The sequence below is a fragment of the Biomphalaria glabrata genome, chromosome 6 (assembly GCF_947242115.1).
Source record: "Biomphalaria glabrata chromosome 6, xgBioGlab47.1, whole genome shotgun sequence".
In the NCBI taxonomy this organism is placed as follows: Eukaryota; Metazoa; Mollusca; class Gastropoda; family Planorbidae; genus Biomphalaria; species Biomphalaria glabrata.
In genome coordinates, this window is record NC_074716.1 from 25,006,550 (window position 1) to 25,067,497 (window position 60,948).

Consider the following 60,948-nt stretch of genomic DNA (forward strand, 5'->3'; position numbering starts at 1 on the left):
TATTGTGTTTCTATTCAAAACGCGTCATTAATCAAAAAGTCTGCACTGAATGATTAGAAATAAGACTAAATGGGAACCTTCCTTCAGGCAAATTCTCAAATCTTACTCCCTAGTGACCTTTACAAAAAAGTGGTAAAGTTGCTTGTAACCAACCGCACGAAATCACTCATCTCTAATAGAACTTCTTTCAACAATAAACTTTAATCGATGTTACTAAGTGTGATTCCAAGATATTCCAGTCTGCGCATACTAGACAGACCACTTACCAGTGAGTGTGGCTTTCTTACCAAGCAAGATAATGTGGCAAGATGCCCGAATTAATAACCTCTATTGTGTCATCAGCATTATATGTTACATGCATATCACAAACTCCACAGTAAAAGTTCTTTTGCCTGTATCTAGAATCTAGACTCTAAACCAAAGATTTATTTAAAATGCATCAAGGATGAACAGAGGAAAAAAAGCTTTATAAAAATATTGTCACAATTTTATGTCGGGCAATAGGTTACAGGCTTAAAGTAATTAGCCTAATGATCAAAAAGGTTATTCAATGAAACAAAAAATAAAATCGTTCAACATTCTAGTCATGCAACATCGAACCGTCTATAAAGTTTAATTAATTATGAGCTAGATCTCTAATTGATTCATGAAGTTCTATTATAAAATAGTGTATTTTTGGTCCTATATTTGTATAATATGCATATATCATGGACATTGGGATATAATTAGATATATACATATATATGCCGGGTACATATATCATTGCCGACAATGGTTATGCTTGCCCTGCATGTGGCAAAATATGTAGGTCACAGCTGGGGCTGCGCAGCCACGGGAAATACTGCATTCCTCACGAATCTTCGGACTCGAAGACAAGCCTTATTATTATATCAGTTGGACTATAATTAATGTACGCTTTCAAAGTAGCAAAATATTTTTTTAAAATCTTAAAAAACAAAATAGAAGCGTATTTAAGGGAAAGAACCGCAATATTACTGTAGTATGTCTCAATACTGCAGGAATTAGCTCCCTTTTAATAATAATACTAATGAAATTAATTGCCGCTAATTGATCAACTAATAGGTTATATTGTTTTATTGAGTTTTGTATTATCATCGACTATGACTAATTATGTAAATGTTCATTTCAACTTGGTCCGAGAATGGGAAACGAGAGAAGGAACATACACAAAACGTTAAAATATACAGCAACATTTCTTAGCAAGCAGCATTTATTACCCTTTTTCGATTTCAAGGAAAATAATAAATCACTAACAATTAATTCACTAATTTTTTTTTTATTGATTCATATTTTGTTAGGCACAACAAATAATTGTCGCAAAGTTTCAAGTTGATCAAGGAACGGGTGTGGGAGAAACAAAATTGTACCAGAGTGAGTTGATAGAAGCTTTGCAGAAAGGACATCACTTGCGGTTACTATTGGAACAAGCTTAAAGATGAGAAGTAGCATCTAGTTTGGGCAAAACAAAAGTATTAAACTGGAGATATATATATATATAGTTCAAGAATACGAATTAGAGATTCGTTTTTCATTTATTAATCAGAGTAGTCAGAGATTATAATTACCTTTTATTTGAACAAATAATAACAGGCGATAATGCTATCATGTATATATATATATATATATATATATATATATATATATATATATATATATATATATATATATATATATATATATATATATATATATATATATGTATATTGGTATATATATATATATATATGTATATTGGTATATATATTCATATATATATGAATATGTATGCAAAATGTCTTGAGAGTGATTTTAATATAAGGATGTCATTTTCAAACCACAAATTTATGTTGTTTTGATAGTCTCTTTTCATATCAAAGCTGTCTAGATCATATTTATCCATATTCTTCTTGGCGGACCTTATTCAGTTTTGTTGACTGATTGTCACTAGATCTATGAGATAGGCCAGACTTTGCCCTTAGGCCAGACTTTACCCTGAGGTCAGTGCGATCTCCCGCTACCGGAGCATCGCTGTCAGCAAGGACAGGTACGCCAGAAATTTTAATTTGTCTGACCAGTCCACGGACGTTTCTGGCCGCTTGGGCCACCATCACCTCACCAGACGACTGGTACACTGCGTGTCGCCTGCCTTCCACCGCTCTTGCCTGGTTCTTGAAAATTTTCTTGGTGACATCATCCGTATCGTCTTCCCAATTCGGACGTGATCCGAGGTGACATCCTTTTTCTGTTTCCTGGTCAATGACATCATTTTGCAAGTTGCCCGCCGTGAGTGGACGTTTTTCACTTGCAGCATCTTGTTTTGAAGCAGCCGGAATGTCTTCCGGCTCATGTGGCGATTGCACATCCTCCCACCGACACGATAGTCTGTTGGACGCAGAGAGAGATTTGTACAACTTCCTTTTCTTTCTGCTCCATATCCTTTCGCCGTAAAGAAAGAACGGCGACTTACTCTCCGTCTCTGAGAATGATTCCGCAGTTTCAACTGGACTTCTTGTCTCTAAACTGTGCCCGCTAGAAGACCGTATTGACTCCAGCGACATGCAAATTATTCGTATTGCCTAAAACGAGAAAATAGTAAAAAAATATCATAAACATTATAACTCGTTTTTTAAATTGTATTTTTAGATGATAGACCTAAAAAAATGTGTAAAAAATGTAAAGAATATATATATATATATATATATATATATATATATATATATATATATATATATATATATATATATATATATATATATATATATATATATATATATATATATATATATATATATATATAGCCTATATGATGTGTTTATCCATAAAAAAATGTTATCTTTCAAAACATAACAAGTAGATTTAGCAGTTGCATGGTAGAGCAGGATACAGGCGATGGTTTTTATTAGAAATCACAAAACTAAAAGCAATTTTTTCTCACGAAGCCACTGAAATAAAAAAAACAAACATACAAAACAGCGACGTTAATTATACCAATACCCAAAAGTAGGTTTACAGTTATCACGTAGACATGGGCGCCAGCAGGATTTTTGCAGGGGGTTGCAAGTTGCCACCTTTGTAGCTTCAACTTTTTTTATTGCAGAGAGTTTTTAAAAAAAAGAATTGGAGGCCCCCCCCCCCCCACCTATGTGATATTAAGTTCTCTGTAAATACTTGTTTAATGAAATAAAAAGAAAACTAACGTGAAAAACTATGTACTGATGCGGCCCATGCATCCCAACGGTCGATCAAGCAAAAAATGCAAACTCTGCCAAAACTGTCAATAAATTTATTACTGAATTGCTTCTCGTCGCGATAGACAAGCCGGCGATGAACGCTTATCTGGCATTTCTGATATTATTCTGTAAGTTGCAGTTCTTGAATCGTTTTAGGGTGAATACAAAACAGGTTGAACTGAGCATTATTATTGCTTGAAAAGCGAGACGTTAATGAAGAAACTAACGAATCAAGATACGGAATGTAAAGCCGTGTTCTGTAATAATCCCGAAATGTAAACATGTGGTTTTTGCTCGGTGTATCTGTCGACTGCAAAGTCTCGCCAGCACTAACTCATTTCCAAGCTTGTCTGCCAGCAGTGTCACCTTACTCAGGATGCCATCCCTGAAGTATTCCTCATCATGGTCAAGGTTTTTGGTTATGTCATTAATGTGACTGTTGATATGCTGTTGAGCGGCCGCTTGTGATGGACAGACTGCTACATTGCGGAAACAGGTTCAAGAACTGACAAATAATTGACGACAAATAAAAGACAAATCAGAAACCTACGAGAAGCAGGCAATGATTACACACATATACAGATTGTCTAATTTCACTTACAATCGTTATTTAAAACAGTCAAAGATCTTCTCAAAGTTATGACTTAAAGCGCGAATTAATTCGTGTTTCTCTTTCCACAGTGTCTCACACAAAAGAGGTAAATTTAGCACCAAAGCTCCCGCTTGGGATTGCTACGGAAGAAATAGATAATCTTCTTGATGACATCAACAGCATTACGTATATCTGTAACGTCATTCAGGTCAATGATACCAAGTTTAACTCTGTGGGACGCGCAACGGACAAGGTCTACTTTTGGATATTTTTCAGATATCCATGCCTGAACACAGTTTTAAATGCTACCCATCACGTGGCAGCCATCGTAGCCTTGTCCGAGTAGTTTGTCCATGTCTAGATTGTAAATAATGTATTCGCTGACAATGATGTTAGATACAGGCACTGCGTCTCTCTTTCCAACAGTGACAAAAGCTATGAATTCTCGAATACAATCACCATCAACAAATCCAGCGCTAAAACACATCAATCCAGTGCCAGAGATATCTGCATTTTCATTACTGAAATACCAAGAAAGCGCAGTTAATCCATGCTGTTGCCAGTGCTCCGTCGATACAAATCAACGTTTTGACTCAGATGGCATGGGAAGAACTTTCTTATATCTCTTCTATCGTAAACTGGCGGACGTGTTGAACCTGCTATTTTATTAAGTGCTAACAATGACTGCAACTCCACAAGACGTAAATACATTTACCAAGATAACTGCATTCCTCAATCTTGTTCAAAGAAACTTTCCCATATATCAAATCGAAAGATAGCTGGCAAGGATTTGTCCTCCAAGACAAACAAAAACAACAACAAAACATTTGATCAGATTCTAGACCTTTACTAAATATAATGATAACTATAATAGTGTGCAAGTGAAAACAAAGCGTCACGACTAACTTGCTATAGAATATTGAATTGCAAGCCTATAATAAAGCGCACATGGTCGGACATGAACTACAGATGAACCTATTCTACTTGATTACAATAATAGTTTATCCTTTTTAACTTTATTTCAGTGGAAGCACTACATGTTAAGTTGCTTCCTATCAGAAGTTAATTGATTTGAAGGTGTAAAAAACTGGCTAAAAGTTGGTTACTCAGAATTCAGAGGGGTGCACGTACATGGCCAGCCGCCAATTCCTGATAAGCCTAGGCTAGTCTACTAGAACTGTACTCCAGTCACCAGTGGAAGCACTACTTGTTCAGTTGTTAATTAGATTTTGATTGATCTGATGTTGCAAAAAAAAAATGATTAGAATTTGGCTGCCCAGAATCCAGGAAGGTGAAAGTGCACCCCCTGCGGGCGCCCATGCACGTGGACTATTTATTTGAGAATGCAACAGTAGCACAGCGGGAAATGAATGAAACATGTTAACACACACACATAAACAATTGACGTAGTGTTGTGAAACACTGCAATCTAAATCTTCGGAATCAAAGACATTGTCATTAGTAAACAATTGAATCTCTCAAAGGCTCTCGATATCCTCCATCAGCATTGCAACATTCTTCAAATGTATGTGGACAGAGTTTATCACTAGATATCAACCATATAGAAGGTAGTTTAATAACTGTAAACCTACGTTTGAGCCACTCTGTATTACTGATAAGCAAACCAATCTTACACTCATATCTACACAAGAACTTTTTAATTGAACGCACAATATGAGATTAGCCTATACAAGGTATTACATGCATGAATGAGCTCTTACCCGATTGGTCAGTCGACATTGGTGTAGGAAAGATTGTTGAAAATAATTGATCTGTTTCTCTAATCTGGCGGATTCAATGCTGTTGATTCTCGACGCTCGCTGGACGCTGGAGGAATTGTGGCCGGGAGGTTTGGCGTGTGACATTGTGCAGACTTGATTTCATCTACAAAACTTGGCATCGAATTAGGTCGTCACACATCTGTATTACAAATAAGGAAACTGTTCGTGAGGTAACTTACAATGACTTGACGTTTTACGTTTAATTTTGAGACAGTTTTATTTATGGAAGTGGATTTTCAAGCTACTGAATACTAAGTGGGGAGAAGACTATAGGTTTTAGATGAACAATCAATTCATTGACAAGTGATGTTTAAACGTTGAATATATACATTACAGATCATAAAAGTTAAAATTCACTTTACACATCAATACTTGGTTCTTCCTTTATAGATTAATTGTTTGAGTTGTTACTTTGCCCTATATCACTTAGCCTGCCTGTTTTTATTTCTTTTGTAGATTTCCTTTTCTTAATTTGCTATTTCTTTAGTAGACCTATTTGTTTGTTGTTATTTTATTTTTCTAAAGATAAAGACATTTGTTGGACACTGTTTCCATAACATTCCAATATCACCTTTCCACAAAAGAGATTAGATAATAGCCACAGTTTATTAAGGACCCACAAAAGAGATTAGATAATAGCCACAGTTTATTAAGGACCCACAAAAGAGATTAGATAATAGCCACAGTTTATTAAGGACCCACAAAAGAGATTAGATAATAGCCACAGTTTATTAAGGACCCACAAAAGAGATTAGATAATAGCCACAGTTTATTAAGGACCCACAAAAGAGATTAGATAATAGCCACAGTTTATTAAGGACCCACAAAAGAGATTAGATAATAGCCACAGTTTATTAAGGACCCACAAAAGAGATTAGATAATAGCCACAGTTTATTAAGGACCCACAAAAGAGATTAGATAATAGCCACAGTTTATTAAGGACCCACTAAAAAAAAAGATAATTAGAATTACATAACATTGGGGGCCGGCGAAAGCAGGATGTGGGGCGTCGATCACGGTCCATGCTGCCGTTGAGTGTTGCACTCTAGGGAATAGAAAAAAAAGTGTGGGGGGGGGGAGGTCCAAAATCTTTAATGATACCAAGTGTTTGCAATATTGATAAAACGATGATTTCTATAAATAGTATTGACATTATACATAGAAGTTGTAACATACATACATCATCATTATCGCTATCCTGAATTTCCGCAGTTTAGTCATGGCACACATACCAACATACAAAGATACCTCTCACAATTTATTTTGTTTCATATTTTAGCTTGTTCTCTTATTAATCCTAGCGTAATCAGACTTCCTTAACCAGTTAGCATGGCCCCCAGGCAATTACTTAAAACTTCAATAATTTTTTTTTAAAATGAAGTCTACATGGAAATACATAACATTGCTAGACAACATTGCATTCAAGACTTGCTCCAAAAGTATCTGATTAGATGTCTACTTGCTGAACATGACGATGTATTGTCAGGCTCTTCACACAAATCTTTGACATCTGTGCCTTGGCGTGACTTCTCGTCATGTGCTCGTTTTTGTTTTGTTTTTTTTAAGCGCATTGAATGCACTGACCTATGGCTACAGATCCACGCCTCCAATCTGCAGGAAGATCTGCGGATAGACGTGATGCATTCTGGGTAGCTCGTGCGTGTCCCCATCACAGATTTATCGAGCAATAAACGTGTTTTTTTATATTTGGTGGGAAAAGGTCAGCGGGCCTGTGAGTTGTTTTATTACATTTGAATTGTATTCCTACATTCATCGCGACAACGCTGTACACACGTGGAGACATTGTAACTCGAGGAGAGGCGCACGAGAAAACGAGGGAAACAATGATAATGCTTGGTGGAAGGTGTTGCACAGCCGAGACAACTAGACAGGTATGAATATCTCTTTCTTTACGAGATAAATTGGCGCCCTGTTCTTAGCTAGAATTAAGCGTACCCCCTTTAGCTAATCAATCTGAATATGAGAAAAATGTCATATTTATCCATTAAATGTCAGAAACAGTCAAATTAAAAGATATTTATATTGTTAAAAAGATCAAATGAGTCTTTAAAAAGATTATATCCATAAAAAGATCGAACAGATTATCAAAAAGATTTTTTTTAAATCGTTAAAATAAACACGGAAGGATCGTTAAAAAATCGAAAGGAACGGGTGGCCAACTAAAAATGACTCAACCTAAGGCGAGTAGGAAAAAAAAAGAGTTTATTTATCAACTTTAATGTGTATTCTATTGACTCCATTCAGTGAACTATTCTCAATCGACTACACACAACTTTGAAACAGAGCGAAACTAATGAAAAGACTTGTAGATATAAAAACCTGGAGATTAAGTCGCACCAGCCCTGCCAGACAATCCTGACACCTAGTCTCTGGCTTCTTTATACCACATGTCTTTTCAAATACAGACATGGTAATATTCAGCACCAATTTTATTTTGTTCGATCGCCAGTTTGATTGACAACTTCTTTGTGTTCATGGGAGTTTACTTTTTTTTTTAATGCTATTTAACCCCCACCCTTCCCATTTAAAAAAAAATACGCTTAGTGTTTATGCTGAGACGGTATCATGTAAGAAAAGGGTTAAAGAATTCTTTACAAAAAATATTAATTATAATAATAAAAATAAAATAGAATAGAAATCTAGCAGGCGCTATTGAAAGCAGTGAGGCGAATGAGTTATATATAGGGACAAACAAAAAGAAGGACTTGCTAAGACTTAAGAGCAAACAGAAATAAAAAAACAAATGAAAAAAAAAGCAAGAATCATTTTTTAAAATCACAATTTCTATAGTAAAAAAGAAAACAACATACTGAAATGGCTCAAAGTCCTTAAAAAAATTGGTGAAAAATAAAAATTAATTTAAATTAGAAAGATTTTCTGTTTTAGAAAAATAGACTACGCATGAGAATACAGGCATCAAGTGGGATATAACATTCTCAAAAAGTTCAACATTTTAATTAAGTTGAACATCAAAGAACGACAACCAGAAAAAGAAGCAGCTCAAGCAGATGTCAAGCAGACGTGGCCAGTCAATGAATTCAAAACGATTTTGTCTTTTAGGTCTCTGGATGCTAATTACCAAACATCCACCCGCAATAGAAATACTGAAAGGACTCAAATACTATTTAATTGGTTATTCAAAGTAGAATAAACCATTTTATACCAAAGTAGAAAGAAAACATTAAAATCCATATCAAAAACATATTTCAGTTGGGGTTAAAACCTACTATATAGATTCAGTAACGAACAGATTAGTAGTGAATATGTCAGTCATGGAGTTTAATTAAATTACAGCAAATAGGTTGAAAAAGAAATAGTTGCAAGTGTTGTTAGGATTATTGCTGGGTTGTAGCTTAAAACAGCTTGTTCAACCTCGTAAGCGTATAACTTGACTTTCACATAAATCTTGAATCAAACCCAGAAAACGTCTTCTACATGCAAAATAAACTTGAATATAATACCTTGTAGAAATATATCGAAACACAAGTGAAATAACAAAATACTCAACGATTTGAATGACATCTTCAACACACTACAAAACTACTGCTTCCCAAGACAATAAACACATGCCATGTGGTTCTGTCTTTCGTTTCCAACTTTCAACTAACTTTTATCAGTCCTCCACGCTCCTGAATCCAGTCCTCTGCATCAATCTTACCAAAGGTTACATTAGAATTCATCAATGAAAAAATACGCCCACAAACATCCAATAACACTCCAAGTTAAATAACCATAGTGTTATACGTTAGTACAAATAGTTTCCAAGTTAAATAACCATAGTGTTATACGTTAGTACAAATAGTTTCCAAGTTAAATAACCATAGTGTTATACGTTAGTACAAATAGTTTCCAAGTTAAATAACCATAGTGTTATACGTTAGAACAAATAGTTTCCAAGTTAAATAACCATAGTGTTATACGTTAGTACAAATAGTTTCCAAGTTAAATAACCATAGTGTTATACGTTAGTACAAATAGTTTCAAAGTTAAATAACCATAGTGTTATACGTTAGTACAAATAGTTTCCAAGTTATATAACCATAGTGTTATACGTTAGTACAAATAGTTTTTAAGTTATGCTACCGTTCTGGATGACACGAAATTCAAGAACCACTAACACGACACCGAGTATTGCGTCATTTCTTGCCCAAATATAGATCTATATGCATACAATTTTTAGCTTGGTTAATGTTTCGGAAATTTTGAAACGTTATGTGGAAGTGGCTTTCTTTATCAGACATACATCTATATTTAAAGGATAGGCTGCAACTTATTTGTGGGAAAGTAATCAATATGAATCACGTAATTGGAGCTAATTTCTAATTTAAATAATCATCTTCAAGCTTAATGCTCTACACTTCTCATTTCCATTGGATTGGACCAATAAAAAGTATATCTTATGTCTATCTTATAGTTTATACACTTTATCAATACAGTAGTATACAATTCTTATCTTATCTTATATAATACAGACGTTACTTCAAAAAAAGAAGATGATTACGTCCTACCCGTCATGCATTTAGTCATGCATATTAACCAATGACTTAAATTCTGCCAAGTCACTGGTTTTCCTGGCTAGCTCAGGCAACCCATTCCATGCTCTAATAGCTCTAATTAACTCAGATCAATGTTTATTTGTTTGTTCGGTTTTGTTGTTGTTTTTTTTTTTTGTTGTTTGTAATTTTTTTTGTTTGTAATTTTTGTTTGTTTGTTTGTAATGGAAAAGACGCAATTAGTTTTATGTAGTCGGTCCGTCTCAGATAACTAGAAGAGGTATTTTGTGGCCTGCAAAGTTTAGGTGCATGGCTACTCCTTGTGGGGCGATTTGGGGCAATTACTATGCTAGCAAATAATGTAAAACTAGAATCATATCGTTGCTACTTTTTTTTATGAATTTGGTGTCAAGTCTGTTTGTTATTACAAAAGTAAGAATTGCTATTTCATGTCTGTTAAATGCGAACCCAGAGAGCCGCCTACTGGGTTTGTGTGAAACTAAAAACTCTATTAGTAATCGTGTCTTGTATTATTTAAATGTATTATTTCTTGTTTGAATACTATTTAGTCTTCGCGCGATTGTTTTAAATTCTGAAAATGAAAGCAATAGTTTTGTAAAATATACATGTAAGTGTTATTTTATTGATCACACAAATACATAGCTTCTTAACGTTGCTGTTGTCAAAAGTGGTTGGGGACAGACTAAAACAAATCTTCCAACGGTACACGCCTCAATAGACTCTGACAGTCAGTCCGACATCTGACCTCCATGTGTGACTGACGTGAGGTTCAGATATTGGGCCCGACCGAACTTTTAACACTTACAGGAGAAGGGGCAAAGGGGAGTAACTGGCACCTAGACCATCAAGCTTTGGACATGAGCATATTTTAGACTAACCTTTCATCCATTTCCTTGGTTGTCTATCCACCAAGAAGGAAAGCCTACGTTGTCTTACAATTAAACCCAAACAAAGACTTCGGGAGTCTACCTTGAGGAAAAATCAGGAGCCGGTGACCCTTAGGCAGCAGTGTACTACTGGTATATCCTGAAATGTTACTTATCCTAAACTCTTGTTTTACGTGTCTCATGTGTTCCTTTAATATTGAAGATAATTTAAACCCTAATCTCATCTAATATCATCCAAACTCATCTAAACTCATCTAATCTCATCTAATATCATCCAAGCTCTTATAAACTGAAGATGTAGTTCTACGACTAACGTCGACCAACAATAAATAAGTTTTATTTTTTGGATGGTTCATCGTAATGGAGGCTTGGATAGCGATTGCACCAGGAGTCAAATCCTGTTGATGCCTAATTTTTTACACACTCTGTTTTTACATACCAAACGAGTCTAAACAGACTGATCGTGTGGTATTCACTTCGTACAGTTAAAACCATACCCGCTTCTATCCTTTGTCGTGTGCAGAAGGTTTGGGCTGGGATAAATAATGGGATAAAAAAATGGGATAAATAGAATATATGCTTTTATATAGCGCTACTTTCATGCTTATAGCATGCTCAGAGAGCTATGGTCCAATCTCATTTGTGGACCAGTGGGGGCAGGGGGGTACCTGGGTGAAGGTTTTTCCGTGCTGCCTTCAGGCGCTCAGTAAACACATCTCTGCTCGAGTCGGGTGTCGAACCTCGAGCCCCCTTCATAGGTAGCCAGGCCAAGTTTAAGAGTCCTTAGCCTCTCGACCACTCATAATGTTCATTTCTCAAAGAACGAGCTAAACTTGTAAACAAAACAGAACAGAAAAGCAAAAACAAACAAAAAAAGTGTGTGCTCAATAGAAAGAGTTCCCCAAGCTCAGTGTATGTTGATTAGTGTCAGATACTATAGATCTGATACATAAGTAATGAAGAAAAATAGTATTAGTAGTATTAGTATATAAGACTGGTTCTTATAGGGAATAAAGAACTTTCTGCTTTGAAAACAAAAATAATGTTTATGATTTGGTATCTTTTTAAAATGGACTGCTGACAATATGTTGTTACACTTTTTTTTTGTACTGAAATTATCATGTTCATTTTTTTTTTGACAGGTTGAAAAGAGAGAGAGGGGGGGAGGAGGGGAAGAGGGAGAGGGGGGAGAGAGAGAGGGAGAGAGGGAGTAGGGAGAGTGAGAGAGAGAGGGGAGGAAGGGAGAGAGAGCGATCGAGCGTTAGAATACAAATAAAGTAGTTACTATACAATACGTTGTATATCAAATGAAATAATGAATCAGTTACAGGTCGTTGAGCCAGGAGCTGTTTGTTGATTGACTTATCCAACTAAATCTAACCATGACAACTTATCCAACTAAATCTAACCATGACAACTTATCCAACTAAATCTAACCATGACAACTTATCCAACTAAATCTAACCATGACAACTTATCCAACTAAATCTAACCATGACAACTTATCCAACTAAATCTAACCATGACAACTTATCCAACTAAATCTAACCATGACAACTTATCCAACTAAATCTAACCATGACAACTTATCCAACTAAATCTAACCATGACAACAAACAGATTGATCATAATTGTTTTCATTGTATACAAAATGATCCACGCCACTCTTTTTAAATTTCCCTTTATTTTAGCATTAAAATATCCAGGATGTTTTATTTTAATATTTCATAATATCATTTTTCACAAGCAGAAATGAGTCTCCAGATAAAAGGGTCTTTCATTAAAATGTTTGATCTTCATTCTTTAATGAATACTAAACTACGGTTTTCTCCTCGGAAATTCCATCCTAACTTCTTCGTAAAATTTAGTTCTTCATAGAAAACCCAAACCATCGAGACAACAGCCCAGAACACGACCTGACAGCCCTCCACTGGACCAGGCAATGTGTAGTTCATCTTTTTCTTAATCTTATATAATACAGATGTTACTTCAAAAAAGAAGATGATTGTGTCCTACGCGTCATGCATATTAACCAATGACCCAAATTCAGTCAAGTCACTGGTTTTCCTGGCTAGCTCAGGCAACCCATTCCATGCTCTAATAGCTGTAGGGAAGAAGGAGCATTTGTACAAATTTGTCCTAGCATATGGGATGAGGAATGTGCCTTTATCTTTTTGTCTTTATGAGTATTTAATTAAATTTTGTTTTTGTATTTGAAGATTATGGTTCAGTGTTTTATGTATGATTGCTACTTTACTTTTGGGTCTTCTCTCCTGAAGGCTTTCTAAATTTAGTGATTTTACTAAAGGTGTTACTTATAAAACAAAACCAAAAACCTACCCCAAAGAAATTGTTTAGCTAGCATTTTAATTTTTAGTATATGATACAAATTAGATATATGTAATTAGATATATATATATATATATATAATTATGTCCTACGATTATCCATGTCAAGCATGTTATTAGAGTCTAAAAAAAATCTGCTAAGTCGTTGGTTTTCCTGGCTGATTCGGAAAACCAGTTCCATGCTCTCATGGCACGAGGGAAGAAGGAGCATTTGTAAGAATTCGTCCTAACATATAGAATTAAAAAATAATTTTCCGTATTTTTTTTCCCACATTCCGACGGAATTCCTCATTTTGCTCATTACTATTTCACTACCCTGTTACGATTAAGCTTCAATAACTTTGTCGCTTGTCATCAGAAAATGTTTTTTTTTGGTACAGAATTAAAGGGGGGGGGGGGGGTGCATGCTCTTTTTATATAACACAAAATAAAGTTTATAATATAAAATCAAACATTAGTTTAATTTAATGAGGTCAAATCAAGGTTGATATAGTCAGTTAGGAGAGAAAGAGTTAATCTTGGCAACCTTTGATTCATTGAATGATTACAGATTTGTGTCCTACAAACTATGGTTGCTCATTATGTACTAAAAGCCTGGACACTCAATACATGCACGAATGAAGTGAAAGAAAATGTTGTTGTTTATTTTCCTCCATAAATAAACTATCAGTTCCAACTTACCGACAAGGTCCTTGCCTGTAATGATTGATCCTGAGCCACACTGTACAACAATTTTACCTTTCAGTGTCACCGTTTTATTGTCATGACTTCAATCTGTCATACAGATCTTGATGTCAAGTAAATATAATGTGCGCTTAGTCAGAGGGAAAGGAAAGAACAAGAATAGGTCAATCCTGTCGCTTGCATGACCCACTTTGTCCTGAAAGAAAATACCATACACAGAATTTCTAGACATAAGAAATCGTTATTTTTCAAAATGATCCCCCCCCCCCTTTTCTCTTGTCCCATTGGAAAGGTTTTTGCTCTACAGAGTGTATGTCTAAGTAGCGCACAGGTGCATGGGACACAGTGACACCGTTGCAGTGCGTCATGGCAAGGTATGGGGAGGGAACGGGAAGAACTTTCGCCCCCACCATCCTCCCCCCTTTATGAATATTATGTTTTGATTAGACCTCTATACGTTTCCTTTCATTTCCCCACATACACCAATGTCTATATTTCTCTTTATTTTAAGTGTCTAAAACAGTATTAATATTTAAAAAATGTTGTTACCTAAATTTTAGTTATGGCCATATTTTATATTTGCCTGTCTAAACTATAGCGGCAGACGCTCACCGGCTCACCAAATTCCTTAAAAAGTTATTAGAAAGTTATTAGCCATCGCCTACAAAGAAAGCATTTCAAATTAGGAAGCAAGCGACGGGTAATGTCAATTGTGCCTCTAGATTACACCGTGACCATTGTTAAAACAGTTGTATAAATACCTAACGATATAGTCCTTAGTTAAAATACACAAATGGGGGAATATGTTCTACAGCTTATTGTTACGTCCTCCAAGAAGCTTGGGCTAGGCCGTAGGCCTGATTATTTCAAGACTATGGCTTGAATACTCCTGGTCCATTGGTGAATTCGATAAGGGCCGCCTCTGAGTTTGAGTGATAACACAAACTCTCTTTGGTCATTCCTGTTGTATGTCTACAACTTACAAGCCCTCTTAGATCAAGACGCAAGTTCTTCGGGATGAATGAAGAATTTTCTCCTTATTTTAGTACCAAGAGAAAGAAAAGATAGAGAACAAACATATAGGAATGGAAGGCCTTACTGTTTAAAAGACCAATGACAGCAAGGACAGAAAAAAAGCAACAACATGGGAATGGAAGAACTTATTGTTTAAAAGACCAAGGAAAGGAAACATAACAGGAATGGGAGGTAATGCTGAATAGAATACTTGTGTGACTTTTGAGTTCACCAGAAAATGACAGCAGACAATGTACGCGAAAGAAAAGTTTGTATTTATTTCTGTTGTGTTCGTGCATACGTTCCGACTAATATGTCAATCTACGTGTTGGCGCGCTTGCACCGGTACGAGTCAACTAGGCCTAAGAAGCATTATCAGTGAACTCTCCATTGTCTGACAGCTTAGTGCGACATGACATGTCAAGGGACGTCATGTTAAGTCAACATAGTTTGGTAGTAAGAAGTAGAGGGATAAAAAAAAAAGCCTCTTATCAGTTGTTTTATTAGTTATTGACTTGCAACTTCTTGGTGCTTATAGGTACACACGGTTGCACTGTTAGAAGTGCCCATGGCGGCCAGAAATAATTAAGTAGCGAGGGTAATAGAACGGGTTGGATAATTTGGTCTACATACAATCTAGCTGGTTAAGTCTGGACCTTTTTTTTTTTTTATTTTCTTTTTGTAAATGGTAGCTCGCCTTTTCTTTTGTAATAGTTCAGAAACAGAGGCATAGCTAGGGGGCCCGGGGGATTGGGGGCCCCTTTCCTTTTGACATTTGACATCATGACATGAGATAATGTACTTAATAAATATATAACCCTACATTCAAATTAGTACAGTATAGCAGTTAAAATTAACAGGAAATAATCATTAGGACTCTTTTAATAAATAATACCGTTGTTTATTGGCGAAATAATGCATCAGTGATAAATCTCTATTCATATAGCTTCACGTCGTGCTTTCTGTGCAGCAAAGGCATCTATAACAATATCTACATCGATAGTGTCTAGTATTTGTGACTCCACTGAAATTAAAGCCATGCTAAGCCTTTCTTGCGTCATTGTGCTCTTGAGATAGTTTTTGATTAACTTGAGCTTTGAGAATGACCTCTCACATGACGCGATGGAAGTGGCCTGAGTTAGCAGTATTCAAATGGATGTTGCAAGGTTTGAGCACACATCATTACCATATGAAGCCAGCTTCTTCAATGTGTCAATTGGTGAGTGTGGTATTTCATCAAACAGAAAAAGAAACACAGTTTTTTATTCTTAGACTCCAAGAGGTGTATTGGTTCAAGAAGATTCAGAAAGTTACTCCAACAGCTAGATGATTTTGTCGAGATGCAAGGAAACTGCCGACGTAGCTTCTTCTCTTGTGGACCACCTTGTATTACTCTCCTTTTTAAAACTACAGGCTCCAGCTTCTTTCAGTTTGGCCCACCTCTGTGGTGAATTGGAAAAAAAGTTTAACAATTCATGTACAGTTTCAAAAAAAAAGGTGACAATTGCTGAATCTATATCAGCAGAATAAAGAGCTGCCATGTTCAGAGAGTGATTATCACAGTTCAGAAATGTTGCCTTTGAATTTATGTCTAAGAGATGTTTCTGAAGGGCCAGACAGACAGCCATTCATTGTGGCTGCGTTATCATAGGTTTGACCTCTGCACAGATCAAAGTCCAGTCCAATGTCTTTAAAAGTTTTCAGAACAAGTTCTTCATAATGTTGTGCATCAGGTTTCAACATTTCAAAGTAACCATGATTAATGACTCTTTTATTCGAAATTATCAACGTGCAATTAACGAATATTAGGGTTACCTGTTCTTGATGAGAAACTGGGGTGGAATCAAGCATCAGAGAAAGTAACAAACTTGCTTGACTTTCCAAACAATTGATTTCCTAACTTTATTGCCCATCAAGTTTATGAACTCATTTTGAATTTCTGGTGACAAACAATGTGTCTTCCCATATTCGATTCTATGTACGTGGTGTTTCGTAACTTCATCTGACTTTGATTCTCTAGATTTCTTCATTATGTTCTTCAAAATTTTAACTGCTGACTCAGCCTTTCCATTTGATTGATGGTGTCCTGGGGAGGATTTCAAATGAGTCACTCCCCATTCCATCATAAATTTGGAAAAGTATTCCGAAGTAAGCTGAGGTCCGCTATCAGATATACAGACTTTGGGAACCCCATATCTTGCAAATAAAACTTTCAGTTTCTTTATAATTGCGTGTGTTGTTATCAACTGCATGTTTTCTACCTCTATGAAATTTGAATAATAGTTCACTGTAGCTAGATATTGTTGGTCACACATTTGGAATAAATCAATTCCAATCTTGTCCCACGGATTAGAACCTATTTCGAGCTGTATTAATTCTTCTCTCTGATTTGCTGGTTTATTTTTCTAACAAATGTAACATGAGTTGGCTATTTCCTTTATTCGAGTTGATAATCCAGGCCAGAAAACTGTTTCTTTTGCTCTTCTTTTCATTGAGTCTACTCCCAGATGTGCTGCATGGAGTTTTTCTTCTATTTCCTTGCGAAGTGATATCGGTATGACTATTTGTTCTCCTTTCAACAACAGTCCTTCTTCGTATGATAACATGTCTCTTAGTGAAAAATATTGTTTGAGTTCAGGTAGACTATTATGTTTGTCTGGCCATCCATTTAGGATATACTGAATAAGTGTTTGCATTGTTCTATCTTTCTCTGTCTCGATTCTGACTTTCTCCAGCCCTGCATCTGGTATTGCCAGTCCGACTGTATTGACACAAACATCAAGGTGTCACATCATTGTTTGATAGTTAGTGATATTTATTGGTTGTGGAGCACGAGATTCACTTGTTTATGGAGAGTAGGTTGTTGCACGGGGAAATCAAGGGGCCACAGTTGCATTGTGGGAAAAAGAAAATCTCGTTTTTTGAGAGCTGACCACCTGGTCAAGGAGCAGTAGACGCCATGTAATTTAAGGAAGACAGACGTGTCTTATGTATTTCAATATTGAAGTATTGCTAGTTGTGTGTTTAGTGAAATTCTATTTGGATTATGTTATACAATGATGTGAATTAGTTCCTGTGATCTCATTGATGGCTGGAATTGCATGTGAACTGTTATTTTATTGGTAATAAATATTGTCTGCTGATCAAGATCTTACTTGATTAATATTACTCTGTTGTGCTGTGCTAATGATATATAAGATAAAAAGTAGTACATCAACTCAAGTGAAACAAGGCATCTTTCATTATTTTAATACGTACAATCCAATGTCACTCAATAAGGAGCAAGGAAAAAAAAACTTTTTTTAAAAAAAGACAATACCTTCTTTAAACAACTTATAGAGCGATTGGTTTTCTCTTTCAAAAATTAAGATCTAGATTTCTAGCCAAATTTAAATTTATTTCATTTTTTTACTTGAAAACTGATAACGGTCAAACTAGAGTTGTTCCCCGTGTGGCTAATTCTTTTCTCATCGATACATCAACTTTTTCTAGAATTTCTAGAAAAATCGTTAGAGCCGTTTTTGAAATCAGCGTCCAGGTTCCTGCGTAAAGTTCTGACTTGAATAGAGATATTGTAATAATACGCTTCTCCTCGAGATAGTCGTTGCTTTGACGCTTTCAAATCATGATAGTGCTTTTCATGTAGGATATATTATTTTTAACTCTGAAAACTAGACTGACACACACACCTAACCACAAACAACGGCACTTACGTTTCTTCTGTCAGTATTTTTCGTTGCCCACCGTTCGGTCTTCTGCACGACGTAAGTCGCTCTGCAGCAAGACTCCATAAAACATCAAATGTGGAGAGATTTTAACGACAGAGTTTTTGTTACCAATTCCACGTGCAAAGGGAGAGCATCATAGGAGGCCATGACGTGGAGTACGTTCAACCGCCGTCCACTTTTGTAAGTCAGAAGAGAAATTGAACCCGCATGCCTCCATCATGACCCCTCCTGCGTCCTATCGCTACCTTGTCGAAAACCGAGCCGGACCTCTGTCACGTGGACGGCGTTAGGTCACAATAATTGTCCAAACAAGCTTTGCCACTATAGTTGTGAACATGTCAATCATTGGTTTATCTCAGCGGGACGCGCCTCCCTCACTCAGCCCACCGCATAGAGCAATGCAGCCATCTTTGTTCTTAGATATTCACAGCCAGTCTTTCAAGTGGAAGATTTACGCTCGATTTAACCCTATCTGATGCAATGATGGCAGAGTTATCTATTGTCACGTGTTTTTGCTTTTTTTTGGAAGCAAGAGAAAAAGAGATGAGAAAGAGGGAGAGTGTGAAACAGATAGTGATGGGAACTAAACTAATTTTTTTTAGTTAAACTAAAACTAAGTTTGAACTAAAAAAAAGTAATTAAACTTTTAGTTGATCACAAATTGAAAAAAATAGTTAAACTAAACTAAGAAACTTTAGTTAAACTTTTACTAACTATTTTGACCTTTTTTAAGGATGAAACAGCCAAACATGAAAAATATAAAGCACAACCAATCTCTTTAGCAAAATGTAATAAACATTTATTTGTGCACATGAAAAAAGATTTAAATGTCTTTATGGGATAGATGTAGATCTTAATAGAATCACTAGAATGATACTATTATAGAAAGAAATTAGAAGTAATTGTCCAAGTTGTAATATAAGTTACCTTTAGAAGTAATGATAAAACTGCATGTTGACTCTCTAACTAACTGTACTAGACTCTAGATTCTAGAATATTCTGGATCTAATATCTTCTACAAACGAAATGATCAGAAATATAATCTGGATCTAGAATTAGATCTAGCTACTAGACCTAGATCAAATAATTAATATTTTAATCTAAAAATAATCTAAGAAATACTAGTTACTACTACTACTACTAGATCTAGATTTAAAATCAAGATAGAGTCTAGTAGATACCTTAGTAACTCTAGATCTAGAGATTTTAGATTATTATAATTATGATTATAACTAGATTGTTACTAGATATGGGTATTTAGATCTATATACTCTAGAGTCTAGTAGATAATAATAATTATAACAGAAGTAGATGTAGATGTAGTCTAGATTTGGTTAATTTAGTATATTAGTATTAGATCTAGTATAGTGACGACTATTATTAGAATTAGTCATTATAGTCATTATAGATCTATCATCTATGCATCTTAGGTCTTAGTATATGCCTAATAAGTAATCTAGGACTAGATATATCTAGACTCTAATTCTAGAATAGTAGAATCTCTAAACTAATAGATTTAAATAGATCTAGTCTAATAAAGACATAAAGTAAAGTAATATAGATTTCAATTAATAGATCTATGTTATTGACTTATAATTTTAAATTTACATTTAGATCTAGATCTAAGACTACTAAGAGTTAGACTCTACTTAAGACTAAGAGACTAAAATAATTAAATGTAGACTATTATGACTATAGATCTAATAGTAGTAATAGACTAATTATACTAATAGACTAGACGTCACTAGACTCTAACTCTAGATCTATCTAGTAAAAAGTTTTAAAATAAAAAGAGTCGACATTTCTTTTAGATCTGTAAAGCAAAATTCTTTGCCTGCAGCTATACAGGAACACACTGGTCTGGTGTTTAATTAAAAAGCAGCAAAATGTAGATCTATAGAAGCAAAAAATTATCAGGATTTATCAAGCAGCGAAACTTGCTAGAAATATAATGAACACGTTTATTTTTCTCGCCTTTCAAATACCTTGAATTGGCGGGAATAGTGACCATTATAGGGTAAAGGTCAAAAGGCTTTCTAGTGACCTGTGCACCCTCTAGTTTATTCTCTATTATTCGTTATATATATTCTCCAAATTACATAGAGTCATAGATCTAAATATTTATTGGTATGTATGTTAAAAAAGTTTGTAAAATTTGTAATTAAACTTTTTAGTTTGTTACTAAAAAAAAAATTAAACTAGGATTTTAACTAAACTTTTTTTTTTTAATTAAACTTTGGCCTTAACTAATTTTTTTTAGTTAAACTAAAAGTTAGCAACTTTTTAGTTAACTTTTGCCCATCACTAGAAACAGAGACAGGGAGAGAGAGAGAAACAGTGAGAGTGAAAGAGAGAGTCAGAGAGAGAGAGAGAGGGAGAAAGACAGAAAGAGAGAGAAAAAGAGATAGATCGAAGGTCATTGCCAAAACTATTAAATGTCATTATTTCTTGTGCTAGGCATTTTCTAAAGATAATTATATTTGAAAATTAAGAAAATTTGGCTAGCAGATTCCTTTCATGCTAAGATTATTCTAGTTCCCACGTTTGAATATTCAAACTATTAAAACGGAATGCATTTATTTTGTTGACACGAGTGTCACATTTTGTTCTATTCTCGAGGAACAAGTTGTGGCTCAACGGGAACCCTTATTGCCTACTACCAGTGGGATTCGTGTTCTATTACTTTGATGGTTTTCAAAACCCTGATCTAACGCCTCAAAAACACTGGACGTTCATTTCAGCTCAAACTTCTTACACGATTTGTAGCCAACAACCACGAAGCTATGGCGGCTATTCTCCCCGTGTCACCGATGAATCCTTTCGAAAGACTCTATTGCCGAATAAGCCACGTTTAATGAAACCTTTTCATGCGGGTAGGAAACATATAATGGGGACCTGTAGCTCAACCCACCCTCTCTCTTTTGGCACAGAATGGAAAATAACTCCCGAGTTCAACCCAGCAGCAAACAACTAGATCTAGTCAGAAGACGGTGTAGATAAGTAGGAAGCGTGGTCGAGAGGCTAAGAGCGCTTGAACTTGGCTCGAGTTTCGACACCCGACTCGATACTCCTAGATACCCCCTCCCATTGGTCCACAACTGAGATTGGACCAAAGCGCTCTGAGCATGCTATAAAGATGAAAGTAGCGCTATATAAAGGCCATAATTTATTTATAACTGTGCAGTCTAGTATCTAAGAACAAAAGTAAAAACCTGTACAGCCATCATTTCTAAATTAAAACCACATAGAATATTAGAAATGCACTGCCATAAATCGCTGCCCATTCCGCGGTTGTTTTGTTTACAAAAATAAACTCTGAAGATGAAAATCCTGTAACTCGCTGGTATAAATATAGTATAAATGAATAAAATATTTATAGACTGTAAGTTACTTTACACTTTTTTGTTTGTTTTAATGTAAGCTCATTAATTATGCTTTTCCATTTTCATCTATCTATGTCAGTGGTCCATTCTGGGGCACCAGCCTGTTTCCTCCAGAAGTCTCTTCAACTGTCCCCATGTCTTGACCATCTGCTTCCAAATCGCAGCACCATGCACTGTGATTTCGTGCACGAATTTGCAGAAGGAAAAAAAAATCTTTAATACTCACTCTTCGAGTCATATACCAAAATAGGATCAATTATATTATTATAAATTATTATAATTCATATTACTTATTTAGGTTCCAACCTGTCTCTCCTATGAATTGATCAGTTGAGCGTCACATCTTTTTTTTTTCAATGACCAATTTCTGTGAAAGTTTTTTTTCAATGACCAATTTCTGAGAAAGTTTTTTTTTTCAATGACCAATTTCTGTGAATTTTTTTTTTTTATGAGCTGTTTGATTTTCAATTAGTCCATTTCCAGTTGAGAAATCCTGTCAAGCACTGCACTCGATCTTGTTTAATCTAAAAATAAACAGGAATTTAAGTGTGTTATGTCAGCCATTTGGGTTAGTGATGTTAGTAATTACTTTCTTCTTTGAAGGTTGATTTCCTTTGACTAAACACAGGCATACAATCATGTCAACAGTCATGCAAAATGGACACATTTGAGTTCAAATCATTTAGTTCTCTTTATAAAGTTTACATTCACATATTTTAGTCATGTACATTTTATAACAACTGTACATAAACACTTTATCACAATATACTTACAATCATCATATACATATGTCAAATATTGCAATAAAACATTAGGGATGCACATACAAGATAAACAAAGTGAAATATCTGAGTATCAACTCTCAAGTATTTATACAATACTCTAGCTCACTGTCTTCAAAGAAATGCCTTAGAAAGTAGTAGCAGACTCTTTGACACTTGGAGTTTGTGAGTGACATGACTTTCAAAATCATGACAGATGATAACCATAAAAACCAAGTGGAAGAAAATTGATGGGTCATAAAAACAAAAGACAGAACAATCATAGGATTGCTTAAGGAAAATTGATGGTTGAAGCATACCTGATGAGACTACTGATGGAGCATTAGAGATCATTTATACAACAGAAATACTGGGAGAAAATTGGCCAAACTTTTGTTCTTTTTGTTTTTTTAATATTTTTTTTTTTTTTAAATCAACAAATGTCATATAATAAAAAACCAAATTCAATGTTCTACTAAGATGAAGATATAATCTGGTTCATTCTGTTTATACAAAATACAGTCACACAAATTGTTTCTTCATGGATAAGACACCTAATGTCCAGATGGATAAGACACCTAATGTCCAGCTGTAGGGTTTGAACTCCCTAACAAGAACTTGGTGTTTAATCACTAAAGCTAGCATCACTATCTGACTCTTCTTGATCACTTGCATCCCCATTGGTTGGGGCTCCACCTGCTGGTGCAGGGGCATCTGGGGTGCTAAAAGAAAAGCAAAATAAAATTTAAAAATTGTAATAGCTACCTTTAATAATACTAAAAACTCCTATCAATATACTACGATATATAATTATAATCACTATAATATCAATGCAGCCATAAATGATCATTCAGTTAATAGTATAAAATAGGTTGTAAGTAGTTAAACATAATCTAATAAACAAAGCTCAACATCTTGACCTATTTCAGTTTGAGAGACAAGGGAGAGCAATGAATGACATAATCCTTTTGACGTTTTTTATTATGCTTCTAGATATTTTTTTAAATGACCAATCAAGTTTATTGGTATCAGAATATAATTATATATATTTACCAATACCACACACAGATTTATGTATGTACCTATGAAGAGATCTCTTAAACTAGCAAACTGATTTGCATGAAATTTTGTACATATGTTCCTTTAACATTCTGGGTACTCAATAAGACATGGTTTCGACAGATTCCCAGCCTGAATGCATCTATTTACAAATAAAGGTGAAAGCTTTCTATTGAAACTTTTTATTTTATTTTTAGCATTTCCCCAAAAGTCTGCATTCTATAAATAAACATAAAAAGAAATAGTAAAAAAAAAAAAAACTTCCTTTATTTTTAAAGCATATTTTCTTTCTTTTTCCTTAAGTCAACGTATTTTTTATTTGCCCTAGTCATATTTTATTTCATTTCCCCTTCCTTTTAATAAAGAATAAAACCTAGCTTAATAGATCCAAGTCTATTTCTTCTTTTTTTTTTTTTGAGACAATAGAATGATAATGATTTCACATATGTGTAGATAAGACTATAGTGAGGAGCTATATATGTAAATTATGTATACATATATGACAATTATACTCTGTAGCACTGTCTTTTCTCTACATTGAAAATGGATCAAATAAATGATTACAGATAATTAAAACCATATTGATAGTTCCTTTTTTTAGAGGACACATGCCAAAATATATGGAGCGTGAGGAACAAAAAGGGGGAATTTAATTGGAACCTTCAGGAAACTTTTTTTTTCCTTTTGGCCTGATGGTCTAAAGAAATGTTTGTGATATCTAATATTGTAAATTACGATTAAAGGATGTGAAAAACAAACAAACTATAACTGACCAATGTTGTTATATCTAGAATTCAAAAGCTGAAAAGTGTGGTGAGGGGTTGATCAATTGGAGGATGCTTAAAAAAAATCTTCATAGTAATTAAAAGAGCCAAATTAAGAAGCGGAAGAAAAGTTTGAGAATGTACGTAGGTTTAACTTTTTTTTTGTTGTGGGTGGAAGGGCCGCGGTTCTGCTGAAGACAGGGAATAAGTAGATGTGGCATTACAATTCACTGGCTAAAAGCATGTGTGCGTGTGTCAGCAAGTCAAAAGTCTATGTCAGAAAATGTTATGAAGCACAGGGGGAAAAAAACAAATTGGGGATTCAGAGAAAGAGAGATAGAAAGAGAAGGCAAGAGAGGGAGAGAGAGAAGGAAAGAGAGAAAGAGTTGTTTACTTTATTGTAACATATACAATAATTCAGGGGCTATAACTATGTTGTTAAAATGTGGCCCATTGTGAAGTTCAAAAAAAAAAAAAAGGGCCATAAAATATAAAGTCTGGTAACAAATTTACAAGTCAAGCCAATGTGTAATGCTAGTCAAATATATACAGTTGTTACTATAGAGAGCTGAATTATCAAGATCACAAAACATTAGATGGGGGGGTGGGGGCAATATAATTTTTTAGCTGCATCTGGTTTACTTGGCCTAACAGTTGTTGGTATCTCAAAAACATTTTAGCAATTATATAGAAAATACATTTAAAGCTTTTACTTCTAGATTAGCTCGAATGTTAATGTATCCACAAATAAACAGGGTACATAAACATTGAAAATATATGTGAAAAATAAGTCTGTTCATTTATCTCCCTTTTACAAATATCAACTAATGCACATTTTCTAACTTACTCTAATAAATCTGGGTTTAAACCTTCCATAGCCATTTTACCTTTCACGGCTGGAGGAGGAACTCCCTAAAAAATAACAAAGAATAACAAATAAAATATCCCTAAATGTCTACTTAACAAATTTAAAGAAATTGTAACATAATTTTAAGTAACATCTGATAATTTTAAGTAACACCCGATAATTTTAAGTCATGGAAAAAAATCTATATCAAATATACTGATAAACTACAGCGATGATAATAGAGTCTTAAGAACTGTACTGTTTGCTTACAAATTGCAGCATTTTAAAAAATTTCATGTATCTTGGATCTTGAGAGACTGTATTTGTAGGTTTTGTTTCTTCAGGTGGCGGAGGTGGTGGAGCATCCTAGGTTAATAAAGAGCAACTGTTAAGTCATAACTAATCACTAATATATAAAAAAAATCTATATGAAAAATTGTACATTTGTGGTTATATAAGTGGAAGTGAAATTAAATTATGTACCGATTGGGGATTAGCAATAACGGCTGATGGAACAGGAGCAGCTGGAGTTGGTGCTGTGATCTCTGTAGAAGGCTGTGCAGCTGGAGTAGCAGAAGTTGATTGTGAAACTGTTACTGTTTCAAGTCCTGGTATTGAGGAAAGCTGAAAAAAAACAAGCTTTAAAATAAATATTAGCTTATGATTATAAATATGTGTATAATAACACTAATGTATGCACACATTTTTTATCTTAAGATACTAATGTATGCCTATGTTATTAATAGGGGTGCACCGAATAGTACTCTTTGATATTCGTCTGGAGCCGAATATTGCTGAATAGTAAAATATGATATTCGGCCTAAGCTGGAGCCGGATACCTACATGTCTTGAAAATTTCTCAAAACTGTTAAATAACATACCTATATTCATATTATTTTTTTCTTTTTATATGCCTTATTGTTTTAAACTCTGTTACTAATTGATGAATTAAAACTTAACAGTATTTATAAATAGATAGCCCTAATTAGCTAATTAGCATATAATTGATATCTATGTTTAGATCTACAGTTGTATAGAACCAACTACCAAAAAAAAAACACAACATAAATAGGCTGTGTGTTCGACTGATTTTAACAACCTGGTCAGAAAGACGTAGTTTGCATACATATGTAGTCCTAGTGTAGTGTTGAGTGGTCAGGCAAAAAAGATAAGACACTGGCATAGTCAGTCAAGCATGTAGATAAATTATACCTGTACACTAGTTACAGAGGTCAAATGTTTCTTAACATTCCAGCATATTTTTTCTTTGTTAGCTAGATCTAATTGTAGTGCTTGTAGTGAGATTGTAAACTTTACTGTAAGGTTGTACGTTATATTTTAAGTCAATAGAATAAAACAATAAAATTAGCTTTCTTGCTAAAGGTTTTAATACAAGGCAAAAAAAAAAAAAAAAAAAGCACACATTCACATCTTTGCTTATTTTATTGTGCAAGAACGTATGTAAGAAACATCTTCCTTAATAAGGAGTAGGGGGTGTTTAGCTCTCCCTTAAAAGATAGGCCTGGTTATGTCTTTTACCCTAATATACACAAATCTGAGCCTTGTGTTCTCTGTAGCAAAGGGTCACTTGTTTTGGTGTGTGATCTTAGGTCCAGCTTACTAATTGAGATTTATATCCAAGTAACTCGGCACACATGATGAGGTGTGGCCTCTAGTCCAGCCAAGTGATTGAGATTTTTCTCTAAATAAACAAACTCATTGTCTGGTTAGCCTTATAGGGGTGTGACTTGAAGTCCAGCCCCCAAATTTAGATTTACTACGAAGTAAACAAACTCAGTTCCCTCGTGTGACATCCAGGGAGTGCCTACGTCCATTGTATCTCACTTGTCTATCACCTGTCTATCACTGAACTCAATGTGATGGACAAAACAAATAAAAGGGGATGGGAGTTGTTCATATCTACCTCTGGAGATATACCTGGTTACCAGTGTAGAGGTTTGTCTTGAAGTTCAACCCCCTACTAAAGATTTACTACCAAGTAAACAAACTCAGTTCCCCCCTAAGGTGTAACCTCTAGAGAGTGTCAATATGCTGAAATTAAACCTACATCCATCGTATTTGACTTGTGGTCACCTGTTTATCAATAAACTAAATGTGAAGGACTAAACAAATAAAAGGGGATGGGAGTTGTTCATCTCTACCTCTGGAGATATAACCGCACAGCTAGACAGACATCTGGTCAGCGTGACATAGTCAAAGAATATAACATCTTAACATGTTAACCCACTCAAAGGTCAAGAAAAATGACAAAATGTGCCAGCCATTGCTGCTCTGTATGTAAAGCGCATTAAAATGTAAAGCTTCATTTCTATTTACATTAACACGCCTTGTCTTTATAATAAAAGATATTTGGTGCATATTCATAAAGGTCCTATTTGTTAGTAGATTATTATGTTGTAATATTAAAATTAATACATTCTATAACAGACATTAATGGAACGAGGTCCACATTATGCATATTAAATAGGTGTACTTTTTACTATTCTGCCAACTACCTGGCAGTGATATTCAACCGGAGCCGAATATGGCTAAATATTCGACAGAAGCCGGAGCGACTATCCGGTGCACCCCTAGTTATTAATAACTAAACAATGACTAAATATTAAGTAATTATCATGGAGAATCAATTCAAATTCAAGCTGTGCATGCTTACCTTGGCTTCCAAGATACTAAGTGAGATTTCCAGCTGCTGAAGTCTCCCATGGAGATGTTCCAATTTTTCTTCACATACATTACCAAAACGATTTAAAAAACGTGCTGTGTGTGTTATGAAATGATTGATAAATGCAATGGTCCTTTTCTGGCTAATGGCTTCCACCTAAAATTTTAAAAAATATTGACAATAATACAATCAGTTTACCTTAGTGTAATCTATGCCTTGACACTAATACAATCAATTTACCTTAGTGCAATCTATGCCTTGACACTAATACAATCAATTTACCTTACTGCAATCTATGCCTTGACACTAATACAATCAATTTACCTTAGTGCAATCTATGCCTTGACACTAATAAAATCAATTTACCTTAGTGTAATCTATGCCTTGACACTAATAAAAATCAATTTACCTTAGTGTAATCTATGCCAGGACCAACAAGAGGTAACCCATCATTGTCCATGATGGTTTCTGAAAAATGCATATAAAATTAAAATGTTTGTAAAAATAAAAGAAAATGTTTTGTTACTGAACTGACCAGATAGCATTTATACTTACTTTCCTAGACAGGCTTTAAAGACCTAATTTAGTTGAATTAAGTTTATAGAATTGAATAAAAACACATTTATTTCTGTTTTCTGAACTCTTGAATATACAAATACAGATAGAGACACATATTTCTGAATGAGTGGTCAAGAGGAAAAACCTAGTTACTTCGGTTTATAAGCTAAGGTTTTAGGTAGGAGAGGAATTAAAGATAGTTGTCTTTGTGTTGATCACACAACTCCATCATGAAGAGTTAGCCCTACAGCTGGGCTAAGTTCAAATCAAAGAAGTGGAGTGCTTCTTAGATGAATCAGCACATTGACACACATACTGAAATAACATTTTTAAACAGGAAATTAAAAAAAATATATTTAAGGTTTAAACCAAAGACAAGCACTGACTCAAGCAATGATGGCTGCCTGGTCATGCGGTTTGGCAGCTGGACTGGACTGCACGCTCCCATCCCCTGTCATCCTGCGGGAGGTTTGAACTAGAAAGTAAATTATCTTCAGCTCTGAAGGAACATCCGAAAACATGTAAAACATTTTGTGACATAATGGGGAAATAACTATTTTTAATTACTTGTATAGTTAGGAGTGATTCCCCTTATGTAGTTTATAAAAGGCCTTGCAAACTGTGTTTAGTTGCCACTTGCTCCTGAGTTACCAGCTTGACCACTTGACCTGTGTTGTGAATAGTATTTTTTTTCTGTTAGTGGTCGTGTGTCATGGGCTACTCGGAGAAGTGTGCCCTGCTCTGGAGATCTTTGGGCTATGTATATCTTTAGTATTATTGTATTTTGTGTAATGTATACTTATTAGTAGATATAGCCTCAAATGATTTCCAGGCAGTATATTTTTACCCTGATGTTCTGCATCCTGGGGTACTCCCAAACGTGACATATTTTTGTAACCTTTTTCTGAGGGATTCAACCTGTATTGAATCATCAGATGGGCTTTACCCAACGGATGTCTATAGGTGGGATTCTATGAAGCTTGTAGGCTCATAGGTTTCCCTGAAGCCTATAGTTCATCATGACCCTTTTGTTTTGTTTTTTGCTAAAAGTGGCTAGTGTCAGCCTGAAGCTTGTAACCACAGAATAGTCAAAAGTGGTCATGTGTTGACCTGAGGCCTGTGACCTTTATTTTTGATAACCAGAATGTGACGATAATGTAAAATATGACTAGGGCTGTGTGCTATACTATTTTTGAGTATCTTTTGTTTACTTTTTGTTGTGTCGGCCTGTGAGTTGATGGCCATTTATTTACACATTTATTTTTCTCATGTAAATAAACTTTGTACATATGTTTACCTGCGACTTTGTAAAGTCTTTTGTTGCGTACATTAGTTGAATTGTATACCTGGAGGTTATACCTAATAACCTAGGCAGTACAAGAAGGGACCAGTACACCTCTGGACGAACGTGCCAGCACACTTAACACTGATCTGTTGATCTAAATACCTAAATCTAGCTATAATTCTAATTGAATATTTTTAGCTATACCCGCTAATATGTAAATTAATTGATCAAAATTTTGTTATATTGAGTGGGGTGCTCTTTTAGAATCAATCCCCATTAATATGTAATATGGGGTACTCTTACAAGCAATCTCATTTCATTTGTAACATGGAGGCTCGTCATTTCATTTGTAACATGGAGGCTCGTCCTTTCATTTGTAACATGGAGGCTCGTCCTTTAATATGTAACATACTATTCACAACACAGGTCAAGTGGTCAAGCTGGTAACTCAGGAGCAAGTGGCAACTAAACACAGTTTGCAAGGCCTTTTATAAACTACATAAGGGGAATCACTCCTAACTATACAAGTAACCATTATGTCACACATTTTAAAACACAAAACAAAATGTTTATATATATATATATAATATGTATTGGTCAATATCAGAATGAAGTATCACATTCCAGTAATACTAAGTTAGATAAAAAGGATATTTGTTTATAAATACATGACAGTCAGTCTAAAAGGTCTAGAAACAAAATTATAAATGTGTGCTTATTTTTCTAGCTTTGTGGTGGGAGGCAGAAAAAGACAAATGTCTGAGTCCTAAACTTAAATGGGTTGCTCAGAAAAAGATCCCATACATGTCTAGAATAGCAAATGATTACACTCTGAATGTATGCTAGATGCGAGTTTTGTACTGTATAATAATACAGTAGCAATCTACATTGACTACATCATCATAAAACATAAAAAATAGCAGTTTAGTGTCTTATGTTGGAGAAGAAATTTAACTGAGAAACAGATCAGCAGACCTGAGGGAATTAGCTCTGCACCTAGATTTTTTTTTAGATGGACACTAAAAGTAAAAGAGTTAAATAGTAGCAAGAAAGAAATCCTTCACAGAGTTGACCACATATAATATATCTACAATGCACTGCAATCTATACTACAAAAATAATCCAATTTGCCAAAAGTCATTTTTTCTTAATAGATATATATATCTAGATATAGATTAAATGTATATCTAGTAACAATACTATAGGTATAATAAAGGAGAACAACTTAAAAATTGAGGCTTACAATCTATTTTATAAAACATATCAGTAAATCAAAGTCCATACAACTACAATACCGTACATGTACTTAAAAATATAATTCCCATACAAAGGAATCTTTCATAGTAGTTAATCATTCATACAAACAATAATTACAAGTATAACTCTATGCAAAACATCTTTGGATAGAAGATGAATCAATGAAGAGTCTATTTTTTTCCATTGTCCACACTTTTGAAACTGGCATTATCACCAAGAATGGAAAAGATGCTCTTGGTGTTGGAGATATTTCTCACAGAGTATTCTGAGGTTTAGGATTTGTTCTGTTGTGCTGCGACCTTGTCTAAAACCTGCTTGTTCTTCTGATATGATGTTGTCTGCTATCGGTTTTAGCCGGTTTAATATGATTTTTAACAGTACTTTGCTGGGATGACTTATGAGACTTATGTCTGCTAGCGGTTTTAGCCGGTTTAATATGATTTTTAACAGTACTTTGCTGGGATGACTTATGAGGCTGATGGTGCGACAGTTTTGACAGAGTTGTAATATAGATCTAGTAATAGTAATAATAATCTAGAATCCTTGTAAAATGTTTTACATCTTAGTGTTTCGGATATTCCTTCAAACCTCTCGCAGATGGGAGATAACAGCAGGCAGGCCGCACAGTGAACCCAGGACCATCGTCATCCAAGATGACTGAACCGTCAAACGACTGTCACTCACAGTAGTGTTACTGTTACTTAGTGAGTAGTCAGTAGTCACAGTCCACTGAGTCCAGCCTAGCTCAGCCACAGCACACAGCTGAGTCAGGCCCATTCTTTCTAATTCCAAATTAGTAAATAGATCTAGTAAACTAAATGATCAAAAGTAGAAGCCTAGCCACCTAGGCCTAACTCAAGAATACTTAAAAAAAAAAAAAAAAGTATAGATCTAATTATAATAATAGTTCAAAAATCTAGATTCTAGATTTAGATCTAGATCTACATCTTATGATCTAGACTCTAGTCACTCTAGACCTAGAATCATCTAGTAAATGATCTAGTTAATCTAGTTTATTAAAATTTAGGTTGTGAATATGGATCTAGATTATTCTAGATAGAGTCTAGATTTAATTATAACTTATACATTTCATTGATTTAAGTAAAGGTACGAAATTAGTCTAGTGTGAGGTTTAGATCTAGAATAATCTAGATCTAGATCTAGATGTATACTTGACTTACCAGGCTAATTCAGTAACTGGTCGTCTGGATGTTTTGTAAACAAATTTTCGGAAGTAGGCGTTTTCTCCTCTGTCTATCATCATGTATCAAGTACATTGGCATATTAAGAATTAGAATACATAACTAAAAAAAAAAGTGAACATTATAAAAAAATTATTGATTTAATTAATTTATTTAAATTTACAATTTGTAGATCCATTTCTCTTTCTTTTGATTACCCGCGTACTATATTCGTGCTAGAACTTAAGTATTCATATTAACCCCCTTTTTTTGTTTTTCTAAACTACTACAGCTCCAGTCCCGAGATTATAGAACAAATGTAATTTCAGGCAATGCCGTTGTTTTATTTATCATCTTCAGTCCCTAAATATATTGCTATCTATTTCATTTTCATTGAGTCTTTTAATATATTCTACATATTTAATTATAATAATTAAATTATGAAGTATATCATCACTAAGATATCAGTGTCACTGAGTCACAGTCACAGTGTAGGCTCACGATTGTTTATACTTTGATTATTATAGTTTATCAAAACTGTCAAAACTAAACTCAAATTGAATATAAAACAGTGCACAATTCAAACTATATATTATATACCTACACTCTAGATCTAGATATTCGGTAGATTATTCAGACAAAGTTAAATAAAAGGTATTTTTTTATTGACCTAGATCTAAATCAAATGAACTGACATTTGTCACTTGATAAAAAATCTGGTATGTTATCAATGGAGGACTGCTACTTAGTCAACAAAAGAATAAAGAAATCGATGTTAATGTTGTTGATCTTCTACATTTAAGGCCATGACTTGAATAGAAGATACTAATTCGGTGAAATGGCTGTTCAAGATAAGCCATTTAGATTTGTAGATTATTTTGTTATTTGTGGACTTGATGAAAATGCCGATTTAGAACCAGATAAACTTTCAGGTTTGTTACTTGTAACAGTAACAGTCAAGTTTAACTTTATTTTATAACTTTAACAGTGTAACTTTCCTTTTCAACCTTTCATCCTTTGTTGTGCATTTCATTTGTAGTAACGGGTCATTTGTTAAAAGTAAATGTGTGTTAGTTTGTTTATAGTGATTATTAGATCCAGATTAGAACTAGATTATCTAGAGATCTAGTTAAATCTAGTATAGAATAGATGTAGAATAAACTAGATCTATTAGTATTTACTATTAGTATAAAGTATAATTAGATTTAGATCTAGATTCTAGATCTGTATATTTATTATATCATATATAAATTATATTTAAGTATATATACAAATTAAAATAGTTAAATCTAGATTTAGTACTAGTAGTATTAATACTAATAATAGTTAAATAGAGATCTATGAGAAATGGACAAGCTCTCATCTGAATCGCCAGAAAGATGATGCCTATTGGCCTATTATAAGTTATCACAACAAGATCAACGTCTAATCTTTCGACTCGGGATTGGACACAACAGAATGAGACAACATATGTAATGGCACTAATGGAAGCTTAAAATTGGAACCAGTGAAATCTGCCCATGTGGAATGTCACCAGAGAATGCTGACCATGTCCTTCAAAACTGCTCTCTTTACCAAGAGGCCCGCACAAGACATTATTATTGTTATGACTTTCTCTTCCAGGCATTCTGTTAACACTGGCCAACACAACACATCTAATACAAGAACTTGACATCAAGAGTTTCAAATAACAATGTGGCGGTTTAATAAACTACATACATCAATGGCCAATACAACACAATTGGCTTAAAAAACTTGAAATGCTTTCTTGCACTTAACAGAACTGTCTAATAAACACTAAGTCTCTTTCTCTACTGCTGGACTCCTACAGCTAGATTTTCAAGGACTACCTTTGTACTGCATCATCCTTACTGCCTTGCTGTCCTGGACTGAACTGTTCTTTCTTAAACATTGTCTCTCATCCCGTGAAGGCTAGCGATCATATAACCATAACATGGATCATATTTGCGTGTACTAGCCGTGACAGCCTTTGATCTGTGTGATTAGCCTAAGTTATGTATGTCAGTAGGTCGTGCACAGATTAACTCTATCAGTCCGCCACTGGAATTAACACATTATTATAGACTATTATCACTTTAGACTATAGTATAGTTATACTAAGTTATAGACGATAGTTATAGCTTAAGCTATTCTCTCTCTCTATATATATACTAAGGTCTAGACTCTAGATCTACTATCATACATCTATCTTATAGATCTAGATATTTTTAAGGATATAGTCTAGAATATAGACTATTCTATATGTATATATATATTTACTAAAACATTATTGTTATTATCTAGAATAGATTATCATTAGATGTACTCAGTGAGTTACTATATATAATTATATACAATATACATCAAAGACTAGGGCCAGTCTAATCTAGATAAGATTCATTGTGACTGTCTTCTCAAATTCATTGTCACGTATGTTTATTCAATTAATAACAAACTATGGGCGAGATATTAAATCAAATTCTGTAGTCCATGACAACCTATTTGACTTGCTATAAGTACCTATACTATAGTAGCAGAGGTCATTTCTTCTTTTTTATTTTTGTATTAGATCTAGCTGGATTAAAGATAGATTATAGATCTATATTGATGAAAACAAAATGTAATTTGAAAATAATTTTGTATATTCCTTCTATTAACTATATATGACGTCACTATTGAAATTTAAACATGTTTTTATTGCTTAATTTCAAGCACTAATTTTTTTCTTTTCTTTAATGTCAGGTGATACACAGCAAAGTCCACCACTTGAACGTCCATATAAATCAAGAGTTCTTGCCCATTTCCCTGAAAATGTTACTTGGAATCCTTTTGATGAGAATGCTGTTGGCATGGTATATATTTGAGTTTTTATTTGTTTTCTTTTTTTTCAGATTGAAAAAAATATATTTAGCATTACAATTATAGATCTATAACTAGTATCATTACAATACGATTTTTGTTTTAGTTTAGAATTTATTCTAAAGGAAAAAAAGCTAAGCAACTTTATATCTCTTACTTAAGATAAATAAAAATAAAGTTTTCTTCAAGACCTAATGGACAATGGGGTTGATAGTGTTAAGTCAAATGATTCACCTTCAACAAGGATGTTAAGCCTGTGTGGCCAACACAAGGACCAAGTGTCTTTACTTTCTCTTGCAGAGTTAAGACTCACTTATTTATAGAGGACTGAACTGAGGGACTTCAATCTAGACTTCAAATCATGAAAATAAAAATCCCATAGAATTTGTAAATTCTAATTGACAGATTCAAGAAATGTATTTTTATATGTGTTGTAAAGATACATGACTTAAAACAAATTTTCTCAGTGCCAATAACCAATGTCATGGTTTACTGTATGCAATATTTATTATAAGCCTACCTTATTTACTTCCATTTATAACACATTAACATGGTTCATACTAGTTCATACATCATATGAAGAACAATAGACCACGTTTGTTTGTTCATGGTTTCTCAAGTTACTGAAAATGTTTAGTGAATTTCCACAATTATTTTTAGTTTTATATCAGCATGATTCTAATTAGAAAAGAGTTTTTCAGCCTGATGACATACATGTTTTAAAATGCTAGTGATTGGGTTTTGTGTATATCAATATTTATTATTGCTTATCTCAGTACTTAGGTTTGTTTAATTGTGACTGTCTATCAATATTTTTTTTTACTTAAATTTTTGGACCATTATATAGTGAAAATTCTCTGGGCTTCCAGAATGTTTTTTTGCAGTATTTCCACAAACTTTAAAGTATTTGTTTCTTATTCCATATGTTAATATTTTAGAAGAAATATTTTACAACTACACATTCCTCAAACTGCAGTAGACCATGTACATATTATTTTCTTTATTCCTTTTGATTCTCTGCACAGCTTTGTCTTCCAAGAGGATTATCTTTTAAAACCCAATGGGACTCACGTCAACCAAAGTTTCACTCTTTTGTCATTACCCGTGAAAATGGCTCCAAAGCTTATGGATCTGCTCTCATATTTTATGAAGAGGTCATGGCAAAATCTGTTTTGGACACAATGCAGACATTGCATGCAATGCATCAAGCCAATGTTGCTGTCAAATTTTCTCTAGACAGTCCTGAACCTGTTAGGAGAATAATGTCAGAGCGGAAGAGCAAACAGTGTCCATTTGATGCTGTTAGAGACAAACTGTTTGTTAGTAAATGTATTTGTCTAGTCACACCAATGCCTTTTGTGAGGTAAGAGCAATGTTTCATACTTTTTGTGATTCACCTTCAACAAGGTACAGAGAAGAAGGAAGTTAAGCAACTGTGATAAAAAATAGTAATGCAATAAAATACTACAAACAGTTAACTGGCTAACATCTGTCTCTTCTTCTAATAAAGTGTTCAATTCCTAATGGTAGTATAGAATATTTACATTTTCTGAATCTCATTAACTACTTACCTGTCTTTCATTACATTTCTGTTAATGATCCTTTCTTCAGTAGTACAAACTTTGTTACTCAGGCAGAAATAGACTAAAATTGTAAAGATTTGTCCATTATCATACAGTGTGATATTCATATACTCACACAAAGTCTTGCTAATAATTCAAGCTGGATAGAATGTTAAGTTGAATTATCTGCTAAGGATTCATTGTGTAGTCAATATTCTGACTTTAACCTTAAACTAAAAAAATGTATTTCAAATGATCATTTTTTTTCTCACATTTAAATTAAGTATTTCTCAAATATTAATAATTGAAGTCACCAAAAAATTAATTAGTCTAAATTCTTTTATTTTCCAATCAGATCTTGTCAGCAGTTTTTGTATCAACTTTATGAGGCATCCCAGAAACCTAGTCAGCTTACAATGACGCTAGAATCATATGTTTTTAACATAATTTATGATGTACCACTTCCACCATCTGGACGCAGCATGCAGTTTTTTAGTTGTGCCAGTCCTATTTATGTGATCAGGCCAAGTAAGTTATTTGTTATTTTAGACTCAGCTGTTAAACTGATATCCTTTTTCATTTTAAAAAATAACATTTGGCTTGATATTTCAAGTTTTCAGTAATCAGGTAGTTCTTAAGAACTGCCTTGATGCAACAATGGTATCCACTTATATCTCATCTTACATGTCAGAAAAGATGTCAGCACATTTACATCTGCCTCTTCGTTTTATTTTTTTTTCTCTCTCTTTTTACAAATGTTATACCAACTGACTCTGTCTGTCTGGTAAAAAGTTTGTTCATGTTATTTTACCTACTCCCAGTCTAGGATCAAGCTGAAAAATTGCACAATTATTTCTTGTACCTGACAACACAAGAATCAATTTAAATAATTAACCAATAAGTTAATTAACTATTGGTAATAAATTATTTGTTTTAATCTCAAACAAGGGAAATAATTTTTACTTGACATAAGCTGAATTAGTTTCCTATATAGGTTGTTGGATGAGATTTAGTTAACACAGGAAAAATAGGACCATACTTAAGAATAGTTTCCTATATAGGTTGTTGGATGAGATTTAGTTAACACAAGAAAAATAGGACCATACTTAAGAAACAATAGATAACTATACAAGCTTCCGTGTTAATAGGCTCTCCACTAGCAGAGTGGTTACCATGTTGGCTCGATCTTTGTTGTTTTTTTTTTTAAAGTATTTTTTAATATTTTCTTATTAAAAAATTTTGTTAGGTTGATTGCCTTTTTTTGCAGAATATACTCCATAACTATCCCTATAGGTCAGTAAAGAAAGGTTAAAAAAAAGGGTAAAATCTTAAAAGTATGTGCATTATATGTTCCAGGTACAGATGACCTCCCTTTACTTGATTTCTCCTTGTATGACATGTTTAAACTACTAGGTATTGATGGAGTTGTGGATATTTTCAAATGCGTCCTTCTTGAACATCAGATACTGTTATATTCATCTGGTAGGCTGTTTTTTTTTAATAACAATATAGTGGTTTAGTATTATGTATGGCATGTTTCAACTCATTAACGATATATGCCACATAGTGAGCACATTGCAATGTGCACTTCTTGATCACCAAATCATATGCGTGTAGTGACAGCAAAACATAGTTAATTTTTAATTTTAGTCTCATACCAGGCACACATTTGGGACATCACAATTAATTTAGTTTGTATTGCATTTGATTGTTCCCCAGATTACCAGCGTCTGATGCTTGTTGCAGAAGGAATGACTTCACTGATCTTTCCATTTCAGTGGCAACTAGTCTATGTGCCTATTTTACCTGCATCCATGCAGCACTTTCTAGATGCACCTGTACCATTCATTATGGGCCTTTACAAAGTATCAAACACTGATAAATCACAATTAGTCCTTCCTTCAGAGGTAATTATAACTACTCATTCAATATTCATTTAAAATTTTGTAAAATTGTAACAAATAAATAAATTCAATAAGAAAATAATAATATTAGCTTAGTAATTAAAAAAAAAAATAATTAAGGTTTGCTCATATCTATTTTAAAACTATTTAATGTTAATTTAATATTGTTGTATTTTAGGTTGGAAATATTAGTAGACAAAGAAAATGTATTATACTTATTGTTGCTGTTTACATATTTTATAAATAAACTTTTTATTCCTCTACAGGCCAACATGTGTTTTGTTGAGATTGATAACAAAAATATTGATTTCCCTGAAGACCTTCCAATGTTCCCATACCAAAATGAACTGAAAATTGAACTTACTCAGGTTATTAATAAGTATCAGAATATTATAGGTGCTGAAACTATGTCTAGAAGTTATCCTACAACACCCAGAAGAGAGACTGGATATAAATCTTCATCAGGTCTTCGTCCTGATGATACATCGAACACAAACACAGGGAGTTGGCCAAACTCTCCTAAGAGGAAAGAAATTCTCCAGAACAGTGAAGCCTGGAAAAAAATTTCTAGCATTGCCAAGAAAACTGGGGTCTGGGACTCCATAGAGGATATAGTATTGGAAGATAGTGCGCCAGGAGACAATGACAGAGAAAAGGACAGTATTGATGGTGGCAGCGGAATGCCGTCTTGTGAGGTCAACACTTTGAAATTCAACAATGCTGTGAGAGAAATAGTGCTCAACTGTTTTGTTCACATGTTTTCATCTTATGAGAACTTTGTGATTAATCCTTCTCAGGACCTTGAGTCCTGGCTCAGCAACAGAGAGACTATTCATAACTTTGACAAGGCAGCTTTCCTCAGTGACCAGCCTGCCTCACATCTTCCATTCCTGTCGGCTTTCATTGAGACGCAGATGTTCACCACATTGATGGACAACAAAATAGTGTCTCAGTGGGAGGAGACTGACCCAGGCCTTCAATTGTTTGATGCCAGAATTAAAAATTTGAAAGATGCTGCTGGTGGAGAGCCTAGAATCATAACATACAGTCCTTGCAGCACAATGGAGAGAACTGGTGAGTTATGCATTTCCATTTCATTGCTGTTAATGTCAAGATATTTTATTGTTCCATAAGATTTAGGACTTATTTAAAGGTACAGATATATGTATTATTATTATTATTTTAATCATTTAAATAAATATTTAGAAGAAATAAAAAAAAATGAAAACTTTTTTTTTGTAGCATCATTACATTTTCCTTGTAATTTTATGTAAAAAAAAATTTTTATTATTAATTTTAAAAAAAGTTAATGCAATGTTTTAAAATCTTAAAATAGTTTTAATATCAAAATATTTTTATTTTTAGAACAAAGTTTAGAGAAGAAGGCGAAAAACATCAACTTCATTGCTTGTAAGCCTCATGAAATTGCTAGTCATATCTCACCCAGTCAGTATGTTGGCGGAGTGTTTCCACTGCTAAGTAAAGAATTACTCAACTCTGAGCCTGCCAACTCCAAGTAAGAAAAATAGCTTTCTGTGTCTTATAGTTGTCCTGTAAATTGAAACATTATAATGAAAGTAGTTTTTTTTTTAATCCAGCTAATAAATTACAGCTGAACATTATCATTTCTAAAATGCATATATACTTGTCTCGAATGAGAAAGTGTTTTTAAGCATTTGTTTTTGCTGCCTGCTAGCAATGTAATTCTGAAACCTAAACTTTAATATATATTAATTTAGTTTAAAAACATAAATAATACTATAGTTCTTTGAATGTAATTTAATGTCTTATAAGTAAATAAATTGTTAACAAATGTACATCTTAAAAAAATGTTTCTTTTGACTATCAACAATAACATCCCAGTGAGTACCTTCGGTAATACATGAATACCATTTTGTTGTTTTCCTCTCCCTGCTTCCTACTGTGTGGTTACTTAGTAATCCAGCATGTCCTCAACTCCATTCTTATCATGATAATCATAAAGGTCATACACTAAAATATTAATCAAATGGATTGGGAGTGTCTTACCTGAAGTAATTTGCCAGTCCTAGTTTTTTCAGTAAGGAGCAGATTGTGAATCACTTTATTAAGTATCCATTTGTAATGTTTAAAACTGTTAAAACAGTTTCTGCTTTTCTGAATGGTGTTTGTTGGAAGTTTTTAGTCAAAGAAAACTTTTATCTTGGAATTTGTAGATGACATTAGACATTATATATTAGTTTTTTTTTTTTTTGTCGTTTGTGAAACCAGATCCAAGTTTCGAGAGAATGCAAAGTGGAGAAGAAAAGATAGACAACTACAGCACAAAGAACACCTTCAGACAAATGTGGAAGCTGACCAACAAGAGGTAAGGCTGATCAAATGATGTCTTAACTTGTTGGAATAGTTGTCATTTCACCTGCATGGTTGGTCTGTTCTGTTAGTTTCAATGAAAATCACCATAGCAAAATTTTTATTTGGATTCTTAGTGAAACTCATTTGACAAAATTTTAATTGTTTATGTATTACTTGTAAGGTAATATTATTCCTTCATTCTTTTTTTTTTTATTGGGACAAGAAGTTTTTTAAAAACTTGGTCATGCTGTATTTAACCCCCCCCCCCCCCCCCCCCAAAAAATAATAATTGTACACATACATTATAGCAATAAATTATCACTATGTTAATTTAATTTTTTTACCTCTTAGTTAGTTAATTCTTTTATTCTTATAATCATACATCACAAAACAGAAATCTCATAAGCACATTTGTTTCATTTTCAATACTTGATCAACATTAGTTTTACTCTGTACTGTTTCCATTGTTTCTTTTTCACATTTGCATTTGAAGTTTTGTTTTATTTCACACCTAAGTTTCCAGTTGAAGAAAAAAAGATTTCATTATGGGTTGTAAGTACAGATCAACTGTCTTCTCTCTGCTGCACACAAGTAGCAGGCTAATTGATCCTTAGCTTTTTTTTTCTAATCTAGTTTTATACCCAAATATTGGTGAAGGTTTTTTATATTCTACAATTTTTTTTTTAAATCATAATCTGGTGCAGTTTTTTTTTATTTAGAGGTGAAACTAGTTCAAACCTTGTATATCTAAGTAATATTATGTGCTTAGTACAACATTTTGACATATTGTGTTTATAATCAAAGCTTTATACTTTACAACATATTCTAGAGAGAGTACTTGAAATGCCCAATGTAGTATCAAATAAGGTTATCAAAAAATTAATGAAGAAAAAATACAAGAAGCTACTTGAAAAATATTCAAGACCCCCAGCTTTAAACTTATGTTAACATGCTTTTTATAATAAGATGCTATAATGCAGTGTTTCTCAAATTTATATCAGTGCTAGACTATATAAAATGTACATTCTTCATCCCTTTTAGCCAACTTTGGGATTTCAGGGAGTGTTGTAATCTCTCCCCACCTGGGTCCTTCATGCATTTATGAGCTTCTGAAATGCATTATCCTGGCTACTACAACACCCTAGGTCTCCTAGTTGAATAAAATTAAAATATTAAGGGTCGGGAGTGGCCAATTCTGAAATATTTGAGACATTTAAGGTAGTAGAGCATGAATGTTTGAAATGTCATGGGCTTGATTATCATAAGAAAATATTAGTTTTTTTTGTAGGCAACCTATTTAATTCACACAAAGTGAAAAATCACTGGGAAAAATTTGACAATACTGATGTAAGAAAGATTGGTAAACTCTAGAAAATCTGATTGGCAAAGACGTATGGGAAATGTCATCATCAAAAATTAGTTTTCAATTAATCTTTATTACATATGCTTCTCCTGACTGAATGAATAATCCTACTTTGAAGATGTAATGGCATCACTAATTAAGTAATTTTTAATTTTAATTTTTAATTATGCAATTTTTACTTGATTTATTCTGGGATAGATTTAGAAAACTAAAAGCCTTTGCACCTCCCTTGTCAACACTCCGTGTGGGCCGTACAGTTTGAGGAACATTGCTATATTAAAATGTATTTTAAGCTCATTATGTTTTTAATGCTGTAGTTTTCTTTTCTTAACTATTTTCTCATTCTTGTACAATGATATATATTTACTTTATAATCTCTTGTAAACAATCTAAACGTTAAAAGGTAAAAAAACAAGTGGCATAGATAATAATATAATAACCATTGTAGTGTAGTTTTCTTCTATTATGACCTTTCTTGACATGTATAGTCATCTATATTATTTCATAATTTATTTTGTCCTGAAATAATATCATAGCATGTCTTTTGATCATGTTTAAGATAAAGTTAGTGGTTTTTTTCTAGTTTACCTTAATTATTAACATCTCTTTACACTTAAAATAACCTTTCCTTCAGTCTCCTTTTATTCTGACCATACAGTAAACAAAGTATCTGCTAGCCGTTACTGATCTAGATATACAATCTGTTTACATTTAAACAGTCTTTTCCTCAAAGCCTGTTACATACCTCCTTGTAGTAGATAAATTAGTATATAAAAAAAATGTTCTTGGATTGAATTTCTGAGCAACTAACAAAAAAAGTGATTAATAATGGAATAGAACTTGCAGTATGACATTATGGCTATCTCAGTGTTGGAATGATCATCTAAACAACAGATGACATTTTGAAACCTTTTTGTTTTTAAACTCATTTAAATATTTAAGACCAATCACTGTATATTAAAATCAATTTGTATTTTTTTTTAAAAAAAAAGCTTTAATCTTAAAGTTCTGTTCAATAAGTTGAACCATGCTAGAAGTTGAACTGTGAATAGTTGAAATTATTAGTTTCATTTTGTGCAGACATTTTATTCCTTTGAGCTTCCTTTCATTAACAGCTCAACCACAAAGTCTTTTATTAAGAATAGAATTCATAGCCAATATCATTTCTAAGATGAAAAGAGTGTGAATTACAATTAGACGACTCATGAATCACTGATATCATAGAAAATCTAATGTATAGTACTTGAAAGTAATAAATAGATTAGAAGATTTTTTTCTTTTTTACAAAGCTTATATCAACTCACTTTGTCTGTCTGTCTGTCTGGTACAATTTTTGTACACATTATTTTTTCCAAACCCTTTCTTGGACCAAGTTGACACTTTAAACAATTATTTGTTGTACCTAACAAAACATGAATCAATATAAAAAAATTAACCAATTAGTTAATTAATTATTGGTAATAAATTATTTTTTTAGTATTAAAAAAGGAAAATAAATGCTCTTTAATTGAGATATTTGGCTGTATATGGCTAGTTATTCCCCCTTATTTGATTTTGTATTATTACATTTTCCCATTTTTGGATCAAGTTGAAATTTTGCATAATTATTTATAGTCAATGACAGTAGATGAAAAAAATTTTTTTAAAAAAGTAAAATTAGTTAATTAATTAATTTTGTTTTATATAGAAAAAGGGAGCTTATTCCTGCAGTATTGAGATATACTACTACAATTATTTGTATTTCTTTCATGAGTTTTTTTAAAGGGTTTCTTTAATATTCTGCCTTTTTATTATTCATCATACCCCTAAAAATGGACTTACAATGCTGAGATATCTTAAAGATGTTTCAATGAATTCAGGTTGAACACATTTGGGCTGATGTATATACTACAAGCTGCTTTAATTATTTTTAAGGATTAATTTTTGTTAAATCAATTATTTTTTTTGGACAAGAGTATTGTTTCTTATATTGACAATAATTGATAAAAAATGTCTTCTCTTTCTTAAAGTTTATATTTAGTATAAAGCTAATTGGACTTAACAAAAGCATAAATAATGTAAATAATAAATGCTTTCTGTTTACACAAAAATTGAAAGACTAATACTTAATAGTGGAATTTAAATTAAGAGTTTATTTTTATCTTGCTTATTTCATGTCATTTTAACTGGATTATCTCCTATTTCTTTTCAGTATTTTTTTTTAAAACCAGTTTATATTTGAAGCCAATTATGGTTTGTTTATTTTTGTGATGTAAAAAAAAAATTAATGAAAGTAAGATAATTATTGAATTAATTTTGATTTCAGCATACAAATATTTATTTGATTGCCTTTATAGCCATCCGAATATGTTAGCTGTTAAAAGACCTTTGCATTAGCTCAGCGTACTAGCTTAAATGTATTCAGTTAAAGTAATGATGACTTACATAAGTTATTTATGTATTAGATTCATGAAGCCAAAGTTGGATGCTTGTATTTAATCATCGTTGAATGAACATATGTATTTATATCTACAGCAATACTTGCGCATTCGTAAACCTCAACTCCCAGACATGTCTCAGGCTGGAACTGCACAGACCAACTGGAAGTTTGTGGAAACATTACTCAAAGAATGTAAAACAAAAGTATGTGCATTCTCAATTTATACAGTTGACACTCTTGAAAGTGAACAGTTTATTCTCTTGTCTAACTATTGGTTTTTAATCCAATGAGCCTCTTCATTTTGTTCTCTTGTATTCACAGACCAAGAAGATGCTGGTGGACAAAATGGGACAAGAAGCTGTGGAATTAGGTCATGGCGAAGCCAGTATAATTGGAGTAGAAGAGAACACATTGATCGCCAGCCTCTGTGACTTGCTTGAAAGAATTTGGAGCCATGGCTTGCAGGCTAAAAAGGTGTCTAAAAAATGTAGTTGGTCTGTTTAAGCTAAGGTGGCTAAAATTTAAAACTTGTATTTTTTTTATTTTCATCTTTATCTTTTGCCATTAACAATGATTCAATGCTGTTCAGCTCTTATTGGCTGATAGAGAAAATGCATACCATACAATAACAATTATGATTGAAATAAAGGTCAAAAACTTCTTTTAGCTACTTTTTATTAACGTATGGTAACATACGACCACACATGTTTTATCCCCAAGCTTAAGTTAAGGCATAACAGAGCAGCATTAGAAGCTATTAAGAGATACAGAAGGTTGGAGGACGATCATCCTAATAAACTACTAACACAGAGAAATAGGAAAAACAACCAAAAAAAGCAAAGAACTCTGAACCAACTTACTGACGAACTAGCCCTAAAACACCACATACCCAATAACAGAGAAAAAATTACCAGATTTTCAAACATAATGCTCGGACTAAACATCAAACAACCAACCTGTCACGGATGAATGTGTGTATGTATGTATAATCTATTTTTACATTCTGCGCGAATGACCGGAAGGGTGTTTTGTTGATCAGAGAGAGACCAGCATGTGTGATATGCAGTAAAGCTGATTAAAGTTTATGTGTTTGATCGAGTGGTTTAATTGTTTTATTTCGTTAACTAGATCTGAACCAGGGACACCTAGACATATCGAGACCTAAGGTAGATTCTATCGAGTTATAATTATAAATAGAATAGGAAAGCTGTGACACAACCATTAAACTAAAACACATTTACTAAATAACACCTTTAACAAGAATCAAATCCACTGGAGCTCAAAGTAGGCATGTCAAAACAATTGAAAGCTATCCAAAAACAGCTATCCATATATATACTGAGGAATCGGCCTTCAAAGCCACCATCAGTGCTGGTCTTGGTGCCTTCCATGTCTTCCCTAAAAATAAACACTTTGAAATAAGTGCACCCTGTGATGTTTACTGCTTAAACTTTCAAGCCGAAATTGAAGCAATTACCATAGTACTACAGACAGTGGAAAATAAATTATATGAAGGAGTGCAATCACCATCAGATATTGTTGTCTTTACAGACTCCCTATCCACTCTGCTAGCACTTAACAGCAGCAGCTCAAACAGCCAAAGAGAGTTGACAACACTCATTGTGATAATCCATCAGATGATATCAAAATTAAATATCTATATTACACTACAGTGGATCCCTGGACACATTGGCATCATGGGAAATAGAAAAGGCAGATAAGCTATCAAAGGCAGGTTCATCTATGGAACAACCAGATAGACCTGTAAACTACCTCACCTTAAGGTCAATGTTAATCAACAATCACAAAGAGGAGTGGCTCAACCAATGGGCATCAGGAAACACAAGCAGAGCCATGTACAAAGAAATAACTATGCCTAACAAGCTGGACAGTATTAACTTCCACCCCCGCAAAGAACAATCTACAATTTTCCAACTAAGAATAGGACACACACCTCTATTAAATTACCATCTGAACATAAAAAACTCCACACAACTCCCCCTTTGCAGACACTGCGCCCACCATTATGAAACCGTAAACCATATCCTCTTTGAATGCCCCTTCCTAATCCACCTTAGGCAGACACTACTTCCACTACAGCCCAACATAACCAACACCTTGTACGGCAGTGCTCAACAACTGAAGAAAACAGCACACTTTTTTTCCTTGGCACAGTCTGCAAAAGAGCTCACAGCTCAGCAGCAATAAAGCTGGCTAGAAGAAGAAGAAAAAAGAAGAATCCCCAAGCTTTTACATAGGGAAAGTGACCATCTCAAGCCCTCACTCAAAACAGAGCTTTCTATAATTCTGATTTCTATGCAATAATCAAATCCATTGCATAAATAGCCATTTCTCATCAATGTATAAATTTACTATACTTCACAAGACTCGTAGTTATTATATTGCTTTCTGTTGAATTATAGTTCTGTATTTTAAAGCAAATATGGCTTGGTAGAGTAATAGATCTTTTACACTGATGTAAATGTTGGTATTAATAGATTTAGAAGGTTAATGTGATAGTAAATGATAAAGCCAGTGAAAAGTTGTAGCTTAGTGGGATAGTTTGTAGCTAACAGAAACAAATGAACTACATAGAGCTGATACTAAACATCATTGTTTAACTCATTTTACTTTTCATTTTGACCAGGGCAAGTCAGCTGTATGGTCTCATTTACTGAGTTACCAGGAGACTGAAGAAAGCAGTGATAACAAACCAGTGGATCCCAAGCTCTTGACACCAGGTGCGTTCATTTCTTTCAACCATTTGACTGAACTCCTTCATATACATTTGGTTATTCCAATAGCCCAGTGTTTCTGCCCAGCTTTCAAATTGTAAAGAACTTTTTTTTTCAGTTCTGTTTTAGCAATATTGATGTCCCTGATTATCTTGTGTTCTGGTCACATGTAATAGCTTTGACCAATCACTGGACACCCTGACCTACCAGAATTGTTAATCTTTTCACTAACCTCATATTGATTGTTTTATATTATTATATTGGATAAAACAAATTTCTTATTGCACATTCAGTTTTCATTGACATCCAATCACTCATTGTCTTCAAGCTTGCTCAGTAATATGATAACAACTGTCTTAAATGTATAGTTTCATTTATGAAACTCTACCATTCACTCTCATTTTTATTTGTATCTTCAGTGCATTGTTATTAACCTTTTCAATCAAACTTTTCATTACAAAAATCTTTTTGTACTTTTTTTTTTTTGGTTGTTAGTCTTACATGTGGCTGTATGAAAAATATATAGGCCTACACAAGGAGTTTCATTTGCAGTTATTCTGTTTTTATTGAACCATTTGCAAAGCCAGTAGGTACAAGCTGACCAACAACTCTACAATTTTATGCTATATGATAGTGAGAGCTTAGCATTGTTAAACCTCCTTATAGTCATTGTACAGCATTCAATTGAGAAATATCTTACTGCACTCTTAAATATAAGAATTTTTTTCCAGCCATTTTTTCTAAATCAACTAATTAATTGATAAATGTAGATAAGCTCCTTCTACATTTTGGTAAATACATAGGACAAAATATAAAGCTCAATATGCTTTGAACACAGAACTAGTTTTTAGTTATAAGAGATTATGTAAAATTGTACATTAAAAAAATGTTCTTTTTAATAGTTCATTTATTAGAGTAAATACTTCTTAATAGAAATTCATTTTTAGGATTAATTTCATTCTAAAATTCTTTCACTATTTCATTGGGAAATTTCTCCTTTCCAGCTATATATTTAGTAATATTTGTGGTTATTGATGTATGAAGTTTTTCAGCTGAATAGTACAATAAACAAAGATAAACTTCTTTGATGAATTGTAACTTTTTAGAATCAAGCTTAAATGTTCTTTATATTTGAAAACAAGAAACAAAAGTTTTTAGTGGAAGAAAAAATATTTCTCCATGCACATAATTTCTGTGCTGAGTTCTCACCATTTTTCTGGCTATTCTAAGGTCTACCCAAGCGTCATAGTTTGATAGATATCAAATCATTGGTTGACAGCTCATTCACAATTCTGGGTCGCTCCATTTCCCTCAGCAGTAAGTAGTGACCGGTAAACAAAAGTGTGACCAGACTGGACATTTTGGTGTTGTCATCTGACTTTTACCTAGCTGGCTAGCTAGTAGCATGCCGCTGGTCGCCCTTCAGCTATTTATCTATTTATTATCTGTACATCTTTTTTTTTTGTGTTGCTAACACTTTTATTCTGATTCTGTTACGGTCTTTAATGTCAAGTTGCAATACTATTTGTTGATGTCTACACTCACTTTCACACCTGCATTTTTATTTTAAATTAGTTCCACTTGGTGTGGCCATAGACTTAAGAAGTCGGATTTACTTTCTTGTTTCACTTTACGCTAGAATATTTATTTCCTTTGTTTATTATGTCCAATGTATCAGCTAATTCTTTTACTGAACAAAGAAAAGTTATGAAACTTTTATTGCTTTAAATGATCATTATATTATAACTAAGCATATGTATTTTTATAGTATTTTAGTGCTTCTCATTTAACTCCTGTAGAATATTTCAGTATACAGTATATTCCATCCTTCTCTTACCATGTTTATTCAGTGAGAATGAATAAAATTTTTAAACAAATATTTGTCATATTTGAAAAATGTATCCAAAATTAAAAAATTTATTTTGATTTCATTTTAAAAATATAAGAAGTCTTACTTGTACGCTAAATTTTTAGAATTGTTTTAAAAGTTATATTCAAATAAATAAAATAAACAACTTAACTATATATATTTTTTCTGTACAACTTAATACACAAAAAAAATTAATGATTTCTTGTTTCTCTTTAATAAATTTTTAAACTCATTTTATATTTTGTACAGATTAAGAATTAACTCCTGTCAGCTTTTGATTCATTCAAACCAAGAAAACAACAAATCGTCAACTATTATTTGTAATATGGTAGCTGTTTTATTTTCAGGTTTTTTACCAAAAGATCAAAATAATTATTGGGAGAACAGGAAAGAAATAGGTACAAAAACTTATTCATAGCAATAGATAATAGTTCAATTTGCAGCTTTAAAAACCTTTATTTCTAATTTATTATGAAACAAAAATGTAAGTAATACCAGGATCTACTAAATTTATAACTGTTACTTAATCTATCATACAAAAAGGATTTGATTTAAATTTGAATTTAAGGGCAAAACTGAATTTTTTTCTGTAGGATTTAATTTGTTAGAATTCTTTTTTTCTCAATTAGGTCTTGATAAGTGAACACAATTCAGATGTTGCACTATTTAATTGTGTTAAGTCATAATCAAAATGTTGTTTTTAAATTTGGGCACTGTTGACATTGTCCTAATTGACATTCTTCTTAATTGTTTTTTTTTGTTTTTTTTTTAACTTTTATATTGGTTACATCTGGACATAATCATCTTCTCTTTTGAAGGAACGTCTATAATTTATACATTCAGTTCAAGGCAGCATGCGGATGGGACAGTTTTGTAAACATTTATTTACCATAATTATTAGTGTTAGAATTAAAAGGACTACTGTGTCCATTTCATGAGATCTTATATTATATCTGCTTTGATGATCAATTAATTTTTTTTCCCACAGTCTATGCAGAAAATTTAAATTGTTATTATTTTAAGTTTAATCTCAAACGTCAAGGCAATCTTATTACTATTTTGATGACTTCAATTTTCTATTCCTTTTGTTTACCTCAATATGCACATCTTTCATTTTGACCTATTCTGTTAGCCAGATTTTTCATAAGAAGAAAAAATATTTAGGGTATATTTGTTAAAATTATGATAACACAATATGTATCTAAGAAACAATATTATTCTGCAGTGGTATATTTGGTTTAGCCTTGGCTTCAAGTATTTGGACACATTGTATTCATTTATCAGCCCGATAGGCTGACTTTATATATCTATGCATGGCTTTGTTGACCTGATGGTTCCATCCCAATTATTTTTAACTTTTGTATCTTTAGTTTGAGTTATCCTGGCTTGAAAATGTGTTTTATTCCTGCATGTTTATTTGAAGAAGTAACTGGTAGCTGTCTCTTCACACTTCCTGTATTTTCCTGTTTCAATTTGTTTGTTGCCTGCTCAGTTCTACTTACACACTCAAGTATTGACATTTTTGTTTTCAAGTTAATGTTCAATTCTTTTCATACAAAAACAACTTCTTACTGGCCACTAATATATTTATTTTAAATATAATTTTAAAGGAAATATTTCATTTTGGTGAGTAGAGTTTTGTACAACATTAAAAGAAAGTTTTATACTTTTTTTTTTTATAAAGCAACTTGTACTTATAATAAGAAATGCTAAAGAAAAACAACCAAAATTTTCAGATTTATCAAACATCGGTATGGACCCTGACAAAGTTCAACAGGAAAGAGGTTCTGAGAAAACACACAGGAGACGTGGCAGTCAGGGAAGAATAGAATTGCCCGTGTTGAGACCAATGCCAAAGTCTTTACTCATTGACATGAAGTAAGTGTTGCATTGTAAACAAATTCTTTTTAAAATATTGTATTTCAAGTAATACTTTTTTTAGGTTTTGGTACTAAAGTTTTACTAATTTAAAGTTAATCTGTATCATTTAAACGATTTTATGAAGTTGTTGCCTGCCTCATAATTGTGTAAGAAAGGAAACATTTATGTTAGTTGTAGGGTGCTATACATGTTTAACATATGTGTTATGTCTGCAAAGTAAGGGAACATTATCAACTAGGCATTGTGTTTTTTACATAACCATTTGTATGGTACACATAAGCGTTGTGTGTAATTCTTTTTATTTATTTCAATGCAATAGCTTATAACTTATAAAATGTTATTGAAATAATGTATCAAAACCAAGGTTGTTGTTTTTTTTCACTTGTAAAATACAACTTAGAATGTATTCTAACATTCTATATCATACCCATTATTTATGTCATGGCTATTGTATGACTGATCAGAATTTGTTTAATTGTTATGCTAGCTGCAAAAATTGTTCTAGTTCCTTTAGTACAACTTGTTGCTTAATTTTGTTTCTAGGAAAATTCAGCAAATGTCAGACATTCATACAGATGTTGGTAAAACAAGGGCATTAATCAGATTAGCTCTGGAGAGGAAAATGTTGTCTGCTCATTTGAAACAGTTACTTTCTAACACAGATCTTCTAAGGTTTGATCCTTCTATTCATTTAGGACTAATCCATTGGACGTTTAAAATGAACCAATAGCTTATGTTTGATAATTTAATTGATTTTCTTTGAAAGTTTTACTTTGATATTACATGGTTCATAATGTAGTTGTCATCTGAAGCTGTTGACCTTTAATCTTAAATAGCCAGCAGAACAATCAACCACTTTGATTTTCCCAACATTAGTAAGGTCTCCTTTTAAACCTTCAGTTTATTCATTCAGTTCACCCACCATGTGTCATAGCCACTTTACTTAATAGTTTATTAATTTTTTCTTTTAATCTTAAAACTAAATACTTTTTTACTAAAATTATAAATATTTCATCACTGTTTCTAAAAAGAAAATGATATTGTTACTTTGTTTAAGGAGGAGTGGTGGATGAGTGGTAAAGGAGGGGTCCCGGGCTCGAAGACTGGGATTTTTAATTTTGGGATCTTTAGAGCACCTCTGAGTTGACACAGCTTCAATGGGTACATGACATTAGTTGAGGAAAGGTAAAGAAAAGAAAAGTAATGTGCTGGCTGTATGACATCCTTGTTAACTGTGGGCCACAGAAACAAATGACCTTTTCTCATTTGCCCCATAGATTGCAAGGTCTGAAAGGGGAACTTTTTTCTTTCCTCTGTTCAAACTAAGTATTACATATATGTGTTATCCAGTAGTTCAAGATTATTTCAGTCTTCATCTCATGCTTTGCTCTAACTGAATTGCAGGAACTTGTACAAACGTTATGCTTTCTTGAGATGTGAAGATGAAAGAGAACAGTTCTTGTATCACCTTTTATCACTCAATGCTGTAGACTTTTTCTGTTTCACAAACATCTTTCCAAACTCAGGTATTGATGTAAACACATTGTTAACAAAGTTCAAGTATGCAAAAAAATATAAAACTAGTGTAAATGCGTACACATACAGATCTATATATTTGTTTAAAAGTTCTTTTTCTACAACTTACCAAGCTTGAATTCTGGCTTGGTGATCTCTGATTTAGTTACAATTACGTCTGGCTTACATCTTTTGTTTAAACATTTATACCAGAATTATATTAATCCAAGTAGTTTTGGCCCTAAATAATGCTGCAGGTTTAAACCTGAAATCCATGGTTGGTGGAAAGTTGAGTTACTTCTAGGATTATCTATAAAGTCCTCAGTTTTATTTATTCAAATACAGAGAGGATCAAGATAATTTTGTGCTCAAAAACAATTACTACATAATGTCTCTAATTTCTTTGTAACAAGGAAAAAAAAAAGAAATGTTTGTTTCCTTGATAAAACATTCAATAGACATACAGAAAGAAGACCTTGCTGGACCAAAGTAAAAACACAGGACTTTTGGGCTAAGAGGATATGTCTGTTGTATATTTCTATACAGTCTTTCCTTAATTAAAATGTTACCGAAGGTACTTTATTTGACTGGTGATGTTATTGCTATTAAATGTTATGACCTGTCAGAGTGTATAAAAAATTTTTATAAAATTTTAGAGATTTTTTTTTTTTTAATTGAAATGAAGTTGAAGTTGTTTTTGTTTTGTTTGTATATCCCAGTTGTTCCATACCGTATTCTTGTGTACCCAAGCACAAAGCTTGGCTGCTCAACAACTAGCGCTAATGTCTGGATCTCACTTGCTGGCCAAATGGGAGAAACTGGATCAATGGAGCTTCCAAAGAGTTTGTTAGAGATGAACTTTGAGGTACAATTTATGTAGAAACGTCTCTTATTTTTAACTTTTTAATGAAGTATGATTGTTTTATTTTAGGTTCTATTATAAATGTACATGTCTGCAATTTTTTTTGATGGTCCAGCACAAAAATCTTGGAATTCTGACCACATTACGTATAGGGCATGATAATAGTGGTATGATGCCTCGATGGCTTGTGGAATATGTATTGGTCAGAAATGAGTTAACTGGACATACATACAGGTCAGTTGATCTCTTCTTTCTCTACATTTTCTGTGCTAGTAAAGTGTTTTACTTAAACACAACATTATACTTGACGTTGATTCCTGTTTCTCCTACAATCTTCTAGGTTTAATTGTGGACGCTGGCTAGGGAGAGGTATAGATGATGGTAGTACAGAGAGACTTTTGGTGGCTGAGTTGATGCATCACACCATTGATACAGAAGGTAAAGATAACCCTTGTCTTCTCATTACTTTTGATAAATTTAACTTTTTTGTGTTTAAACTCAATGCTCTTTTTTATTCAAAAAAATAATTGCTTTGTGTTTTAAAAATATTTATGTGATTATGAGAAATGAAGTAGAATAAGCCGAAGCTGTTGCATATTTGTAATCTTTACTTTTTTTCTTTTAAATTCATTTTTGATAAAGATCTCATGACACTACACATAATTGAACACATGATACTACACATAACTTAACACATGACACTACACATAATTGAACACATGATACTACACATAACTTAACACATGACACTACACATAATTGAACACATGATACTACACATAACTTAACACATGACACTACACATAATTGAACACATGATACTACAAATAGGAAACCAAATTCATTCTTTTATTCATACTATGATTATGAAAGTTATGATTTCTTTGAAATGTTACAATTGAGCACTGGACAAGTTATAATGTATCTGTTTGAAAAAGACACTTTGCTACTTCTAGTTATTTCTCACTCTGGTTGCAAAAACCAGAATATATTCTACTTTAGATCTCTAGTTAATTCAACAATTGAAACAGCAAATTTTATTGAACTATATTTTGTTACATTTAAAAAGTCAAAAGCACAATAGACCTTAAAAAGATGATGGTTATATGGTAATAGAGAATAATACAAATTATTTATTATTCATAGCTAGAATATAAAAAGAGTCAACTTTTAAGTTCGAGATGACTAGATTTACTTAGTTTTATAAAGTAAGCAAGCATCCAAGGAAAGTTGATTCTGTCACAAATTGAGACTGTGACCTCATTTCGCTAGAAAAGGTTCAGCTGAAAGAAAATCTCTAAGTAAGCAAATGTTAATTAGAATTAACCAGTCTGAGAAAGAGGTCAAGTAAAAAAGGCCAGAGCCTCAGTTTTTAGAAGGTGGTAGCTAAGGAAAATATTTGGATAAGCTTTGGTTTTAAAAAGTTTTCTTTTTTTCTATTGCTTGTTTCTACATAGAAAATATGCCTACTATCTGATGTAATTTTAAAATCTCAAATTATTCAAGTTTTGATTTGATTTCACCAAAGTTGATTGTATTTTGATTAACTTTAATCATCTCAACAACAAAATATTATTTTTTTTCTTTTTTGTCATTCTTGCATTATTCACTTGTCAATATATTGTTATGTACACATGAGTAACGCCAAAATGTGTTTTGTGATCTATTTGTAGATGAAGTTGTTGTGACATCTCCTCCAAGAACCTGTTCACCTAAATCTCCCAGGAAGTCTCATGATGCCAGTGAGTTATTCAACTATTGCTGAAGTACATCTTCTTTACCTTTTACTAATAAAGTGGTGGTTCTCAAAATGCGGACTGAGGCTTCTATACAATACTTGCCCTACTTATTATAAAAGAAATACATTGCCTATATACTATGTACTTTGTTTCTTGCCCTCTCCCCACCCCCTTTTGTTTTCATTCTATCTAAAGTATGTTTCACTTCATCAACAATGCATTGGATCAAACAATAATTTTAGTTTCCCAATTTTATTTCCATTTCTTACTAGACTCTGGTTTGGCAGACATTCAAGAAAATCTTGGTCAAGCTGTGAATAATTTGGTGAAGCATTTTTACAAGCCTGAAAAAGAGGTAAGATGTTGGTTTTGTGTTATGGTCTGAACCAAGTAGTTATATAACTCACTACGTTCGGGCCTGAACTATGAGAAATAGTTGTGTTTAACTATGTATATTTCACTTCTGCAGCGTGGCAACATTACTTATCTCCTGTGCGGTGACAAAGGACTTGTACATTGTATGGAACAAGTGTTTCAGTTTGGCTTCAGATCTTCCAGACTTTTTAGAAATAAAATATTTATTTGGGATTACATGGGTCAGTGCCCTCATTATTTACTTTTTTTTTCTAAAGTTACATATTTGAATGAAAGATTCATAAATAAAAATATTGACCTTTTAAAAAATAAATTTCAGTATTGTTGAAACTAACTTTAAAAAAATGAAATGTGTTGTATTTATCCATTTTTTTGTAATTTTAAGAGACTAGATGGAAGACATAGGTAACAATAGTACAATACATAGAGTGCTTTTAGTGAAATGTAAATGGATCTCTTTATTAACATTGAACTATTTCAGAGCGGCTTAAAACCTTTTTTGAAAGTGCTCTGTCAGGGAACACAAGTCACCAGTTAAATGAAGTGACTAAAGCAGGTTACTGGCTGTTCTGTGATTTAGTTGGAAAGATTAATACAGCATCAGATACAGTTGGGAAGGATGGCAAGTTCCAAGTCTTCATCTGTGTGGGAATCAGGTACATTTTATTTGTCGCATGCCATAGGTTTGGATTTAAGATTGATATGGATTTGATTTGGCTCACTAAGATTGGCCATGGTTTCTGACACACTTGTAGTAACTTTTAATCAATCATACAGTCACCATGTTGGTATTGCTAAACATTGAGTGAAGTTGACAATCAATTTAATGCAGCTAATGTAATATAGAAAATGAATCTCTTTAATATACAGGTGAGAAATAGAGAAAACTGAACAGGTTAAATTTCATGTTTTTCTTCTTATTAAATCATTTCCACCTCTTACAAGTGAAATGTTTAACATTACTTTTATAACAAAAGCATACAATTTTGTTATCTGAAAGGCTAAGGCGTATGATTGGTAACTATTAAAAGTTTTATATTTAGTTTTCTTGCCTCAGACTACATGATAGGCTGTAGAATGAATTAAGTATCTCTCATTACAAGATAGGCTGTAGAATGAATTAAGTATCTCTCATTACAAGATAGACTGTAGAATGAATTAAGTATCTCTCATTACAAGATAGACTGTAGAATGAATTAAGCATCTCTCATTATCAAGAGAAATGATGCTGCCTAAAAATAAGTTATAGTTCTCTTTAAATCTGATCAACTTTTATTTCTCTGTGAGTCTAAAACTGTTACTGTAGTTTAGATTACTTGATTTATGGCTGTAGTTTGATCCATCCAAATTTGTACCTACCTTTACAGCTATCAAATATCTTAATTTGTTTGTTTTCAGGAAACGTTGCCTTCATCGCTGGTTGCCACTCATGGCTGACACGACTGTGACAGCTCAAATGTATGAGGAGAACTCTTTTCTGCGCAACCAGGCTCATATCAACTTTGTCATGCACATCCTGGACTCCTTGACAGAGTTTGACATTCCACTAGAGACATCGTTACTTAGAGGCATTGACCTCGGCATGTAGTTATACTCTGGTCTTCTTGTTTCATTTCTAGTTTCTAATCAGGTAGAGGGTTAGTAAATTGGACTTTCAAAAGAAAGATTGGAATTTGACCATTTTAGATATTTATTATGGTTTTATAAATTGCAGCTGAATGCTAGGGCACATGGTGACTAAAAAGTTGTTTTTTTTTTGGTCAGAATTTGAGTCATTCTTTGGTCCACACAATTCTGATTTTAAAGTGAAAAGCAGTCAGTCATTTTGCAAATTACTTTAAAATAGCATCCTTATAAATAATTGTCCTCACAATGGGAGTTCTCTCCTTCACCTATAGACTGTCAAGTCTCCCAAAAGAAATTTTTATAACAAAGCTCCATTCTGGAGGTAAATAAAATATATACATGTTTACTGATAGAACAATGTGTGTGTGTGTGTGAGCTTGAATTCTACTTAGCAATGAGTATTTAAATCTACATTGTTTAGTAATAGTAACAAACTAAATCAATATTTTATAAGGGCATGAACTTTCACAAAAATAAAGGACAGTATGTCATTCACTGCCTCATTGACCAGATAACCAACAGGAATGTAAACTATGCAAATATTAAACTTGAATAACTAACACAATCACTCGCAGTTTTCGTCTTTAATTCTCTTGTACATTTATACATTAATATTTTCTTCTTTAATGATTCTAATTTTGTAAGATAGCTCAAAGAGTTCCACTTCAGGACATTTTGACTTTGTCTAATTTGTATACTTATTCACACAGTTTCTGGTTCATCCTTGTGTCTGCTTCACTAGACTCTAGAAATACTTCTCACATTATTAAACTTTACAATCTTTGTGACAACTGATCTTTAGGTTTATAGAACTCATTTTAGTGACCTTCCTTGCCCTTTGACAGGTTTTTTGTTTTATTATCTTCTTTTAAGGGAGAGCTAGAGTAGACAACAAACTCTTTTCTATGACATTTTTTTTTCTTATATATTATTGGTTTCTGTTATGTATGTTGATCAGTTGTCAGTATTATAGTTAGTTGAGTCACAGGTCTTGGTCCACACTCAAATTTTGTTTTCTATAAAAACAATAGATGATTATGAATGTTAGCTTGCGAGATTCTACATTGCATGTTTAAAATCTTTTAAATATACTAATGTTGATTACAGCTGGAGAGACATTGCTGTTTGGCTTTCTTTCTCCTTTTTCTTTGCTCTTCTCTCTCTCTAGTTCTTTCTCTTTTGTTACATTTAAAATGTTGAAATTTGGTTCCTTATTTTCTTAAATACAAAATTTCATTTTCCATTTTTGTTGTGAACACAAATTGAAGGATATGTTTGGCACTTCTTGCTTTCTGTTCTCTTCCATTCTGTTTTGTTCTCTCTTTGTCTTTAAACTTCAGATGTGTCAAACCAGCAGTCAATGAATGCGTTCACTATTAATGTTTGTTTCTTAATTCTTTTCATTTCTTTATGTGTACATAGATTTATCTTTTTTTGTTTTTTGTGATGTATATTAAAAATTTAATATTGATGTTTAAAACTCTCTTTTAGCTAGTGCATAAGAACAAATACAAAATATCATATAAATTATTTAGTTTTGTACTCTTTGTCTTCATTTAACTATTTCAATTTTTTTTTTTTTTTTTGTTAATATTTCAAAGATTTAACATTTTTGTTACCTAGCAGTAGTCTCTAGATTCACACTTTTTTTTTTTACTATTAATTTTTTTTTAGATCTTATTAAAATTTTTATTAAAAACCAGACTTCTTTTAACATGGTTGATGAAAAAAATTCTAATCTCTACATATATTGTTATGTCTACACTTACATGTTAATGTTGTTTGCTTTGTGCATAGAGTTGTGTAGTGCTGGCATTAGAACTCTTTGTTTTGGTAAGTTTATATATTGAAACTTATGACATCCACATTTCAAGAAAGATGTGTATACTAAAGTTCACCTTGTTGACCTGACCTTCTGTTTTCTTTGTTGATCCAACATTTTTTGCATCATTTTATTGTTGACTCATGTTCCCATTTATTTCCTGGAATCTCATTTTCATTGTTTTCATTTCATCACTTTTTTTTTTGATGATCATGTGATCTTACACCAATCTATTTGAAACTGATGATCATGTGCTCTTACACCAATCTATTTTAAACCTTATCTTTTCAATAAAATTTTGAAATAGCTTTCCACCAATGTTGGTTATATCCAAATGATTTATTTATGATACAATTGTCTCCAAGTCTAACAGCATACACAATATGATCTGCTAGAAACTGATTTGTTATGTCTAGTCACTGCCTTGATGTTAAGGGATACAATAAACTAGTTATTTTGTTAATGCTTCGCTTTTAGAGGATACACAATTATGAGTCAAATTTGTGAAATTATTAATTTATTTTGAATTACCTAATTGTGTTTAGCCTGAATTGGAACATGTTAGCTACTTCTTGTATACATGACATAAGGATGAACACCTAACAATGAGTCTTAATAACTGACGTGTGAAGTAGGACCATTGAGACAGAATTCATTGCAGTGTACAAACTTGGCTCACATTCAAGGGATGAACCACAATGAAACACAGGGTCAAAACATATAAATAGATTCTGAGTTCATTTTGTTTTTTAGCAACTGAAAGAAAAGAAATGTTCCTGTAAAACTATTGTATGGAGTTATTGTAAGAATTATGCTATTGTTGTTTTTTTTTCAATAGAACTAGGGAATGTAGATTTCAATGACATTGTTTGCTATATTATGATGGGTGCATGATTCTCTTACTGCTATACATTGTTTTTGAATGTTTGCCATTGTTATCATGAACTTATGTGATCCACTGACTAGACAAACTCAGCTAACTGAGCCATTCCATAGCTATGTCCACACTTTTGTTTTCAAATATAAAACTCAAAAAACTGTGTACAGAAATGAAAACCTTGTATGTTTTTGTTGTAGTGCTCTAACTACTAGTGTACTCTCTCATCTGCTAACACAATGGTTGGATTGCCTTGTTGCTCATTTAGGAAACTGTTCTAGAGGTGAAATAAATATTTCAGAATGATATTTACAATTTTGTGTTGTTTGTTTTTAAATTATTGAAATATGGTTTGGCATAAACAAGTGACGCTTATAAAATATTTATATTATATAAAATCCTTGGTAATGTTGACTGACTGACTGATCATCAATAATTCTCTCACTTGTCATGGAAAATAAAATACGAAAAGGTTAACTTGTTCTTAACTGAAGCCTTGGACAACTAAGCCATTTTCAAGATTGAAATCGCAGCGGTTTAAATTGACCAGAAATGGGGGTATTTGAAAGACAACATTTTAATGTCTCAAGTATTTATTGACACCTTTTTGGTGTGTGATCTAGAGGT

General features: G+C 32.9%; 3 protein-coding genes across 12 annotated transcripts; 1 reads left to right on the forward strand and 2 right to left on the reverse strand.

Moving 5' to 3' along the window:
• Nucleotides 1-465: 465 nt before the first annotated feature.
• Nucleotides 466-14,347, reverse strand: LOC106050950 (uncharacterized). 2 transcript variants are annotated; one of them, XM_013206043.2, is made up of 4 exons: nucleotides 14,056-14,347; nucleotides 6,577-6,649; nucleotides 5,544-5,742; nucleotides 466-2,576 (listed from the first exon to the last, which is right to left on the reverse strand). In XM_013206043.2, exons 3-4 carry the CDS (start codon nucleotides 5,685-5,687, stop codon nucleotides 1,893-1,895), a joined length of 828 nt encoding a protein of 275 aa, XP_013061497.2. In that variant the 5' UTR covers nucleotides 5,688-5,742; nucleotides 6,577-6,649; nucleotides 14,056-14,347; the 3' UTR covers nucleotides 466-1,892. The 2 variants fall into 2 exon arrangements, with proteins under 2 accessions (XP_013061497.2, XP_013061495.2); XM_013206041.2 differs by lacking the exon at nucleotides 6,577-6,649 and having other exon boundaries at nucleotides 14,056-14,345.
• Nucleotides 14,348-22,849: 8,502 nt separating this feature from the next.
• On the reverse strand, nucleotides 22,850-33,283 carry LOC106050929 (WASH complex subunit 3-like). Of its 4 annotated transcripts, XM_056032888.1 has the most exons (9): nucleotides 33,183-33,283; nucleotides 32,579-32,701; nucleotides 29,423-29,523; nucleotides 28,707-28,765; nucleotides 28,289-28,453; nucleotides 26,098-26,238; nucleotides 25,885-25,980; nucleotides 25,615-25,679; nucleotides 22,850-23,666 (listed from the first exon to the last, which is right to left on the reverse strand). In XM_056032888.1, exons 4-9 carry the CDS (start codon nucleotides 28,755-28,757, stop codon nucleotides 23,570-23,572), a joined length of 615 nt encoding a protein of 204 aa, XP_055888863.1. In that variant the 5' UTR covers nucleotides 28,758-28,765; nucleotides 29,423-29,523; nucleotides 32,579-32,701; nucleotides 33,183-33,283; the 3' UTR covers nucleotides 22,850-23,569. The 4 variants fall into 4 exon arrangements, with proteins under 4 accessions (XP_055888863.1, XP_055888862.1, XP_013061462.1 ...); XM_056032887.1 differs by lacking the exon at nucleotides 29,423-29,523 and having other exon boundaries at nucleotides 33,183-33,200; XM_013206008.2 differs by lacking the exons at nucleotides 29,423-29,523; nucleotides 33,183-33,283 and having other exon boundaries at nucleotides 32,579-32,717.
• Nucleotides 33,284-33,291: 8 nt separating this feature from the next.
• On the forward strand, nucleotides 33,292-60,629 carry LOC106050927 (DENN domain-containing protein 5B-like). Of its 6 annotated transcripts, XM_013206002.2 has the most exons (26): nucleotides 33,292-33,510; nucleotides 35,321-35,430; nucleotides 36,463-36,800; nucleotides 37,355-37,527; nucleotides 38,356-38,481; nucleotides 38,719-38,906; nucleotides 39,170-39,977; nucleotides 40,269-40,419; nucleotides 41,154-41,250; nucleotides 41,754-41,789; nucleotides 45,115-45,222; nucleotides 45,341-45,493; nucleotides 47,667-47,760; nucleotides 48,985-49,071; nucleotides 49,972-50,022; nucleotides 51,361-51,502; nucleotides 52,049-52,177; nucleotides 52,910-53,031; nucleotides 53,740-53,885; nucleotides 53,998-54,116; nucleotides 54,223-54,320; nucleotides 55,556-55,624; nucleotides 55,894-55,976; nucleotides 56,091-56,217; nucleotides 56,478-56,652; nucleotides 57,395-60,629. In XM_013206002.2, the coding sequence occupies exons 1-26, from the start codon at nucleotides 33,417-33,419 to the stop codon at nucleotides 57,582-57,584; spliced, it is 4,014 nt and encodes a 1,337-aa protein (XP_013061456.1). In that variant the 5' UTR covers nucleotides 33,292-33,416; the 3' UTR covers nucleotides 57,585-60,629. The 6 variants fall into 6 exon arrangements, with proteins under 6 accessions (XP_013061456.1, XP_013061458.1, XP_013061459.1 ...); XM_013206004.2 differs by lacking the exon at nucleotides 49,972-50,022; XM_013206005.2 differs by lacking the exon at nucleotides 48,985-49,071.
• The last annotated feature ends 319 nt before the right edge of the window (nucleotides 60,630-60,948 follow it).

Coding starts and splice junctions, on each gene's coding strand:
- LOC106050929 (XM_056032888.1), bottom strand. CDS start 28,757: ATGGACAATGATGGGTTACCTCTTGTTGGTCCTGGCATAGATTACACT. Junction 25,680..25,884: donor TTTTTAAAATGCTGCAATTT/GTAAGCAAACAG, acceptor GTTATTTTTTAG/GGAGTTCCTCCTCCAGCCGT. Junction 23,667..25,614: donor TTAAACCCAGATTTATTAGA/GTAAGTTAGAAA, acceptor CTTTTCTTTTAG/CACCCCAGATGCCCCTGCAC.
- LOC106050927 (XM_013206002.2), top strand. CDS start 33,417: ATGGCTGTTCAAGATAAGCCATTTAGATTTGTAGATTATTTTGTTATT. Junction 35,431..36,462: donor ATGAGAATGCTGTTGGCATG/GTATATATTTGA, acceptor TTCTCTGCACAG/CTTTGTCTTCCAAGAGGATT. Junction 50,023..51,360: donor GGAGAACAGGAAAGAAATAG/GTACAAAAACTT, acceptor CAAAATTTTCAG/ATTTATCAAACATCGGTATG.
- LOC106050950 (XM_013206043.2), bottom strand. CDS start 5,687: ATGTCACACGCCAAACCTCCCGGCCACAATTCCTCCAGCGTCCAGCGA. Junction 2,577..5,543: donor AATGTCGACTGACCAATCGG/GTAAGAGCTCAT, acceptor TTCTCGTTTTAG/GCAATACGAATAATTTGCAT.